Source organism: Echiichthys vipera (assembly GCF_963691815.1).
Source record: "Echiichthys vipera genome assembly, chromosome: 4".
NCBI classification, from domain to species: Eukaryota; Metazoa; Chordata; class Actinopteri; order Perciformes; family Trachinidae; genus Echiichthys; species Echiichthys vipera.
In genome coordinates, this window is record NC_139829.1 from 25,463,289 (window position 1) to 25,535,377 (window position 72,089).

Genomic DNA, 72,089 nt, shown 5'->3' on the forward strand with positions numbered 1-72,089 from the left:
AGTGCGTAAAACAGTCTTTTACGGCATTGTAAAGATTTACTATTGGAGTAAATAACAGTGGGAGAACAGGGCTTTTAAATGGAACCCAATCAATATGTCAGAGGAAGCTGCAGTAGAGGACAGGGCTGTGTCTAATGCCACATACAGGTGGACAGGGCAGCTCAGTAAGCAGTACACCTAGGAATACTAGGAACTTCTCACCTGAACAGAAAATTGCCAAACAAAACCTCAATATGAGAAATAATTCTATATTTTGGATGGTCAACTGCTCCCCAAGGATGGGCACAGTCAAAGTTAAACAAGACAAAGTCACAAACGTGTTGTAGAAGATCTGCAACTTGTGTGGCATAATGTGGAACATTGCCAAAAATTAATAATATCAATACACACATGCTGGTATAAATTCAACACTTAGCCCACTCACATGGATGCGCACATGCAATGCTGTGCAGAGAAACGCAGACATGCAATAAATTTCAAGCCCTGTGAAAGAAGCATAGTTGGCTCTCTCACACACACACACACACACACACACACACACACACACACACACACACACACACACACACACACACACACACACACACACACACACTCACACACATAGCCCCTATAGACACTCACACATTCATACAAAGACACCCCGGCCTCATGAGCAATAAATCGCACAGCCCATCTAACAAGTTCATTTCCGGAGGCCAGAGAGGATGGGTCCTCTGACTTTGGAGTCAGCAGCCTTGTGAGGATCAATGGCAAGAAACGGAGAGCGAGGGGCAAGGAATCGAGCTGAGATACAAAAATCAATCAGCAATTTAATCGCTTTGGGAGGGGAAGACAGAAAAAAAGAGGGCATGGGAGAATTCCACCACTTTTTTACTTAAAAAGGCAACACTTTGATTTAACCCTTTGACATATAGTATACATTTCTTAGCTTTATTGAAGCTTTCCTCTATGACAGGAGAGGCTCCAAATGGGGCGGATCTATTTTCAGATTCAAGATCACACAACTACTGTTTCTCTCAACAGTCTTAGATGAGACACGGTTAATGTGTCAGGAACAGCATGGCATAAATGAAAAATTCCATTATAGAGCTCTAGCTTTTAACTCTGTGCATGCTTTTGTCAAAGCTTGCACACATTCATATACGGAATCTGAGAGCGTCAGCAACTTCACTGAAAGATGTAGATAAATGTGTTTCTCTAACTGGAGCTGTGAGGTCAGGGGCGAGCTGTTTTAGCGCATTTTACTGGTGACGGTGAAAGTGCTTGATAGAGGAAAATTTCTGTGGAGGAAGTGGTTACTTTGGAGCTGGGTGTTGAGGAGGAACTCCTTTAGGTCAATGTCCGAGGCTTGGAATTGACACTATTGAACGTGCAAGCTTTAGACTAATAAAATGAGTGACAGCCTCTGGCTGCAGAATCGAAGATATGGATCCTCTGAGGAGAAAAGCAAGCTGGAAAAAGTAAAAGATAGAACTACTCCTCAAATTGGCTTGGCTAGAGGAGGAGAAAAGGAGTGTTTTAACTGAAAATTGTGCCGTCTTTTGTGAATTCCTGGGTGTTTGAGTGTCTATATTTGCATCTGTGTCCCTGTGTCATATATATTTTCATGAAATTACTATAGTAATTAATAATAATGTACAGTATATATATTACATCACATCATCATACATCATATAGTGTATTTGTTGTCTATAATGTTAAAGGCTGTTTTTGTGTATTTAAGTCAGTGGTTGAGTTGAGTGGCCAAGTGATTGTGCACTTGTGGTTACATATGTGTACACACACACACACACACACACACACACACACACACACACACACACACACACACACACACACACACACACACACACACACACACACACACACACACACACACACACACACACACACAAATACTGTATATATGTATGCAAATGTATGTGTATGTGTGTACTAGATTGGTGGGGCGTAACAGGCCGATTCCTCCAGAACTCAGGCATTGCTGAAACTTAGCAACAGGAGCCAGGGGCCTCCCTCCCAAGAGAGACTGGCTGCCGAGACACATTCATTACCAGCCCAGAATCTTGGGCTGGATTAAAAATTCATGCTGTTTACAACAACAAAAGGCCCCCCGTTAAAGAATATGAGCCCTTCTGAACAATGGCTCCACCAAACCGTGAGCAGATCGCTGACATCTCAAAGGAGGCCAGCGGTTGTGTATGAGTGTGTTTTGAATTTGTGTGCTGCTAACAGCTAGTTGTTGTTCTTTCCCAGTGTATGTACATACCCTCATAGGCAATGGTGATATAAATAATGATACTGTTTACTACAGCAGGGAGTGAAAACGGCTTAAGGGCACTTGAATAAAGACACAAGTTTTGTGCCTTGTCATGCTGTTTCCACCCGTAATAAATGAGCATGTATTCTGAATGTGCTGCAGATGTGTCTGAAGGTGCCAGTGTGATTCCCTTGGACTGAGCTGGATTTTGTGCCGAGTGTGTGAGCCTGCCTCTGCTCGGCTCATTGACAAATGCCTGTGCACTGTGCTGTCGCCTGATATGTTGGCAAAAGGGCCGCGTTTATGAGCTCTATGCAGTGTTAATTAGCACACTCCACAGCGATCATTATATTAGGTTCCTGTGGTGACGTCTGATTGCATTGTCCCTGTGGGGTGGGGGGGTGGTAGTGGTGAAGCTTCATCGATGGCAAAAGCACCACACACATACTGTACATATGCACATTTTTTGTGACAAGACCACCTACACAAGCGTGAACGTAAAGCGGAACAGAAATCCCGCACACGCATATAAAAACATACTGCACGGCATTAGTGCTCTCAAAAATACGTTGTCAAGATGCGCTGATGTGAAATACACACGGATATAAAAGGGAAAAAACGCAGGGGTGCAGGGCCAGGCGCTCACATGAACCGCTTACCCCCCATTCCATTAATGCCGTACCGAACAGGTGCAAGGTCAAACCACTACGCCAGTAATAGACGCTCCTCGCTGTTCTCAGAAATAGTTCTCTCATAGCCACTAAATGTTTCAGTAAGGTTGTGTGCTGTTTGTATTACCGTGACGTGGATGAGGTGAGAGGCCATGTGTGCACGGGTCAGGGAGATCTCTTCTGTGTGTGCCCAGCCTTGACGTTTGACCTGTCTTCCCCATCAGAGACTTGAAAACAGCAGAGGGGCAGACAGCAAAATGGTGCACTACCTTGGCCTGCAGGGCTGCTGATTTCTCTTACCTCTTCATGAAGATATGTTGTGTTCGAAGGTACATAAAAAAATAGGCTACAGTAGCAGAGTGTACATAGGGCATTGCTTTTTTTTGATTATATACAAAAACTGTGGCCTTTAAATGCTACCATTTAAAAAAGTTTGTCTCCGTAACTCTCTGTTGAGACTGGAATTTATAGAATTGATAAGGTGCTGCGATGTCATCAGAACACTGTGTCCTAACAGCGACATTGACTATGGTCCCCACAGCTATTCCTGAGGGGACACTGGCTCATGAGGCCAGAGACATTGCATGATGAGGAGTATCAGGGGGTGATTGTCATCCCCCAGCCCGTCATCAGAGGGTGATTGTCATCCCCCAGCCCGTTGTCATGTGCAGGGCACCTGTTTTTTTCTGTTGGGCTGCTCTCCTGGGGGCCTGGTTCAGGTTTCAACATGTTTTTCCAGAGTTCAAAAAGTGCCATCTCCCAGTCCTGGCATCTCACTGTAACACTCACTGACTGACAGGACGCTACCTTTGACTGTCATGTGCTCTACAGCACTGAGCCTTTCTCATCATGGGGCTGTCATCAGGGTAGCATATCTACCGGAATAGCGGTCCGCTTGGTGTGTGTGTGTTTGTGTGTGTGTTTGTGTGTGTGTGTGTGTGTGTGTGTGTATGTGTGTGTGTGTGTGTGTGTGTGTGTGTGTGTGTGTGTGTGTGTGTGTGTGTGTGTGTGTGTGTGTGTGTGTGTGTGTGTGTGTGTGTGTGTGTGTGTGTGTGTGTGTGTGTGTGTGTGTGTGTGTGTGTGTGTGTGTGTGTGTGTGTGTGTGTGTGTGTGTGTGTGTGTGTGTGTGTGTGAGTCAATGGTTATGTATGTGGGGAATTCATTATGTTGTTGTTTTTTTTATATGTGCAGGTGGTATAAGCAGCATGAATTAATTTTTTTATAGTTTCAGCTGGTTATTCTACACTTCATGACTTTAGATTTGTCATAGACAGTGACATTGCAGTGATTCAAGTTGTAGGTCATTTATAAATTTTGATTAAAAAGTTTGCGCTCTAATCTAAAATAGCTTTACAAAGAAATGTAACTAACAGAGTGATTCTTAAACAGTATGGTAAGGATCAAGTAAAGAAGTATTTACCCTGCATTTCCACTGTGACACAACGTTACTCAACTCTACTCAACCTTTTTTCAGGACTACCTTGGTTGAAGTTCCAAGCGATCTAGAATCGATACTAAAAGGGGGACTTAAAATACTGCAGACCACTGATTGGTCAGAGATCGTCACTTGCGCTATAACTGCACAAACACACTATTTTGAAGTAGCCAAGCTGCTGTCAATTGACGCAGTGCAGACATTGTTGCAGATGAGAGGATCCAGCAAGTGTCACGTTGAAGATGATGTAAGCAGTTTCCCGTGGTGTCGCTATGACAACCAGCTGAATGTCCTGCCTACAGACCTTTTCAAAGTTGTAAACATTCTAAATTGTGTCCAAGTTTGATTCCTGTTGCAGTAAATGTGAATGACATCAAGTGACAGGAAGTTAACAAGGTCCAAGGCTGTTGCCTAGCAATGAAATTTCATTGAAAAGGTGTATACGGATAGGGTTCTATGTGAAGCGGTAAATTAAATAGAGAAAAGCACCTCATAATATAAAGCATTAGTGACCTCAGGTGGGCTTTGAGATAATATTTAGGGGAAGAAAACACAATCTAAATCAAAGTATACATTCAGTTATTATAATATAAAATAGGCTACAGTTAATCTCATCAGAAAGGTTATGTTATTTTATATATTGTTAACAATTATTCAGTATTTCATTCTAAATTTTCATCTTCTGTAGAATTATCTTTGCATGCCATCTGCACAGTAATGATGAACTTCATATAACAAATCAGATTTCTGCGTTCAGTAATAAGGTATGTCATTGGATGCAGCGCCTTGAAAAGCCAATTGTTTTAAACGACCTCATCTGAACATGTAAATTCATGTTGCTTACAAGGAATGAGTCTCTGTTCGACGTGGGCCTGAGGCAAAAGCAAATAATTCATTCACGTCCTTGTAATTCTCTGCATTCAGAACTTTATTGAAGCCCTGGGTTAGTGTTACAATAAATGAAAGAAAATAGTCTAATATAGCACAAATTATTTTTTTTTATTTAAGTATTACATGCTTGTGTTAATCCAATTTATGATTGAAGAGCATCCTGCAGAAAACCTTCAGTTAAGCTTGTCTGTAGTCACTGGTGGCCACTTGACGCAGTGTGTTCTGGGTTGGGACCCATCATGTGGATATGGTTCTCTTCTCATCAGATGTAAAACTAAAGATTCCCTTGGCAGCAGCTACAGCACCCTGGCTGTCTACCCTGACTAGAGCGTTCTCATTCAGTCTTCAAGAGGCGTAGGAGAGGCCACTTGATAGCAGTGACTGAATAAAACCAGAGGAATATGATCCTGATGCTAAGCAGGTAAATGCAAACGAATGAGCCGGCCTCTTTGTCACCGAGGAAAGAGCAAGTGGCTTTTGTGTCTGTGAATGAAGCTGAGATCATTCTATGAATACTCTCCTCACCTCTCTGTGGGATTGAAATGCCAACTATCTCTCCATTCCACCCCTCGTTGCGCTCAGCCCTCTTTTGCCATCGTTCCCTACATGCAAGGCCCTAACTTACACAACTTGAAAGAGAGACAACACACAATTTTACACATGCATGCACACAAACAAATAAGGCAATATTGATTGGAGCCACGGCTGCATTCACACTGATGCTCCTCTCAATAGTTCAGTCATGCTCTTACAGTTTGCCCTGCTGCGGCCCTGCAGTTTAACACCACTAGCCTGCTCCAAAGGACACATTCAATCCACCTGACACCTAAATAGCCCCAATAACTGCACATACATTGCACACGGTGCCCCTTAGAGCATGAACAAGCTCTGAAAGTCTAAATGTGATTGTTTAACGAAATGATGGCCATTCTAATATTACAATAACAAAATTCTATTGATCTCTGTAGGGGTATTGCTTCTTCACTTGCTTGGTTAAAGCATGGGCTCAGTTACAGAACAGAAAGTCTCGATGTGCCCTAAACAGTAAATACTGATGAAAGATGACCAATGTAAAATAAAGACTTCTTTAAATTGACAATTTGAGAAGTTGAGAAGAGTGTTCCTTTGTGTATGTCCATGTTACTTTAGACACATTATCACATCTTCTGATCACACAACTGTTTATTTGCAAGTGGTGTTATTCAGTTTCTCAGAAATGTGTCTGGGTTGTCACATTAAGGGCACATGAAAAAACTCTCTAAGCTCAAGCTTTGCTAGTCACACTTACTTGTGATCCAAAAGACACATTTTCAGCCTCAAAGCGTGGTAGTGGGAGTTTGCAACAGTCCTGATTCACACTGCCACCAACCCACATATTGGCTGACGCCTCTGAGGGAGTGAGAGCTGAATCATAACGTGACTCTTTCTGCTGCTGAAGGGCCAGAAAAACATCCTTCCTCTGCCTGGTCCTGAGGGTGTGGAGGGGGTTGATTTGGAGAATGTCAACCAGAAATGTTGTTTCACACATGCACACATACTGCTTGTTTCATGCTTTTACAAATCTGGAGCGATACGCTTGCATGCTTCCGATTAAGACGGATCCATGTGAGTAAACATGTGCATGATACAAGCAGGAAAAAAAGTGATATGCAATTTCTGTTTGACCTTTTGCAGATCCAGTACACCATAGTGCTGCTGTTGTCTGTGCATTTTGAGATAGTGTTGAGGGTTTCTTCAGCATAGAGAACCATATGACTAATCTCTAATCCCTCATAATATTTCTCTAATTTGTTCCTAAATATTCCAAACATCCCCCCATCTCTCAGGCCCAGCCGCTCCCTCCCACCTTTTTAGTTCCCATAGAAGTTGTCTGCGGCTGCATCTGTTGCCTGCGTGGCTTGTCTGCGGATTAATGACTCATTAAGGTGGCTAGTGCCCCTGTGTTAAACGCACACAGACACACACACAGACACAGACACACACACACACACACACACACACACACACACACACACAGTGACCAAAGCCGTTATCTATGCTCTTGTCAAAGCCACCAGACTCCATTGACAAAAACAGCAATTATGTTTTGGCGTGTGTTTGCTTGATTGATGGGTGTCTCTGCCCCGTCACAGTCAGCTTTGGTAGCTGCCACTTATTCCTCCCACCTCAGCTCCACCAAGGCTTTCTCCTCTGCAACCAAGTTTGGATTTTGTGGCTCCACCAACATGATGGGGGCAAGCGGTACACCCAAATAAAAGCCTGGAAACATCCTATCAGGAGCCTTTGAGTGATGGCACAGATGATACATGCATGTGTTCGTGATCTGTGCCCTCAGTTATGGCAAAGCAGCCACCGGTAACCTTTTAAGAAAGCAGCATTACTATCTGGTCTACAGGATTTGGATTACTTAAAAGCAGGAAATGAGCCTACTGATTTAATATTCTGAGGTTATGCAGTAAATCACATCAATCACCACTTGGGTCTCTCCTCTTCATCAGCTGACAAAATGTAATTGTAAATGATGTAATTTGTTGACCACTAACTACTATGCTTAAGACTAGAAGAGAGCGGGTGTTGCTGTGTATAGATTAAATGCCTTATAGTACAGCAGAGCCAGGAGAAAATTATTTTGCAAAAAGAATTGTTGTCTGGAACAGTTTTTTTTTTCTGTTGTTAGACACAGATTCAAAAATCTCTAATGTTAAACGAAACATTTATTTTCCTGAAAGCAATCCACTTCTCTCTCAAAGAACACAAACACAACAATGCACACACTGTCTTCAACACCTGCAGACAGACAGACAGACAGACAGACACACACACACACACACACACACACACACAAACACACACACACACACACACACACACACACACACACACACACACACACACACACACACACACACACACACACACACACACACACACACACACACACACACACACACACACACACACACACACACACACACACACACACAGCCCTGTGCTCCTCTGCCTCCTGCATGACACCTGCACTGTAACACAAAGGTGTTTACAGGAAACACCATACCAGTTGCTCTTGTGTTTTCCTGTAAAAGCCCTGCGGGGATAGAGGCCACCTCACTATCAAGCAGCCTTGTATGTGTCTGCTCATGAAGGACATGCCCCGTACATGCACGCACAACCAGCATCTCATGCCTGACTGAGTCTGCTGGCGGGCCCTGGGCTGTCAAGTGCAGCCTGTATGGGCAGGAAAGAGTTAAAGTGCCACATTCCTTAGTTTAGAGGCTGTAACTAATATCAGAGTATATTAGTGGAGGAGTTTGAGTGCGGCGTAGGTGTTTGCATCTGGAGGGGTCGGTGTCTGCCTCCCTCTTTGACAAGAGCATGCACACACACACACACCCACACGCATACACACACACACACACACGCACACACACACACACACACATACGTATACATATGCAAGCATCCTGACACCCAAATATGCATAAACACACATGCACGTGCGATTATGCACACATTTATTGGGTTAGTAGTTACATGTTACTACTTTCATACATAATTGGTGGTTTCAGTGATATGTAACAGAAACTTGTCAGTATCCAATTTTGTTTGGGTTAATTGTACTTTGTTGGGGGTTATTTATGACCACATAAATGATTATGTTTTGATTCTATAGGTTAAATTTTTATATTTATTTATTTATTGGAAAAAAAGATCTGAATTTATCAGTGTTCCCCCCAAAAAATTAAAATCCAAGTATATATTGATCTACTCCTTTAATATGAGAACATCTAAATCTAAAAATAGTATTTATGCACATGTCAAGTAACAATCCCATCTATAGTGCATTATGAGGGCATTCATAGTTATTTACAGTATAATGCTTCACGACTACACTCATAAACACACCCATAATGCTTTCTGAATTGCTATATCAACAGCTATAAAACATTATATGTGCTATAAGGCTATAATAGTCCATGCAGTATCATAGTTATTGTGTGAGTAAAGTGAAGTACATATTAATATATCTATAATAATACATGCTTTATCGTAATGTTTCATTGTTGGTAGGACGTAAAGTGTAATGCATTTTCATGCTTTTAAAAGAATCTCATAAGTGCATCATAAGAGATTAAGATCAAAATCACAAGTATAGCATTTTAGCACACTGTGAGTCCTTACTGCAGTTGATTGTTGAGGTGTGTATAGTTTGGTATAGGTAGTCATGATGTTCTACCAGCCCCATCAGTCAGCCTCTTGATCATAACAACTCAAGAAATTCATGAGACACGTGACCTTATAAATCATTATAAGTCACATCTATAATGTTTTATGACTGTATTTTATTTGTTTAAGAATGTAGTCATGAAGTGTGATAAATGCACTATAATTCACTATGAATGCCCTCATAATGCACTGTAGATGTGGTCTTAATAAAAGTGTTAAAGAATATTCCTTTAATGGTGATCTCATTTGGGAATGGTGCTTTCGTCTTGTTAAAGGTCCTATATTGTAAAACGTGAGTTTTTTGTCGGGGGGCTATATTAGTATTGCCTGGCTAACGCAACCAAATCTCAAGAAGTTTGGGTCTGGGAACCACCCATCCATTTTCTCATATTTTAGGCATGGTTTACGATTGCACAGAGCCATTTTTGGGCGCTGCAAATGTCTGTCAAATAGGTCTATACGTAGCTCATAGCCAATCCTATCAATTATAACAGATGACATATGTAGAGCAACAGAAATTCAACACGGAAGAAGACAATGGGTCAGAGATTTGTGTGTACACGATGGCATTGAGCGACTATTGCCGTTTGTGCAAGACAAACATGAGGTAAGAAGGTAGCGCTATATATGGACACTCTACAGCCATGTTTAGACATGCTATCTAAGGCTGCATCGAAAGGTAACTTTTTGGATCCGTAGACGTAAACAAACTACATTGATCAGTGTGTCGCATAGACGTCGTCACCGTCCCACCGGTTCTGTGATTAGTTTCCTTCCTAGGCAAAAATTAGATCCGTGGAATCCATGCTACCGAACAGGGCAAAATGAAATTGCACGCAAGACAGCATGGGTATTCCCAGGCTAATATAAATACTGTGAAAGTATCAAAACATTCAATCCAAAGGGAAATGCACACAGCCCGTATTCAGTAAATGTGATATCACAACTACAGTATAGTATATATAGGTAGAAAGTGTCTGAGAGTTCTGATTCCCCGGCTGCAATGACCGTGCGAAGACACAGAGAGCTTGGATGTTGAAGACGCGGAAAAGCTGACTTATCAGAGCAGACTAGGCTTTTTTGGGAGGGGGGCTTAAAGAGACTGGTACTAAAATTGAGTCTTCCAGACAGAGGGTGAATACAGGTATATTCAGACAAATACTATGAGAAAAATAATGTGTTTTATGAACATTTAAGCATGTAAATGTGTTCAAGTAGAAACCGAAACCGAAAAAAAAAAAAAAATATGGGCCCTTTAAAACACTTCAGATTGGTGTCAGCCAATCAACTGCACATGTTTTTCTGTGCGACTCTGAGGCTTCTCCATAAATATCCCGCTCTCGCTTGTGGTGTCTGAAATTGCTATTTTCATTGCTCTTAACATAGTATTGCTGTAGTGAGAGCCGTGCCTTGAATGGCAGAAGGGAAGAAGAGCAGGGTTAACAAGTGCATGGCAACAGCCCACAGTGCAAAGCTTGTCACTCACAGAAAGGGAACTCCAGATTGTTCAGTAGCCTATGAAGTGTCAAGATGATGTGGAATGTGACTTTCAGCTTTAAGGAGCTCTGAAGGCCACAATTTTAGCATCTTTCCTTTCTTTACCCTGCCTGGTACATTCCTCTCCGGTGTGGTAGAGGAGTTGTTGCGCATATGCGTACACACAGACACACACACACACAGACAGACACACACACACACACACACACACACACACACACACACACACACACACACACACACACACACACACACACACACACATATACGCACACACTGGGTTGTGTCTGGATTTCATCACCACTGAACAACCATGCTCCCAGTTAACGCACACAGAGAGAGGTAAGTGAGGCAAGAGCTCTTCAAAGTGAGAGCTGTCACAATCAGTGTTTAAATACTGATCCTGAAAGGGAACGACAAGGGTTGTGGTACATCAAAACCACCAGGACTCTTTCAAATGAGAGTTAAAGTCACTGGTTTATCTCTCAGTCATTACTCAGCTGTTTTGTGGTTGATGGTGATTTGTATGTACAGTATTTAAATAGACTAAATTGGGCTACAGACCATGTAGCTACTTGGATCATCCAGCATCCGCTCACTGGTTAGCAGGTCTTGAGCAAACCTAATCCTTTTTGTGCATAGCCAAACCTTTTCTCAAGAACAAACTACACCATTGATTTGCTTTTCTCCTCTGTGGTAACATTTGGTTATTAAATACAGATACAGTGAATATAAATCGGAATGAGAAAAAAACTGCCAAAAGCTCATGATGCTGTCTTAATAGAGCAGCAGCAAGATTTGAAGGGACCAAAATTTGCACTCAACAAAAAGGTTTTCATTCATCTGATTCTGGGGCTATTTCAACAGAAAGCAATGGGATAATAACTGAAAGACAAATATATTGACAAATATCCCCTGCAATGTATGATTGTGGAAAGCCCCATTCGTTTATTGCCTCAGCCCCCTCCCCTCATCCCCACCTCAATCCCCCACATTACAGCCATTTACCTAATTGGATAAAACGACTCCTGGATGTAAGCCAAAGGGGTTTTATAGTCCATGTTTGCGATTCGGATGTTTGATTATAAGCTCTCTTTGATAATTACTCCCAGTTTGCTACCAGCCAGCCTGGCCCGCTCTCTTTATCGCTTCCTCGCCGTGCTGCGAGCAGCAGTTGTGTGTGCCCAAAAGCAGCCACCAGGCTGTAAAAGGTACCACAGCATGCCTTCTGGGCCCAACATCATAGGCGTGTTTCGTGCCCAGTTTACCGAGGCTAATTATCCCTAATTCGAGGTAATGGCGTGATCAAGTGTGTGCTATTATCACAGATCCCCACTCACCCGCCTGTTTCAAACTGCTAGTCCTTCAAAGGTTAGCATTCCCTAGCTTTGTTGTGCTTCTGCTGATTGGTCTCCTGTTTCCACTTCCTCCACACTAACACATTCCATCCTTTATCCCCATCTGTTCCCTTTAGCTTGGACCACTCTACAGTCATATGCATTTGAAACACACTTAATGCATCAAGGATTCATGATTGTAAGTGAGAGAGATAGCTAGCCTCACCTGCACTGGCCCTGAGGGGGTCCTTGAAGCTGATGTGGTTATCAGTGCGCTGAGAGGGAAGGAGACATAATCCATTCTGTGGCACATGGGGGTCTTCTTTCATCGACCTTCCCTGCTCTGAAAGAGTCTTTCCTGCAGGTTTTACCCAGGGCTGCGATATGGCCAGTCCTTACCATCCCTCCAGTCCAGCTGATATGGCTCAGCTTTATTAGGTCTTGTCTGCATGCTTAAACTCATGTCAGTAATAGATCTCTTCTACCCAGGGGGCATTAGCTAGCAACTCTGGAAGGTAGAGACCCCAAGGACATACTAAAAAGTTGAAAAACATTAAAACTACACTTTCTTAGTACAGTGCCTGGAAGTTCAGAATCCATACTTTCTGTAATTATGCTTGGTTCAAACTTTTTCTGCACTTTTGCTTCGCACAGACTGAAGGGTTGGGTCGTGTTAATCATTTTGTTGTTGGGGGTAGGAATGTTTTTCCATGTTTTTCTACATTTTCAGATCGAAAATGTGGATCTGTTGTACAATTTTGCAATTTTTTAAGAATTAGAGAGAATAACGGATGTTAGAGGTGTTTTGATGCAAATGTGTCAACCCTAGATTTTAATTACACCTGCATCTTTTAAGATTTTTTTCATATCCCTATCTAAATGTCTTAGAGGAACACCTTTGCTGTACTTCACTTTCTGTCACAATTGCATGCACATGCGTGTATACACACACACACGCGCACACACACACACGCGCGCACACACACACGCACACACACACACACACACACACACACACACACACACACACACACAAACACACACACACACACATATGCATGGAGCACCAGTGATTACCATTGTTCTAATCCTTTTATTTTATTTCCCTCCCCATCGTTGCCTGCTCTTTGGCAGCCTGCATGCAAATGTGGTGGGTAATGAGCAGAAAAAGGCATTGAGAAAGAGGGGGTAGGAGAGAGGGAGAGGGAGAGGGAGAGACAGAGAGAGACAATTTCTATGCCTCTGAACAATCAAAAGAGCACCACACCCCCATTCTTTGTACTTTTCTTTGGCTGTGTGTGTGTGTGCGTGTGTGTGTGTGTGTGTGTGTGTGTGTGTGTGTGTGTGTGTGTGTGTGTGTGTGTGTGTGTGTGTGTGTGTGTGTGTGTGTGTGTGTGTTTGTGTGTGTGTTGGTGGGTGGGGCGGTGGGGGGGCTGTTGCTGTCATGCGTCTGACAGATATTGAAGATAATTGTCCGCTTTCTTCGTCTTGCCTGTGTAATTCCACTGCTGCTGCAGCTTGAACAACACTCACCTGGGCAGAAGTGGAGGGTAAGGCGGATGCAAGAAGGAGTTGCAGAAGAGACTGGGGGTTGGTGTGTTTGGTAAGAGGTAGAGGAGTACACTCTACTGCTGTTGGCGAAATCTATTTTATTGTCAGAGTGTATTCATTTGGGTTTTTGTCCTGTTGAAGTTGTTCTGCTACACAGAATGCTGCTTGCATTTTGGCCGTCTGTAGTAACATATAGGCATTTTTAGGTGTCCTTAGAAAGTGTGCCCAGTCTACAGTTCCCTAAGTGAACAAAAAGGTGTCCCCATGGTGCTGCAGTAGGAAAACAGAGTAATGGAGACCCAAGTTGCAGAACAGGTGTCTCATATGGTGGAATATATTTGAATGACAAAAACCCAGGAGAGGGTTATTCAGGCATCTCCAGCCCTGGATGGAGAGCATCTACTATTAATGAGATGGAGGGATTCAGATTTCTAGACCAGCTCCTGGCTATGCATGGAAGCTCTGCCCTGTTAAAATGTTGACTCTGGGGGACAAAAAGGAATCAGGTGGGTTCGTTTCCTGGAAGTTCCTCAGTGTTTGTTACGACGATCTGCTCACACACTCCTCAAGCACTCACACAGTTTACCTTTTATGTAATCCCCATAAAAAGATTCTGCAAATGATTGCAGAACGGTCTATGTGGAGAGAAAAAAAGGCAGAACGCATTGGCCGAAATGCATTCTCCAAACCCGTCCACTATTGTCAGATGACAATTTAGCTTTTCATTAGCTTTTTGTTAGTATTTATCTGCATTCATAGGCAGATATCCGTTTATAGAGACATCATCTCATTTATCTGCTGGCTTCACTAGATCCCTAAATGCATATTACTATATTCATTTGCTGAGGGGGCTTAAAAAGACTGGTGCTAAAACGGAGCGTTTCAGACAGAGGAGGAATACAGGTGTATTGAAACAGACGGTATGAATTTTTTTTATTTTTTACATTAAAGCATGTAAACATGTTCAACCCGTTCTCCCGTGCTCCTGGTCACTGTTTTAAGCACGGGGATCACTTTGTTTACGATGTATATTGATCTACATGGTTAATTTTAGGCAACATAACCACATGGTTAGGGTAAGGGAAAGATCATGGGTAGGGTTATAATAAGTGTGTTTGTAACATAATTACTATGACGCACGGGGCATGATCAGGACACGAACCCCTATCTCCAGGGTGAAAGTCTGATATTTGTTTGACCCATCCAGCACTGAGTTTGGTTCTCTTTCTCCTGGAGCACCTGCTCTAAGCGTCTAGTTGCACCGCAGAGGGGTTTATTGTTTAAAAGCTGGTGCGTTTGGCAATGCACAAGGCCCTCTGGTACATCAGTGCCAAATGTGAGGGTTCTGAAGAAACGTTGGTATTTGACACCCTAGGTTTGAAAACGGCCCGACATGTTCTAGTAGAAACCCAAAATAAATGCATGAAAATGAGCATAATATGGGACCTGGGACATGCACGCACACACATTTATTCGCACATTAAAACGCAAAAAATAGAGGACACTCGAGCAAGAACAAGTCGAGCATGTGTTGATTTTGGTAAAAAGTCTCCAGACTCAATGATTACATGTAGTCTGGAATGTATTGAACATTATTTGCCTTGATTAAAGATACCTATCACCATCTTAGTCATCTTGATGAAGTAAACCTAGCTGCTGCAAAGCCGATTGAAACAAGCTGAGAATTATTGTTGGTACCAAATGGAGGGAAAAAAAGAAAGAAAGAAACAGGACTTGAACTGCAGCCCCTGCATCTGTTGTTTTTTCCTAAGTTCTAGGAAAGCTGGGGAATGAGAAGAAGGCCGACTGTAGCCTCGCTTCTACTCCTCCTTTCAGCCCAGACTTCTTCAGTGCCTCCACAGACCCCTCCTCTTTTAGGCAATGCTGAAAACACTGGAATATGGAGCCAAATCAAACAATGGTGGGTCCCATTGCTAAGCAGTGTCTAGAAGGACTGGGCTGGCCTCCAAGCCTGTGGTCACTGGAAACACTGGTGAATGCTGGGATAATACTAGGCTTCAACAGAAGCAGCACTCCTCCACCCCCTTCACCCACATGTACACAGTGACACACTAAATGCGCGGACACATAGACACTACAGCATGAGCCTGGCTGCTCATCACCCTATATTGCTGAGTTCTCATACAAGGCTCATTTGTTGATCCAACTCAAAAGTTTGAGTATTTAGCTTTAATGATTTACAGCCTTAGCCTAAATTCACAGCCCAGAGGTGAGATCACCTGTCCACAGTGAGGTCACACTGTGACTGTGGTACTGTATAAGGTGGCTTTGGTGTCTGTCCAGGACTCTATTTAATCAATGGGCTGCAAGTTCATCCTCTAATTACTGCAGTGGGTGCTCTCGCTTTCTCTCGGCAACTTATCAATAACACACTTCCCTTTCTTCCCCGGGAGCCATAAATCTTTGGTGCAGAGCCTCCCTCAGTCTCCCAGTAAACGGCCTAGAGGAAGCCTGGACACATGTGTTAACAATCGTTGACAGGTCTGCCCCCCCCCCCCCCCGTTAGGGGGGGGGGGGGGCAGTAAAGGCCGTTGGAGAAAAGAACGTGTTTACGTTTTCTTGTTGCTCCACTGACTTAACAGCATTTCTGTTTGTCTCCATACTTCTTGTTTTTCTGTACCCTTTACCTCTCTGTGTTTCCCCCCTGTGCTGTCCTCTCTCTCTACCTGACAACCTCCATCTCCCCTTCTGTGTTTCTCTGTTTCTGTCTCTCTCCTGTTTCTTTCTCTTCTTCCCCTCTCTCTTGTCTCTCTTTTCCTGCCAGAGGGGCCAGGATTACGTCTAGAGTACTTGGAGATAACCTGTAAGCCATGGATGAAGGGATTTGAAAGATGGAAAAGTTTTTTTCCAGTTAAGGTGGGGAGGGAGGGCGGAATGATGCTGGACGCATCATGGAGCTGTAGGATTTATCACCATGGAAGGTGAGGTATGAGGGAGAGAATGACGCGGTTGAAAAAAGGAAACCCAACTAGTGTACATGTTTGTCATTCAAATACTGACTCACAAAATAAGCATCTTATGATATTCATTATATCTTCAACTACAAAAGGAATTACAGGCTCCTGCTCTTAGAGTATAGGTAATTCTTGAGGATCCTTAGTGCTGCGGGGAAACTGAAAAGTTAACTGTGACAACCTGTGCTCTATTGATAGAGAAAACTAAGGAGAGAAAGGGGGATTAATAGTTAATGTGAAGGATTAGACAACTGGCTGAAAAAGCAACAAGGCTTCCCCTTGTCTCTTTTATCGTAAAGGTTCAGATCCAGAGAGTTGACTTAGAGCCATGTCATGAGTCATGACACTACTGTGCATATGTATGCATGCATATATGCACACATGCAAGTATACACACACACACACACACACACACACACGCACACACACACACACACACACTTCTACACACAATCTTTTTGGGGCAATTCTTTTCATCATCCTCCTTTTTTCCTACCTATATAGATGGAGACAGTGCTGAACAATGAGCTTGTGCAGGTTGAGCGGTTCCAGCATCCAGGTGATGCACCCCCGACACATCCCAGTGTGCTGTCCTACAGCTGAGAGCTCCTATGGCTTTGAACCCAAACAGGGTGTGGCAATCCCATTACCTGCCTGTCCTCTGGTGTCTGCTCACTGTAGCATGGTGGAAGAACAGGGCTTTGAATGGACAGGTGGTGCTGTAGTCAAGTTGACATGCAGAGGTACAATATACATTGCTGTCTTACCGTTGGAATTACAACAGCATGGTTAGATTTCACAGTACAGGTAGAGGACGTGGATAATGGAGGTCAAACGGGCCACTGCATGCACCACTGATGCACTTCTGTTTGGCAAATTAAAACATCTACAGTGGAGATCAAAATTTAAGAAAAAAGTATTCATTCTTGATTTATATATCCGATATACTGTTATTTTTTACGGTTCAGAATTTGATAGTGGCCGTACCACTTCTGTACTAGCATGATTTTTTTAAATAATCAAGGCACTTCAACAAAAAAACTTTATTTTGTGAAAAGAGTAAAAAAGAACTGTGAGCAAAATTAGAGAACACTTTCAGATACCTCCCAATTATTGTTGTTAATCTGGCACCTAGTGACAATTTACTTTATTGTTGAACACACCCTATTCATCTGGCAGCTCTCCTGGTTACTTTGCAAGATGGCAAGCCGCTCTAAGGTGACTGAAACCCTGAGACAGCAGGTTGTCTAGATGAAAGCCTAAAGGATGACCCTCTCAGCCATTGGAAGAGAGTTTGGGTGTTCCAAGTTTGTGATTTCAAGAATATTTAAACTTTACAAGAACACAGATTAATTGAAGTCCCTCAAACAGGCCGTTCCGCGTAAAACAAGTGCACAAGAAGGATGGAGGACAGGATTATGCAAAGACTCTCAATTGGGAATCGATTCAACACTGCAGCTGGAATTGTTCACCAGTTCAGTGCTAAACAGGGCACACAGTGTCTCATAGTTTAAGACTTTTTGGACTAAAAGCCCACTCTGCAGTGACCAAACATCTCATCAGCAGAAAGAAAGTGTAGACTTTGCTGAGGAGCATGTTGTGTGGACAGAGGAGAACTGGTCCAGAGTGCACTTCAGTGATGAGAGTACGTTCAATTTATTTGGGTCTGATAGGAAACATTATGTTCAGCATAGGACTGGGGAAAGACTGAACCCAACGTGTGTAATGAAGTCAGTTCAATTTGGAGGAGGGAGTGTCATGGTTTGGGGGATGTTCACTGCAGCAGGAGTTGGGCCTCTTGTACAGCTACATGGCAGGGTGAATGCAAATGTTTATGTGAAGCTTGTGTCTTTTATGACACAAAGGTTCCTGTTCTCTAATTTTGCTCACTGCTTTTTTCCCCCATAAAATAAAGGTTTTTGTTGAAGTGCCTTGGTTGTTTGAAAAAACATGCTAGTACGGCAGTGGTATAGCCACAGTAGTGTTGCAGAGTATACCGTGGTAGAAATGTACCGCGGTACCCAGCTATTAAAAACAAAAAACAATACTATTTCACATTTTAGTAGTATCTGTACTTTATGATCTTAGTGCGCCAGCGGGGCAGCGTGTCTGTGTGTAGCTTCTCTCTGCTTCATCACTGCCTGTGGCCAGAGTTGGCGTGGTTTCAGGGTAATATGTCACTCACACAGTGAGACAGTGACGGGTAAAAGACGCATGAGTGCTCCTGCCGACCATCCTAGGCTTGTTTATTAGCGGACGCATGGAGCAAAATATTACGTAACCGACAGTAAGGGCAAGCCCGTCTGTTAACAATGCTTTAAATCCACAGAGACCAAGGGAGCCAATACCTCCAACTTGGAGAAACATCTAGCTGACAGAAATGCGGACTTGTTCAAAGAATGCGGAGAGCTGCAGGTTAGAGATAGATAACCTAAATATCCTCAGGATTTAACGTTAACTCGAGCGAGTATTTTTTTTGCGACAGGTGAACTTTTTTCACCATCAGAGTTGCGTGACGGGTAAAGCCAACTGTTTAACTGTCCAATGTGGTTCCACACATCTCTGTATGCAAACAGTTTACACTGTTTAACATAACATGCACTGGTGTTCACAAGTATGCTAATCAACAACACCACTTATAAATTATCTATTTTAAGTCAATCAGTACTGGTAATATAATCATAGCATGTACATTTTTATCAATAATTTGTACTATATATTGTAATTTATATTACTAGAAAATGGCCTGATTAAAGCACAGACCTCCACCAGGTCTGGGTCATTTGTGTTGTACTTTAGTGCACTACTGTTTGCAGGGTTTGAACTTTATCAACAACAAGTGCAAAATACAAATTTCCCCTTTGTAGGACGAATAACGGATTATCTTATTTTATGAACTGAACATGATAAGTAGCTATAAAGCAAAGCAGCTTTCATGGAAATGTATTTTTATTTTAACTTTTTCAGTTGAAATGTTTTAATTAACAAAAATAAATATATAATTTTAACTTCCACATGCTGTCATCTAATATTTTATTCCATTACTATTGATGATGTTTTAGTTTTTTGCTGTGGTATTGTTTCAGTATTGGTATCAAGATATTTTAGGCAGGTATCGTACCAAAGTCATAATTTTGGTATTGTGACAACACTAAGCCACAGCGGATATTCTTTTAGATTATGAACAATAAAAATTAACAGTATTTCAGAATAAATTCAGAATGAATACTTTGTTCTCTAAATTTGATCTCCAGTGCATTTACGTCCTGACAAAAACGGTTGAAAAGCTCTGTCATAGCCATTCAAATTCTTGTTGAGAATTTGTTCAGTAAATACACACATGTACTGTGCATGATGTCTGCAGTAGGAACACAAGTAAAAAAACAAACAAACTTCAATGCATAGTGTTCAATATAATCTTTCCTGGAAGGGAAATATGATTCTCTTTTTATAATTTAGAATAATAAATCCAAGTGTATCCCTTTTGAATTCAGAAAAAAAGATGATGACCAGAGTACTCTCTAATATTTTCCAGTTTCTTACCCAATAAAAATATACAATTTTTTCCTGTGTAAAATGATACTTTTCTACTGAGCTCGGTTGTTTTGTAGATTGTGTCCTACTGTTGTAGCAACCCTGGTGTGTCTATTTTGGCGAAGAAGAAAGAAAAAAGCTTAAACAAACATACGTAGCTGTTTGTATGAGTGCGTGTATTGTCTGTGTGTGTGTGTGTGCTAGGATACGGTACATATGTGTTTGCATGCTCCAGCAATGTGCAACGCATTAAGACCTGGCAGTCTGTCCTCATACATAAGTTTGATTCATATGTACAGTAGTGCTCCAAAAGACTAGTTTTCTTTCCAGGACTTGCCAAAGATGACTCACTTTAGCACTCAGGATACTCCATCGAAGGGACTCTGAGTGCGCTTTTTCGCTCTAAGAGGACAAACAGGAGAGTCAGTGGTCGATGACTGCAGATTCATCTATGACAGTGAGCCTCTGCTGTGCTTCAAATACAGTTTCATGCCTTTTTTTTTTCTTTATCACAAAGCAGAGCGTCTTGAGAATTTGCCCAGAATTTGCTCTCTCTCTTTTATTCCTCATGTTGCGGTGGCTGATGGCAGTGTTTAGATGTGTGTGTGTGGGAGAGAGGAGGTGAGTGCAGACTTGGCACGTGGCCTGAGTCCCCACTGTTCAGAACGTATCATGCCAAGGCTCTTTTAATTAGGCTGATCAAGTGTTTTGTGGGAACCGGACCCACGCTCCATGCCACTAACACATCCTCAAGCATGACTCTCACTCCCCCTCTGTATTCCTTTATCTTTCTCATGTTTCCTTTGGGGTTTTCATCTCCTTTTTATTATCACATTAGAGACACTTACAGACACTACATTTTCCCTCATTGTCTGCCAACAGATGGTTTTACCTGCGAAGAAATGAGATATCACATTAATTCGGCTTTTGTTCGCTTTGGATAATCAACCAAAACAATTGTATGTAATGCATTTACAGGCAAATCGGATTTTACGACACACAAATGAGACCGATTTTCAAATGTATTTTTGAATAATAATCATAATTTCTCAAAAACTTTGCTAAATATAAATAGTTTGAATGTCTGAAGGCAGCGATAAGAAAAATGTCGATTTATTTTTCTTGACCAATCACAAATGTCCACTGGACACAAGACATGGGGGCCCCTGAAAAAAAATAGCATTTGGTAAGGTAATTTTCTTTATATTTTTAAAACATTAGCAATTTTTTTTCTTTCATTGGGTTTTGAAAGAAAATAACACCTGTGCACCGGCCTCCTGGAGTGTGCTGTCCATCAGCGGGATGTTGTGTGCTGCTGTTGTTCAAGGTTACCACGGTAACTGTCCTCTTTATTTCTTAGGGGGCCCGGAGGCTTTTGGGTTGCATATTTTATGCGTGGAATGTAACTCCCAGAAAACAGAGAGGTGGGGCTGGGGTGCAAAGTACAAGTGGAGCAGCTGATCTTAAGAGTATAAGTGTGTAAACCAATGCCTGTATATATGCACATCTACTTAACAGACATGATAAAAATAACAACTCATGGAGTTTGGACCAAGACCTTCTGCCAGAAACAAATTACGAGAAGAGTTTAGTGGAGTTTACTGCTGTGGCACCTTTCCTCCTGTGATACATTTGCCTGCTCTCTACTGACTCCTACAGTATTTTTGCCCTCTGTGTCTGTGCCTTTATGTGAAGCTATGAATGTAGTGAGGCTTTTTTCATATGATCAGTTAGACATGTAAAAAACCTTTTCTTCTGATAGAAACATTGCATCACTGTAAAAACTATATGTTTGGTGAATACACTTGGCATAATCAAATAAATTAATTATACTATTTTAATGCTTTAGCTGCATACGGAGAAGTCTTCAATGTACTGAACTGCTTTATGAGAGTTCAGGAGCATTGAACTTAGTTTGCCATCCATAACCAAAAGCAATTGGCAGAGGTATGATTCAAGGTGCAGGAAGAAATGGCATTATGGCAAGTGACACAATTAGGTACATTATTTATCAACAGTTTGGGAACTGAGAATCCCTAATAGCCCATCTCACACACACACACACACACATACACACACACACACACACACACACACACACACACACACACACACACACACACACACACACACACACACACACACACACACACACACACACACACACACACACACACACACACACACAAACACATATATGAAGTAAAGTAAGTTCAAGCCTCTCATTACAAGTGTGAGCTTGGTATCCCCTGGGAGTCATGGAGATGTGATCCTCAGTGGTAACATCCCACACACACCCCTCCACCACCACCTCACGGTCCACTGCCCAAGTCCTGCCATGAAATACAAGCCTACAGAGGTCACAGTGATTGACCTCTGTCGTAAAACGGCAAGTGGGATTCATGCTCAGACGTTGTCTGTTCACAGATCCACAGCTAGCTGTGTACACTGGAGATTAAAATTAGAGAACAAAGTAATAAAACTTGATTTATTCGGAAATATTTGTATTTTTTATTGTTCAGAATTTGATAGACTGTTCCACTGTGGCTATAGCACTGCTGTACTAGCATGTTCTTTTTTAAATAACCAAGCCATTTCAACAAAAAACATTATTTTGTGAAGAAAACAGTGAGAAAAATTAGAGAACATTAACCACTGTGTCAGAATAGAAGATTTAAACAATGTTTTTTAGGGATATAGGATTCAAAAATGAATAGGCAGTGTAGAGGCCACTGCTTTGAATGACTTCAGCACATCTGCGCCCACAGGACATCACTATTTTCTCACACTGCTCTGGTTTGATCTTTGTCCATTCTTCTTCAGTCTCTTCCACAGTTTGGTAACTGTAGTGGGTTTCTTGGACATAACTTTGTTGCTACAGATTTTCCAGAGATTCTCCATTGGGTTTAGATCTAAACTCTGGACTGGCCATTTCGTAGTTTCAATATTCTTAGCTTCAAGGAACTGCCTAACCTGTTTTTCTGCGCGACAGGGGACATTGTCTTGCTTGAAAATTTTAGCTGATAGGGAGACAATTACTGAGGTATTGCATGTTGCTGAAGGAGGTTCACATAAACATTTGCATTCACTCTGCCATGTAGCTGTACAAGAGGCCCGACTCCTCCTGTAGAAAACATCCTCCAAACCATGACACTTCCTCCTCCAAATTGAACTGACATTTTAGAATAAATCAAGTAGTTATAACCTGTTCTCTAATTTTGATCCCCAGTGTATGGTGTAGCCATGTGGGGCTTTGCAGATCATGCCTGTGATTGTTTCTGAATTTGTTTGATATTCTTTGGTGAGTGGATCCTTCCAAATGGCAATGTTTACTCTTCAGAACGTGTGTCAAATATTGCAGCAGATTACTGGGAGGTATTTCTGAAGCAAGTATTTTTTCCTCTTTTTTTTGGTTCTATAAAAGGTATTTTTCTAAAGCTTGAACTTCTGTGTTATTTATATGGATATTTTCTTGTGTGGAAAGATTTTAGAGTAAGCATGCCACTGAGTTGGTTTCTCTCTTGCTGAGCTCACTGATTTGCATTGAATATCCTTCTATCCATCCTGTATTCTGTATTGCAGGGATAAGCTGAGAGGAAATGAGCCGTTGCACAGAAATGCAGTTTCTGAAAAAAAAAAGCAAAAACTGTTTGAGTGGGTCAAAAAGAGTCTATTCTCATGTCCTCATCTGTCACCAGTTCTTTCCCTGGTGTGTCTGGCCAGGTTGTATGAAGTCCCATAACACTGGGCTGTGTCTGAACACCATCTAAAGACCAGAACTGGCTCTGTATATAAACACTAAGTAGGAAATGATTTCCAGACCCTGCTGGTACACCATACTTGTTTAGTCTCTCCCTTATTTAACACTTTCTGCTCATCTGGAGAGAAAAGATTTAGAGATGTATATCTAAGAGTTAGCCCAAATGGTGCAATATATGATCAGATACACATCCTCTCCCTCTTTTCAGGTTCCACTCCCCCTGTCTAGGTGGACTGTAGTCACCGGGGTGGATGTGAATGCAAGAGCAGCATGGTCCTCACTGCGGGCATACAGAGGAGTGAGAGGAAGGACAGTAGAGGTGAGCTATCCTCAGGGGGAATCTCAGAGGGGTAAATGAAGAAGGGCTGCATTGCTTTTGTTGAGAGGTCAGTGTTTAGCATGCAGGTGAACTCTGTGGAAGCACGTGGAACGCCTAACCATATCAAGGCAACTTAAAGTGAAGTGTGAGAGTCAGCATTAGACAGGGCACCTTCTTTAGAGGCGCTGATACAAAACGATAACAGCCACATACCAATCCTGTAATGTTGATTAATGGAAATACAGTGCGGGGCTTGTAACATTGAAAACACTGCAACGTCCTCGGTAAAGATGGTGTGTGTGTGTGTGTGTGTGTGTGTGTGTGTGTGTGTGTGTGTGTGTGTGTGTGTGTGTGTGTGTGTGTGTGTGTGTGTGTGCGTGTGTGCGTGTGTGCGTGTGTGCGTGCGCATGTGTGTGCGTGCAAGGTGTGTCCTAATGAAATTCAGTATCGATCTGGGCAAAATAGACTTTATACATCATTCATGCTCTCTATCAATCACACTGCTAAGTTTTCCAAAGCTGTTTGTTTAAGAAGAGTAGAGAGAGAGAGTGAAACTGTGAGCAGAGCAATAATTACTTTGAAGAGATTGTTTTAAAGTATTTCCTTTAGCCCTTTCTCAAGGTGTAACAAGCTTATCTGTCAAAGACAATGTCCACTGAATGGACTGCTTAATTTGAAATTGATTGAGGTTCCTTTCGGTTTAGGTGGGGAAAAACTCTTTTCCACAGACCTGATAGAGACTTGGGAATTCAAAGCTACGCCGAAAGACAGGTCACACTAAGACAAGCCAGACTCCTCCATTGTGGGAGAAGTATATCTCTGAAGAGATAAAGATACATTTGTCCTCCCAATAGTTGAGATAGTGCCATCTTCTCTTTTTCTATGGTTTTGTGGATGTTCGAAAAATCCTATAGGGTGGATACAGACAAAAAGCAAAGAAAATAAACACAGGACGTGGTAACCTGACACAGGAAACCCAGTGAATGCTGGGAGTGAGCAGTGAACCGTACTTCCTGTAGGACAGCACAATGGTAAGCAGTGGCCCCAGATTCCTAAAAGAGGCTGTAGTCGCAGGGACAAGGAAGGGCAGGCTGTGTCCTCCGGTCCAGTGCTGATAAGAGCATAGATAGAAATGGCATTTATGTCCCTCTCACTGCTTTGGGAAAGCAAAACATCCTGAGGTTGCCTTGGTTACCCATTTTATTCCACATTGAGGAGCAAATAACAAGTGAAAGCGTTCATTCTAAAGTCATGTCACGTGTCCAAAAGGTCGGAAAATGGTTTTGTCACCAAATGTCCCCTTTGTTTCTGAGACATGAATGACAAACACTTCCATTGGGTGGGAAAAGTAGTTGGTATTACCAACATGTACAATAAAAAGAAAGCCACCCCGGTATTGGTCTTCTTCATAGAGTTCAACACTTGGCATCACTCTGATTTTTCTGCTGGTTCCTTCACTCCCTTCCCTAACTTAGCCACCCTCACCTTGAATTTTAGGATTGTAGCTTTTGGGCTGTTCATTCTTTGATGGTTTCGCCCATAGACTGTGTAAAACATGGACGCAGTCTCCGTGACGTCACCCATAGGTTTCTGAAGAGCCGTTGTGAAGCAAAGTGTGGAGCGTGGATGGAACTTAAGCGAGCTGAATAAAGTCTACAGTCTATGCTCCCCATCTGTTACTGCACCCACTTGTCTCTCAAAGAGGCCTGTCACTCCACAATCATACATAACTTTAAGCCTTCGTATAATTTTAACTGGTGAGTTATATAAAAGTATAAAGAATTTGTGTTTAACTGCAAAGATCTGTGTATTCACTGCTGTCTTTGCTGCTGCGTTGACACACTTCCTTATTTTGTACAGGGTACCAGGGTACTTGTTATTACATATACAGTAGAAACCTTATACAAATGTTTTTCCTGGTTGGCAGATTGTATTATTGTAAATTCAATATGGTTGCATCAGAGGATTCCTTTGTGTAGTGGGTTCTGTACAGTAAAGACATTTTACCCAAAAGATGATCATTATCCTTTGACAATTACAACATTAGCTAAAAACAAATGTTTGTAGTGGATTTTCTTCAACAGAGGAGTCAAAAATGTGACTTCCAGTTGTTAACCAGACTGTTAAGACATCATGTAATGTATAGCACTGTGTGATGTCTGGTCCACTGGTCATATTGAACTTTATCCAGAAGGAGATGTACCATTACATTACCCACCGTACCCGTACGGGGGAATTGTTGGGTCTATGTAAATCATAAATAAGTCATAGAATGTGGTCTATACCTAGTTTGTAAAGTGTCCTGAGATAACTTTTGTTATGATTTGGCACTATAAATAAAATTGAACTGAATTGAATAAAATTAATGTTTAAGTAATATTCAAACCAGAAACCTGAAACCAGCAACTTTCTGCTACTACTTGGCTTTACTTATACTCCGCTTCTGTTCAATGTTGTACTTTTTACTCCAGCACGAGTTTTGTAACTGTAGTCACTAGTTACGTCAGATTAATAATATAAAATCAACAAATTCATTATGTTCAAAAACTACCCATCAGTATATAAAGTAATTAAACACAGCACCACCTTTACCAGCTGCAACATTAAAGTGTCAATAATGCATTCATAATTAATAATTCAAATTAAATAGGCATTCTGAAATGGGCTACACTGCATAACTAGTACTTTTGGTACTTTTTATGATATTCTGACGTAAAACTTTTACCTTTAACAGAGTATTTCTACAGTGTGATACTGCTACTTAAGTACCTAAAATATCTGAGTGCAACTAGTCCCTATCACTAGATGAATTGCTTTTTTAGGGTCGTTGGGCAGGACTGCATAATTATATAACTGTTGGCTACTAATGTAAAAATGACCAAGATGAAGTCAGTATGTGTCAGTGATGGGTCCACCCTTCCTCCTCCTCCCTTCGTCCTTTCCCATTGACCTCTCTATGTCTACAAGTCATAGTGTGGCAATGTTGTCTTATTGGCGGTGATAATCCAAACATCAACTTTTTTGGATTAAAATGGAATGTAAACTCAAAACATTAAATATATACAGTATATACAGATTTATTTGACTAAATACTGTAAATAAATGTACTATTTTTAAGCCAATTAATGGTGAATTATGTAACTTTCCTCCCAACTTGACCTGTGTAAGATAATTTGTTTGCGTAGAGAGAGAGGAGATTAAAGGCTTACTGCAAAATAAAAAAATAATCTTTTAAATGAGAGAAACATTAGATAGGTTTTTTAAACTTATTAATGTGAATATTACATCTACACAAACCCTCTCTTTCTCCCTCTCTGTAATTCATACACACAGGCATGCACACACTCAAGGCACAGGAATAGTGCATAGGAATAGTCTACTCAGTTTTTCAAATGCCACGTCTTTGTGCCTTTTCCATGATACCCACACAAACCTAATTGAAAAAAAAATGGAAGTGGGATGTCTGTGCTTCTTATCTGACTGTTTTGTTTTGTTGTTGACCCCATAGCGTGAGTGCGTATTCACGGCCAGTTCCTGTAGGCCCTCCCTGTCAAACCAGGCATGCGTGTTAGCTCGCCCACACCTATCTGCGGCATTGTCCATTCAATATGATTATCGCTGACCCACACTGCCTCCTGTCTCCGGGGCTCACATGAACCAGTACTTCCTCCGAGGAAGGAAACGTTTGTTACCCACAAGCCAGTGTCACACGACTACACTGTACAGACCCAAAAAGGCAAGTTTGACTTTAAAAAAAATCATCTGCAAACAGTTCTTTTATGCTCCCTTCCTGGACACCTTTGCGCCCTCGCAGGGGAATCCAAATTCTTTTTCACATAAAGCGGCATTAAATGTAATCCACTTCAGCAGCTTTTTGTTATCGTAATGTAGAACTCTCTATCTCTTGATTGCTCTTACTTCTTTCCTTCTCCATCTCCCTTCCCCTTCCCAATCTCTCTCTTTCTACTTCTCTTGAACACACACATACACACTGACACATGCACAAACAGTTGGGCAGTGGGACTACGAGAGGGAGATCATTTGTCTCCATCTGCAGTGATGATAGTTTATCAGAAGCTGGAGGAGTGGAGTGGGAGCAGGTGGAGGAAGCAGGCTTTGTGAAGAGACCACAGTTATCAGATCTGCAGCTCAACTCAGAGCTGGGGGAGTCCAGCAGTGACCTACCGACCAACCAAACAATTGAACAGGGTTAATATCCATCCACCTGGATTCCTGGCCGGCCAATTAAAGATTGCGGACACCGAGCCGAGGAAGCGGGACCCAAAGGGGCTGTGTTTTGACGTGGACCTTCCAGGAGGTGGAGCTCCCAGTATTCAACCTCTTAAATGTGACTGACCAATTTAAGAAAACTGACAGTACATTATAGTGATCTCTACCTGCTAAAAAGTTATTGTATCCTACATTTCTCCCTTTTAAACTGTATGGTATTAATTTAATGACATTTAATGTATAATCCATTTAACACCAAGCCGCTTCTCTTTGCCTCATACTCATAGTCTGTCTTTTTCTCTCTGACCCATCCACTTGTGGCAACAATAGATGGTCTTTCTCTCATTCATACAGTGTAGTGTATAGTAATACTGTGGTGGTTGCTATGGCAACCCGCTAGTCAGACGATCTCATTACTGGCCCTTAGACATTTCTTTCTCACTCCCTCTCTAAGGAATTACCACTTTTCATTATGATTTCCCTCCCCTCTCTCCCAACTACCCCTCCTTCTTTATCTCTGTCTCCCCCTCTCTCCCTCATCCTCGCTCCTCAAAGGTCAGATGTCCTCCATGGTGGTGAGAGAGGAAATCTGTAAAAGCGTTGAGGTCTATTCAGTAACCCCCGTCTCCCCCCCGTTTTGCACCCCACAATCATTCTGTTCCTTTCTATAGCTGCAAAGAAAGGAGCCAGAAGAGAAGGGAGGGAAGAGAGGAGCCTCGAGTCTGCTTTTCTTTAGAGCACGTTTTAAAATCTGTTTCTTTTTTCTGCCCTTCTCTTTTCGCTCCTCAAAGCTTTCTTTTGTGTGGAAAATAGCTCCTTGAACTGATGGCAGAGTAGTGGTATGTGTTGACTTTTTAAAAAAATGTTCCAGTCCACAATCAATAGCCCCTAAATTCACTGTGTGCACACTGTTTTCAGATGCATGGATGTGCATGCATACTTATGCATACAGCACGTGTGCATTTATGCAGGTATATACACCTGTATACACACATTTTGCTTTGTCCAATATTTGCACAAATGTTTACTTATTCACTGTTATTTGTATTCAGACACCTCTGAAGAAGCCAGTATTCTACTGAAAATAACTTTTTTTAAAAGACCAAACTGGTGTGTTTGCATGTTTTTACATGAATTTGCATACAATTGCTGTAGAGTATTGGGTGGGATTTCCCCACCTTCCAGGCAGGCCTTACGCTTTGTATGGTGTGGATATCAACTTGCAGAGACTTGAAACTTGACTAGGAAATCCATCCGTCGCAGCAAACCTTTTTTCTTTTTTTCCCTTCTAGGTTACCCTATCATTATCATTATGGTGATGCAGATCCATTTAAAAAGTTAAGATATGACACTGAGCTGCTACAACACTGTTGCAATAATAAGCTAGTGTATAATGTGGCAGATTACCAAGCACACAATAACAAAAAAAAAAAAAAAATGCACATTGTGAGAAAGATAATCATTTGTTTCCTGCTTTAAAATGTTCCTCTGGAGTCAACTGTTATACTTCATTATATGAGTCATGATTAGAAAGCACTAACTTTTAAACATCATGATCAATAAAATGTGATGTATATCTCTATAATGCAAATATATAGTCGCCCGACACACAATGAATAGTGAACAAGGGGGCCAACTCCCCCTTCAATCCTTGTATTTTCCGTGCTCCTGAGCTCAGCGATGAAAGGGTGAACGATGAAGATGGCAGAGGTTGTCTTACCTCACTCTTGATCTCCACTGTATCTCACGCATTCACTCTTTCATTCTCTGTCTGCTACAAAGGGACAGTGCACAGCGGGCGGATCCATAAGCCCTATTGCTCCATCACACATTGATCCATATGGGGCTCTATTCAACTGCATTGGCTGCACAATTGATCCTGCCCTCTGCTGCGGTAAACATTTTACTCGGCTTGCCTCTATCCGGATCAATAGCCTTCTTTTAATAATGTATCTCATTGATCAGTTTGGCCCCAGAGTAAATTGATCAATTATTTTAATCTTTTTTTTTTTTTTTGTGGTGTCAAATGAGGGCCAAAATGCTCTGGGTTAAACGTTTGTTTCTCTTGCTCTCTGCACTACAGTAAATCGTCTCTAAAACATCTGCCCTCTTCAGAGGTTATTCAATATAATACTGTTTTATTGAAGCATCTTAATATGATATTTATGCAAAACAGGCAAGGTTTATCTGTGTTTCAGAACAAAAACAAGTACTGTATTTTATGTTAGTTTTGACTAGGCTGTAACTTGTAATTTTCTTTTTTTTAATTTACTGGAGAAAAATAAAGATAAACCAGACATCTTCTTTTGAATGCATATTGTGTTTTCTCTGTGATGAGATGCGTGCTGATCAGGCTGTATCTCTTTCTATCCCTTATGTACTTCAAGGGCATTGGTCATCAGCATTGGTGAGGTAAACGCACTCCACCCACCACATCTCATTACTAGTCCTAATTATCCTGACAAGTCACCATTGGCTTGTGTGTGTTTGTGCCCCTCTTGATTTCACAGACACAAACAAAGCTGTAAGAGCACACAGGAGCACACGCACCATTATTCTTGGCACAGACACAAACATACACTGAATGCACAGACATAAAACAGGGAAGCAACAGATCAATAGCCAGCTTGTGTCCCTGACTTCATGGAAGGCAGCAGAAAAGGTATTTGAAATCCAAAGAGTTATCAGAGGCAAAAGAAAACAGGGAGGGGGGGAAGTCTTTGTTAGTTTGACCTTGCTGAGATTTATCTTTGGCGGAGATATTTTCACAGATTGGACCAGGATAACACCGAGCAAATTTAAAGCCGAACAAAAGAAAGACAGCCAGTCAAATACTTGATCATTACACATAAGAAATCCCTCCGCTTATGCTAATGCACACAAGCCGAAACATATTCATTTCTGGCAGATTCTCTTTGATCTGCCCATGTTTCCATCAGGATTTTCTGTCTCTGCTTTGCCTCCCCCGCAGGTTAGGGAATGGACGATTCCCATGGCAATCAGTAGCTGATCAGGTGTGGTGAGTGTCGCCATGTTGAGCGCTAGCTCATTAAAGTCTCATCTTCATACCCTTCAATCCCTACCTATCTGAGATGATGTGACAGAGCCCAAGGCATTTTGAACACCCCTCCCTCCCCCACGCTAGCCACGCCAAAATGCTCTGATGATCATCTGTCACTTGTGTACGATGCTCCACTACTGCTTGCTCGCTCTTCCAGAACATAGGAGTGAATATAAGCAGAGCCGAGCTGGACATTTTCTACAAAGCAACACTCGCCTTAACATGCGATAATCATGCTCCATCCAAGTGGATGCACGTCACTTACCAGATCATGCTAAATGCTTGACTACTGCTATCAGTAAATATATGAAACCGCAGAATGGACTGAAAAAAAAAAGATTTTCATACCTGATTTTTAAATATGTAAGACATATTTTTTAAATCACATACAAAGCTACTTTCAAATACAGATGGGCTAACTTTAGAGCAAAAATGAACATAATGCAAGCTTTTTCCACTGCATTCCTGTAGCAAGTGAAAGATATAGGATGAGAACATGCGTCCACGTGTGTGCATTTGACTACGTTGGTCTGTGCTATTGTGTGTGTCTACATAGAGAGCGCTAATTGTAAAGGATGTGGCAGGTTAAGATAAGGTTATCTTGACGCAGTGAAACGTCTGAGAGAGAAGGCTGGAGCTTGCAGACGGAATTAGATTGATTAGAGGAGCCATATTTGGGCCAAAGTGTTATTTCCAGATAGCCCTTTGTGAGCCTCAGCCCCTTCACCTGGCATGGCTCTGCTTTCGTCCTCACCCTCACCCCCGGCTCTCTCTCCCTGACACTCCTGCTGTGCAGCAGGACAGCTGATAGTGCCACAGGCTGTCACTCATGCGCTAACTGACTGGCCACTGCAGGGCTGAGATAGCCCCAAAGCGTCCCCCTCTGACATCCACAGTGAGAAAAAGAAGAATAATTAAAAGCATCAATATATGCACTATTGCAAGAGAGCATTTCTTCTTGGGTACAAAAATTGTGCCGTCTGATTAGCATTTAAAGGCTCAACACTCATGTGTAGTAGGGTGTAACTTAGCCTAAGTTTTTCATTTCCATTTTTTTTTTAAATTCTTAAGACCTCAACGTAAACTGACTCTCGCCGCAACTGAGTGGTTTATTGGAGAATAAAATTCTCATCTTATAGACTTCATTTCAGACGAGGATGTGGCGAAGAAGTCAATCCCAAAAATCCAGCAGTCAATTCCTGCCATCAGGATCCTCCATTAGCCAAGCATTAGAAACAAATTAACTCTTCTCAGTTGAATGGCTTGTCAGAGGAAGTGTGGGAAAATCCTCTATTAGGCAGGAGTTAAGTGCCTATTGGAAAGCTGGAGATGGAATCCTGCCTAATAAAGGAATAGTCAACCATTGGAACGCCGGCTGAATGGAGGAGAAGAAGTGCTAATTAAGAGAACAAAGTGTCGTCTTACAGTCTAGTCCATTAATGTGAGTTTTAGGGCTCATCTCACTGGCATCCCCTGATTCCCCCGAATATGACAAGGTCTGCGTGTGTGTACTGCGTATGAAAGAGAGTGATAAAATTTGTTTATCTCGTGCAGTGGTGACAGTGTGTAAACAGATAAATAATGGATCTTCACTGCTCCCAGAGGCCACACTTTTTTAAGACTAGTCTCATCTCTGTTTTTGACATGTCATAAGCCATGCAATGAACACACTGCTCTCAAACTATTCGGGGCGTTATGTCTCAGATGAGCCGAGCCAAGTCAAACCACAAGCTCCAGTCTCCTCTGCATCACAAACTCTGAGTATTTTCCAATTTTCAAGCTGTGAAAAGTGAGAGGGATGGCGAAACAGCGTCATGGATCGAACCGGGCGGAGACTCAAAATAAACTCACGCAGGTTTGGCTGAGTACCGGCTCCATCTCTGTTTATCTTAGTGAGAGTGAGCATGGGGAGCTCAGTGATGAAATTAAAAAAAAGGGAGGAAAAAATTAAACAGAGTTGAACCGGCCAGTGTATTTGGTTGGGGTTGCCATGGTAACAGAGTGCATGGATGCAGATAAACAGCACGTTGAGTACTCGAGGAGGAATGCAGCCCTTCTGCCTGCGGTTTGGAGAGGAGGTTAACACTTCTCTTTCTCAACAGCTTCACCACTCAACAACATATGGGATTTAGGGGGGAGCAGGAGAGGAGATTGCACTTTAATTGTGCACATCCAGGGATAAAAGGGAATATGTCAGAATATTTGGAAAGAAATGCTAAGGAAAGGGGAGCAATGTGTAATGATGGGTTGCATATTATGGCACAAGTTGTTTCAGTGTTTTCACTTAAAAATTGGAAACAGGGAGAGAGAGACAAAAATGGGGGAAAATTAAAAATGAGACACGGAAAAGGGACTCTGGAAAATTACAGAATAGAGGTTATTCCATTTCTCCTCAGAATAAAGTCTCTCTTCATCCAGTGCAGCAGATTGAGCAACCTGTGAAGTAACCTGTCACCATTCCTCATGGAGTGCAATGATCTGAACGACTGAAAAAAGCTACCTTTTGATTTGTTCAGTTATATTAAAAGTTACAAGGGCGGGTAGCAGCTATGGATAAGCAGGTGGGAATGGTGAAAAGTAGAAAGGGGGAGTGGGAGAAAGGGGGAGATGGAAGAAGAAGCCAATTTGGTAAGGAATGGTGGCTGTGGCTCACTGATAAGAGGCTCTGCTTCTCAGCTCCCCCTGACAGAATGGGGAGGCCTTGTCTGTTGCCCCATTAGCAGCCATACCTACAAGACCCTGTCTTTTCTACATGGCCAGCCTTCAATAGAGGGAAGAAATGGAAAATGGCTACTTAACCAATGATTACCCGATTGAAAGGTACCTGTCATGGGAGGGAGCGGGCCAGGAGAATAGGAGGAACATGTAGGGGAGGATGGGAGTGAGTGATTTCACTCCCGTCTCTGCAGTGAGATGAACGTGTCACTGTGAGATTAAACCAGGGCCGCGTGTTTATTAAAGCCATGTAGAGGGGAGGAGGAAATGGGGGGAATTTGAGAGAATTACAGAGAGCTGGACTGGGGTTGGTAAGCGATGGAAGTACAGTAGACAGGAAGAAAAAAAAATGGAGCCTGCCCATGCTTCTTTATTTCAATGGATAACTTCCTGCTCTTTTCTTGCCAACTAATATTTTATTTATGTACTGTATATGGGGAGTTTTTTCAGTTTCATGCAGAGCAGATTGAGAAGTCCACAAATCATCACAAAGAATAGAAATGCCATGCCTAATCAGAAACGCTGTTAATCAGAGAGCTGCTCCATCACTGCAGAACATTCACCTGCACTTATTTTCCAGCATAATTGCCGCTTTTATTCTCCTCTGTAATTGTTTGTCGTATCTGTCGCTGAGGCTCTATTTTTCCACAAGTCACTCTTATCACCAGTGTCACGTAAACTGCAACACTTCTAACCAGATCTTGCCCAGAGTCACAGCATTTTTAATGGTCCCCATAGGCCGGGCCCACAGCCCCATATGAGTGGCTTTATGGAAGCTATTATTAGTGTTTACCCACTGGCACTCACTGGGTCTACAAGCGTCCTGTGTGTCCCCGTGCCCCTGTGTGTCTCCGTGTGCAGCGAGGCACTGCAGCCCTGACTTCTGATTTTAATGTTATGGGCAACGTTATGGCTCCGTCTCTTCGCTCAATCGTTAACTCTGTGACCATTTTATGGGGTATTAATTGAGTTGTAATTTTGACTCAATGAAACCATGTAAGAGTTTAATGCTGTTTTAACTTGGGATCTAATTGAAAACAGGCACTAAGCTCTCTCGCTTGTGTCCAATATGACAGAGATTAGCTGTTTTTAAAGTTCTGTTCTGTTATTAGTTCCTCACACACCACATTCTACATGCAAAATAAATAGAAAGCAAAGGTACAACAAGGTCATCTCACCAGCAGCACAAAGGGAAATTCTTGCTAACCTTTAACTTAAAACATGAAGACAAATACTCAAGACGGACGTGCACACGTGTGCACAATGCACAAAGGAAGAGAGAGTAAAGAGTGGCTTGGATGGCGCGCTGGACTGATCACATTACCTCATCTCACATGTATTTCAGAGGCCTGAAACCTGATATGCATGCAATTGTTATTTTAAATCACCGTCTGGGAAAGCTGGACCCCAGGCCCACAGAGTCAGTAACCCGGGGGGGTAGAAAGGGGGGGGGGGGGGGGGGGGGGGGTTTGCAGAGACAGGATAGGCCACAGGGGCAGGTGGTGTATTATGAACTGACAAGTTAAGGGGTGCAGTTTCAATGAGGCAAGGGACATGTCTTAATGGTTAAAATATCAATTAAATTGTGACTTTTTCCGTTCATACTATTGTCCAATGAGTATTACCAGACATGTTTATCCATTATATCAATATTAATGGAGCCATATTGGGAAAAATTTAGCTTTTCATGTATTTTTTTTATGATAGCATGTCGAGGTGCTAAATAAATATGCAGTGAAAGTATCAAAATTCTCATCCCACAGAGAAATGCACACAGTCCGTATTCAGAAACTGCCTTTAAAAAAGCCGCCAGGACAAATACAAGTATAAACCTGAAGATAAGCATAATATGTCCCCTTTAAATGTAGTATAAAAAAAGTCCAATTGAATTAGAGAAAACACAGAATATTTGTGTGGGCCTTGATTGCATTGTTTTGTGCAATGAAGTGGTTGGGCAACTTCTCTCTCCTCTCTCCCTCCCTCATCTGCCACCTATCTCTTATATTCCTTCTCTCTATCATCTGTCCCAATCTTTGTCCGTGTTCACACCTGCAAGGTTAATGTGTATGTGAAGGGAGAGAATATTGCATGGCGCTGACTTCAGATCCATAAGAGTATATTTCACCTCTCAGAGCTGGACAGGCACCATGCCAGAGGCCACTGGATAACTGCTCCTTCCCTCCTATCTGCAACCCAGGTTAATTAAAGTTCCTCATCCCCCCTCAAAGTATGCTTTTAAACAGAGTGCTATGTGTCATTGGATTGTATTTTAGTCCTTTTAATGATGGACTTGCGTGTGTGTATGTGTGTGTGTGTGTGTGTGTGTGTGCATGCGTGTGTGCGTGCGTGTGCGCATACGTGTGTGTGCGCTAAAATGGACATACTGCACATTTCAGTTTATCAGTTGATGCGCACACACGCGAGGCTCGCATGCGGATTTTGATGCTCAAAATATCACTGGAATTCAGCCGCTTTTCACAAAACGGCATGCCTCTCACATTTAACCTTGATATGTTTGATGAATGAAGTGTGTGCTAGCCCTACAGCGTCCGTGTTTGCAGTAGCTGCTTGTTGTACTCTACATGCCCATAAGGGAGTGATTATTATCAGTTATCCCACCCACACAAAGATGTTGACGTTGCATCACCTGCATAAAGAACTCACCAGAAACTTGCCACTGATTCGGTTTCAAGTAACCCTACACCAGAGGCCAAATGGGAAATACTGTAAAAGAAGAGACTAGGGGTAAATACGGGAGTTCCACTTGTGGATCTCTCTCTTGAACAAGCTACCAAGCCACGGGCCCTTACATTCCTTTATAATGATGTGTAATACTTTGAATCCACAAGGTTAAGTATGAGTGGAGTGGGCTGCCTACCGGCAGACTTAGATATGGGAATCTAACTCACACTAAGGCAACTTTAGCTTACAACTATCAGTGTAAAGTGTTAATGAGCAGGATGAATGATTACCTTAGGGACAGTTGGGGTGACACACACATGCACACATGAACACACTCTCACAAAATTCCATGCGTGCGCACATTCAAACATTCAAAAATATACACACACGCACAAAAACCCTTCAAAATATACAAACAGTTACGGACACATAAACATATGTATATGCATACAAACAGATGGGACTTGTAACCAAATATACACAAACACATTAATGCAATTACAACCACTCAGATACGTGCTCACACATGCAACCACAACACACTTTTTCTTTACATCTTTCAAATTCACATGCCAACAAATGATCTCTGGGCTTATACACTTTGTAACTACATGTGATTATGCAAAAACAAACATTTGTTGCATTGCAGCTTGTATTCATAATTGCATTTGTAAAGAAATAAAAAAAGGAACTGCCCTGTCCCTTCTTTTGATTTCTCCTTCTCTTTCTTCCATCCCATTTACTCTTTCCAGATCACCGAGCAGGGCTGTCAGAGTCCATCTATAGAATCCATCAGCATAAAACTTTATTTCATTATTTACTTTATTAGAATCGTTGAAACAGGCTCTCTGTACTCTGCTGTAGGGCAAACAGCTTCTATGCAGATACTGAAGTCCTTCTCTCTGTATTGGTTTTTCCAGTTTCACCCACTTTTTTCTCCTCCTTTTCACTCTCCCCTTCTCTCCTTTCCTTGGGTGATTTATTGGATGATGATCCCTTCTTTTTCCTCTAAGGGTGAGCGTGTGCTTCGGGCATCCAGCCAGTGGGACCTGCTTTAATTGATGTCAGTAATCTGGTCACCTTGAGAGATAGTTAAAAGGGCAAATCTCTATTAGCTTTAGTTTATGGCGAGCAAATTAATACATACACACACAGGCGCGCGCACACACACACACATGCACACTTGTGAAAGACAATGTGTTGAAAGCTGCACAGGACAGAAAATGTGTGTAATACATACTGCAGATATTGGTGACAATTCTCTGGGCGCTAATCTCGTCGGCTGCTGTTTGCTGTGAGTAAACATGAAGGTGTAGTCTCTCTGCTGAAACCTCTGTTCCCTTAAACGTTGTAAGAAATACATTAGGACTAGTGCAGAGCCAAGATAAGTTATTTCTGGTTGGATAAGCACAAGGGGATGTATCTGAGGGAGCCAAAAGAATCTACATTAAGGAGAGATATCTGTTAATTAAATCTGTCCCTGCCTGATCTCTATCTGTAGCACGTAACTTACACCGCTCCTGCCGCCGCTGCTGCTGCTGGATGAACACATACGCACACATACTCGTCTACACACAAACACATGCACATATACATACAACTTAAAATCCCAGACTTCTCTTTCTATCACCCACAGAAAAGCAAACAGATTTCCTAACATAAAGGCAATACAGAGTGGCGTAATACATTTTTTCAAATAGGCAATTTTGCTGATTCTTTATAACATCATAATACCTAATATAACCTTTATGCTCATATCATATGCATAAAGGCTAATGATCCTATTGCTGGAAAATCAAGCATGTCAGTCAGTTTTCATATGGTGTTTTCTCAATCCATGCTATGAAGAAAAGAGGTCTGGTATCATTAAGGTGTTAGAAATAAAAACTGTGATCAATTTCAAATACGTCTCCATGTTATAATGGAGCCAGTTTTGCTCCATAACAGAGGGTTTATAAGGCTTTCTGTGGCTTCACTTTTTATTGTTTTTTTTTGTTGTTCAATTTCTTGTCCAACTTCTTCTTCCTCTTCATATTTATATTTCTCTTCTTCTCCATGTTCTTGCTGTTCAACCACTCAAATATTTTGTGACTGTGGTTATCCCTGGGAAGGACAGGGGCTTGGAGGTGACTCGGGGGGGTTAAGACTTGGGGTGTATGCGGACCAGATGTCTGGGCTTTCATGATGCTGGGGAGGGGCAGTTGGGGAGGACAGCAGAGAAGTGGGGGGGACATGGCTGTTCTCAATTACCCTGATCAATGGAGGGGGGTGGGGGTTGGAGTGAGCAGGGGTAGTGGGGTGGGGTGGGGGAGGCACGCACCACTGTAAAAAAGATTTACAGGGGGAAGACACAGATTGTAAAGAATAAGAAAAAATTGCAGAAAGACGTAAAGACGTTTCATCATCTTGATTTTCAGATCAACTTGTTTACTCACTAAAGCTTTGTGCAGGTGAAGATGAACAGTATGCTATATTCTTTGCATCGGTTACAATAACACATCATTTTCTGCAGTGTTAAAGGAATTCCATAAGAAATATTGTCATATTATTTAAACAGCAATGACCTTCTTATAGATTACAGTCGTTTTCATGTATGCTTTAAAGCCTGCACATGCTACAAATAGGGGTTTGCATAAAGTGATGGTATTCATTAGAGCAGTGTAGGATAGCAATAATTGCTTGCTTGATTCGCTTCTTTAGACTGCGAGCATTATTTCATTAGCGTGGCTTCAACAATAATAAAAGATTCTGAACTAGATGATGGTTGATCTAAAGCTGAGGCCCTCCCCTTAGATCAAGTGGTAGCTCTGCTCAGTGTTTTAATTAGGATTATATGTCCTCTTTAAAGGATTCTTTCTCTGAAGCCCTTCCCATTTAGAGCCCTATAGGGTTACACAAGATTAAAAGCACTTTTCCATCTTTACCCTCTGATACATGTTGGAAAATGTGCTTGGTTCCCTGTCTCTGGAACACTTTATCTCCCCCTAAGAAGGACTGAGGGGTGAAAGGAGGGGTAAGGCAAGGTTTGGGTGGTGAGCCAGACTTTTTTTTCCCGTTTGTTTGTTTTACCTCATTTGCTTTATGTTGACATATACATTTATGGACTACAAGGTAGATGAACTGGTATTTTTTATTTATGATATCACTTTGATCAGCCACTGGAGAGTGTCACATTACACACAATATAGCTTCACTGTGTCCCCCACTTTTCTTTTGATACAACAGGCCTGTGTCCAATCACAGAGATCTTCCCCTGTGACCTCTGACCTCTACTCCTGTGAGTAGAGAGGGAGAAAGGAATTGGTTTCAGCAGAGGGGAGGGGTTCAGGTTGGCTGTCTCTAGCTGTAGACAGCTCAGCCCCCCCCCCCCCATCCCCCCGCCTTTTACATTTTTTTGCTTCTTCTTGAAACTAACTTTATTCTAAACACTTGAAAAACTTCCACATGTGCAAGCAATTAGGTTTCACGACTTGCTCTGAATCAGAAAGACCCACAGACATCCACAAGCACACACAAACACAGCTAGCACATGAACACACACACACACACACACACACACACACACACACACACACACACACTCCTACAATATGAATCGGCAAAGACGTAGACACATAAAGATAATGCATTATACAGACGTACACACACATTTGCATAGCAGAACACTTAAAATACACACTGACCTGTACTATGAATATACTGTATAGTTCAACAGTTAAATTAAGAAACAAAGAATCACATCATATCCATTGATACATATTCTACCCACAGGTGTCACAGCTTGACTCACATTTTTTATTTCCCACTATATGAGAAATTTGTTATTGTCCATCCATGCCAATTTCTGTGCAAGTTCCCTGAAAGAAATACTTAGAGTAACATCTAATGCTGTAAAAATCTGTGGTTTCCTCTCACAGTGGTGGGTCAGCATCAGCCAAGTTTAGTATTTGCAGCTGAAAGTATCCTGAATAATATCACAACAACAGAGAGCAAAACAATCAGACCAAACAGAACAGTTGGTTCTAGTGGAAAATGTCCAAACAGGTTCTTTGTGCAGGAAACAAAGGAAAATGAGTTCTCTGTCAGTCTGTCAACAATAAAGAATGAATTGACCAGTAACTCCGTTGCATAATAACCTATAAATAACAACAAATTTCCTTTCTTTTCAATTTACACATCACAGTAGTTCTTCAAAGGCACAAAATGTTAACAAAAAGTTAGGTGCATTCCAGCAATATGTCTGTTTTGCAACATTCAGCCAGTTTAGTACTCACTGACATTTTTAGACAGGCTGACAGCGCCAGACCAATCCACCTTGAACATGTCCACTGCTCCAACGAGAGTCAATGGGTTGACAAGTTAAAAATGTACATGCTGTTGTGGTGTATCATTGGCACCAACTCAAGGAACTCCTCAGTGACCGTCAAAGTCTCATTATCAACACCACAAATGAATATGACCGGTTGAGCAACATCTGTACTGTCCATGATCTCATCAGTTCAACCGAACATGCAACAAATGACTAAACTTTGTGCTTAACTGGCTGTCCAGTGAATACCGAAATCCCATCTGCCACAGAGTTTCTCGTCAGGCTGATGTTGGTAAAAAGCCTGTTGCTAATTTGCTTGCACTTCTTTGAGTATTGAAATGTGCAGTGAACACACCAAGCACACTGGCGTCCCATTTACCTCTGTAAAGAAATAGGAACTGGTCCATTTTTCTTGGAAAATCCAACACTATGTCCACTTTTTTCCTTTTTTACAGACAATTCCACCAGTAGCTCCTGCATGGACATTTGCCTAGTTTGACAGTATTGTAGTCCTTTCTTGTAGTTCATTAACAGCAAAACCCTTAAACTCATGGCTCCGCGGATTGTGCACACATGTGTGTGGAAACAGTATAGATTTTACTAAAACTGACGGATGTAAATGTTCCACTTTTGTTGTTTACATAATAATATGGTACATTAGGATATTGCGGGACGTCCTCAATCTGTTGCTGCTGAAGTCATAAAACTGTAGCTAATGATCAAGAGATGAGATAAAAAGGAAAACATGCAAAGGAAAATAGGCTGTAAATGAAAAGTAGCGCCATTGTGAGAATGATTCTGTAGGAGAGAAGTGTTAGTAAAGCAAATGTGTAAATGGTTGAAAGGTAGCTTCATAAAACAAACCATTTCTTTGTGCTGTTTCCTGACAAAAAACACTTTAATCGTCGGTAAAGTAGGTTGTCACTACTCATCTGTAGACAACTTGTCCTTTAATAAACAGGCACAGTTAAGTTATGACCGTTTTGCAGCAGCCAACAGAAGCATTTTTAGCTGGTTCGCCATTAGATAGTATAGCTTTTGTACATGCTCCACATTAACAACAATTTAGTTAATTAGCTTGCAGTGATTTGTATACTAAGAGATAAGTCCTTAAGTAGCTGTCAGCTGGACATGTGGTGGCTTTGGTTTAATTGATTATATGTACTTTTACCTCACTGTTGTAAAATGCATGGGCAGTGGCGTTTTACTCTACCAAAATGACCAGCAAATGACCAGCAGGTGGGTGAAATTACACTGACCAAGCTCACTGCAAGCCGCTGCTTTTACTCTTAATGCCATTTGATTTGATGTTTTCTTGAAAGGTTTTCTAGAAAGATTTTTATCTGAGCAGATTATGACTGTGTTTGATGATGAGTGTGACATGTCACCTTATCAAGACTAAATGGCTAAAGATTCACTGAGGTAACATTGGTGTGATGTGGATAATCATTACATTAATGACACACGCTCACATGGAGTGTAATCTAAAAGCAATTATGGGATCAGTAACCTTTTTAATCCAATCATCACCTAGAGTAGGCGCTGTGTGTCATGCTGTATCACCTGAACCGGTGGCAAATGGAAACATTAATAAAATGTTAATCAATCACACAGAAGGGGAGTAAGCTGACAGGTAGGTCAGATAGAGTTAACATATTGATAGAGGCGTTGACTTTCTGGGTGAGATTCTGTAGAAATATTACATTACACACATCTGCCCAGAATGTGTGTGACAGATTTTCCTACTAGTTTAATGCAATATACCTTACACTGTATTTTCCAAAAAGTGCCATGCACCGTATATAAATAGCAACAGAGACACACACACATACGCATTCATGCATGCTCAAACACAGTCCTCCAGTTTTGCCACGGGATCCTGTTTTCCAGCTGTTTAAACCGCGGCTCAAATTAGCTGCTCAGCCATTGGAAGGAAAGGCAGGCAGGATACCAGTAATTACTGTCTGATTGGTAGAGTGGCTGCAATTAGCAAGTTTGAGTCTTGAAGATTTGCATATATATATAAAGAGCTTGGGGAAGCAAGATGTGGTTACTGTAAATCCCCTTATATTATGATATAGTGTTACTTCTCAACTCCCAAGAGCTAGGGACGGACAAAAAAATTATGCAAAAAGGATCCAAGAAATCTTAGTGGTAATGGAAACATAGAATATGAAAAATCTCTTAAAGAACAATGGGTTTCATTCACCCTAATCTTACATTGAACAAGTTTGTTCTTGGGAAAGGTCAATGCCCGATTCACAACGCGTTTGTTAAATTGTAAATTTACAGCACGTTGATCCAAATGAATGCCCTGTCAATCCACATAAAAGTGGGCATGAGACTGCAGGACCATGTGCATTCACAAAAATTGAAAAGATACACTCACTCTACATGGTCCCACCTTAGGGCATGATCTGCAACATTTTGCAGCAGCAATAAATATGCCATTGTGTGAGTAGGCCTAGGGTACAGAAATAGGCCCACCTATAAATAGCATGATCAATCACTAATTATTGGATGGCATGGTTCCCAAAAATCTTTAAATCTTTAAATCTTAATCTTTAAATGTTAAAATTATTGTTGTACTTTTAATCGTATTATATATAGGAAGAACAGATCCCACATAAGAAAACATTGGCGAACGTTAGAATCTAAATTATTATTTTTTTTAAATAAAATTGGTTGGTGAATAAGGCTCAAATGGTGTCAGGTCATGTGCTGTATATACTCCATGTGTTATCACTGCCAAATCTGTGCCCAACACAAAACAGATATCACCCATTGAAACCAGTGCTCCCTGTACAGTATCTGTATGCTTCCCTTCCCAGCAGCACCAAGGAGAGCCTCAGCAGTGGTCCTCCCTTATCATAGCACATTTAACAGGGGGCTAATCCAATCAGGTGGGATAACAGGGTTGTTCTCTCTGTGAGTGGAGGAGGATCAGGCGAGTGCTCCTCTGCTTCCCATTAGTCTGTGTCTCTCCAGCCGGGCCTATCCTAATCCCATTTCCCCATCTAAAGCCTTAACCCAAACAAACACACAGGACAATAATCTCAGGTCACACTCCTGTCGGCTGCCCCGGGCCTCCTGATGCTGCTAATGGAGGGCTAGCCGGAGAGATGCCAAGACACTGCAAAGGCGACTACAGTCGATGTGGCGTGTTCAGCCAAGGAACCTTCTTCTTTGTTTATCTCACCCCTATTGTTTTTTCCCCCCTTTTTTGTCTTGGGTTGTGTATCTGTTGCTGGTTTGTGTTTCCTCTCCGCCACCAAACATTTAACCACAGAGAAAATCTTTGCAGAGATCATTTTTCAATTGAGCGTGTCAACAGCATTGCTTCGTAAACACGTTAGATTACGAGTCATTTTTATTGTATCTCACCATTGTCATTGCCACAAGAGCTGTTTAAAACTACATTATGAAGTTATAAAGGGGAATACGTGCAGATGTGTGGTACAGTCAGGAAAGAAATTAGATTTTTTCCCCCCCTTGTTCAGACAAAGGTAAAAAAAAGAGACAGAGGGAGAGAGGTTTTGGCTCTGTATCCCTGTCTTTCTGTCCCCATCGACGGCACATGTGCCCCAGATGGAGGGTCCTGATCCAAACCCAGGCTCATCCAGACGCCACCCGAGTGTCTCAGATCACTTACATACTCTCCAAGGACTTTGGAAAAAACTGCCTCATCCACATTTCTCATTTCTCTTGGTTTCCATCAGAAAAATGTAGCCCCAAGTTTATAATGAATTCCAACTGAAATTTGGTTGGTGCAACAGCATGTACCTCAAACAAGGCTTTGCAGCTCAGCATTTTCATGTTCCATATGGAAGATATTAGTTTCCTCTTGTGCCATTGTACAAATTTGATCGTTGGAAAAATTAACCCAAAGTAGAAGAGTGCATGTTTTATTTTGAGATAGTTGCTTCTCATTTTTATAAACCTCTAAGTAAGACTGATCTTTATCCATTTTCTTTATCCACCCCCACTTCACTATTGTCAGCCGGTAGAATTAATCACTTAATGGTAAAGGTGCTCTTTGTCTGTGTGTACACAGCTGCCGATGAGCTATATCACCATTATTAGACTAAATCAATTATCTAGCAAGTTTTTCTCCACATTGACAAAACTGATACTCACTGATTGGTCTGATTGCTAAAATACCTTGTTAAAGCAAGACTTGTATTAGAATTGAAATGAGTAATGTATTGTTGTGGTAGATAAAGATCAATTTGATCTCAGGACAGTATAAAAAAAATCTGTTGGAAAAAGCAAGTCATTCTTGTTGCAATCTAACTGAGCATGTGCAGAGTGACTGTAATCACTCTAGCTTGTTTCTGATTGGAGATATTCAAGGTGTTACAACTGTCCCATGATATAACTGTCCCTGGTCTCCTAGTTTGCTGCACTGGACCTTTGGCGATCAGAGATCAGCGGGTGTCGTATTTGTGCTACCTGGCTGCAGTGAAGCTGAGCCGGTTGAAAGTTGTCAAAGTGTTGTTACATTGAAATGTTGTAAATGTACCTTGTTTTGGGTCGGGTCCGCTCCATTTTCTGGATGTGTAGACTGGATACTTTGTGCTGAGATGTTGAAACATTAACTTTGTGCTATTGTGGTAAGCTTGTTGGTTTTTAGAGTAGACACATTGTACAGAGTTTTCATTTAGTTTCACCTTGAAATGATCCCCAACTTTGCCACTTTCTGTCATTTTCTCTGGTGTGTCTCTTCTCTTCGCCTCTCCCTGTTTACTCTCTCTTCCCCCACTCTGTAATCTGCTCTATCATTTCTTCTCCATGGCTTGTATCCACCATATCCACGGCATAAGCCTGTTGTGCGACCACAGTGCAATGAATGGATATAAAGATTTTTAGGAATCAAGTAACTCAAGGCATCATGTCAGCCCTAGAAACAAGAGTTAATTTGTAACCGGGCCGAGATCATGTCCTCATGGGGGTCTCGGTCCGGTTGTCCTGGTCCGGACCTGGGTGTGACTGCTTAAACATCTACTGAAACAAAGGGAGTAAACACTCCAGGGTTTGTTCCAACTGAACTGCACAAGGCAGGTGTAAAAAAAAATGTAAAACTCTCACGTAAAAACGTAAAAAAGAGTCATCTTTATCTGCCATTGAGCTGGTTTGGTCTATTTAGTCCTGGGCTAGATGTTCGACTCTTCAACAGCTACTTGTTAACTTGAGATCTCTACTTTGATGCTAGACTGCAGTAGCTTATATTTGGCTTGTGTGAGTTCATGTACTCGGGGGATGGGTATCCACAGTTTTATTCTATATTGGGTGATGATGACCATTTGTATTTGTCGATTCTCAGTGGGATTTGCAACCCATAAATCAATGGTAATATAAAAACTGTTGCTCAATGGAGCCTTAATCACTGATAAGTCAGCAAACTTATGGTCTTAATTGTGCACATCTCTCTGAATCATTCCTGTAATCTCCAATATAATTTTGTCAACTAAAGAGGCCTGCTGTTGTTAATTTACTTAGCATCAACTAATCACTGCATTGAAAAAAACAAACAGATTGTTGCGTTACTGGCAAACCAACTAGCACAATTACAGTTGAGAAAAAAAAAACGTCAAAATTATTCTAAATTGTTCCAAAATTGTTGACAGCTGTGGAATGTGGTAGGAGAAAAGGTTCAGCCACCTAAATCATCAGTGGTAATCAGGTTTTGGAGTTAGTCCATTCGAGAAGCATGGTCTTCTTAAAAACACATAATTTTTACCTCAATGTTCTGCAGTCACATGGGTGGAAATTCATTGTAAAACATCCTGGAGCCACCAGTTTCTTCACCAACAACCTCCATTATACATTATGTAAGGCATTTGCGTAAGGGACGACTCACTTTTTCTCACCCGGCAAAAGCAGTTAGCACTCTGTCCGCACACGTAACCCAGTTTAAATGCTGAGTACAGCCCACATCAAGCTCCATCAATCAAGTGGTCAAGGTTACTGATGTGTTTGGGCCAGTAAGTGTGCCAGGTGGATTTGTACAAAGCTTTAAGGCAAAAAATAAGTGTGATTATACTTGACAAATAATTGCCATAAAACCAAAATGTTTACCCACTGTTACCACAACTGGGGAGGTCTGCCCAGCCTTGTCTTTGTCACAGATACAGTAATTAGTTTGGATGTTAAGTAAATTAACTTTTGAACACTAATCAGGTTTTCACATACAACTCTCTTGTTACATATTTGCTGACAGTCTGAGTAAATAGCCTACGGTAACTATCTTTATTATACAGCCAGCTTGGCACAGCTGGAAGTTGGACTTGGCTCGTGACCTCAGGGAAAACATCACTCATAGCCGTGGGTGACTTATCATTTACTTTCGAATGATGCTGATTCAAATATCATATCCAGCTTTGTTGAAGCCAGCAACACTGAAGCATCTGTTCTTAGACTGACAATCTGTCTTGGCTGAACATCACACAGATAGGGGGCCATTTGATTATTGTCAAATATCATTCCAATAGATATGCCCAACAACCATAGTGGCAATGCAACCTTATTAGTGGTCTAACATCTATGTCTTGGGTGTGTGACAACACAAATTTGCAATGTTGAAAATAGTATCATTCATTAAAGCTATTAAAGATGACCAGTCTTTTAAAAGGCTTTTAATTCGGTACTATTTACAAGAAGAAGAGCGCTTCCCTGCAGTTGCCAGATCTCTGAAGTTTGTTTTCGGTCATGCTGGTGATAAATCATTATTTTTCTTAAGTTTTAAATCTGCAAGCTATATACCACGTACACCGGATTTTGTTAGTGAGAAGCATTGTCTTCGGTACCTTCAATAGAAGATGTTTTATCAGCAACGTTTTGACAAATTACAGGTCTTCCTCAAGCAAATACTCACAGGAAGGAAATAAAGGATATACTCACCTATATCAAAATGACCAGTGACATCACTTTGTGTCAAAAAATAATATGAATGGACTTAATTCAAAGAAGTCTTGCACAAACCTCTCATTCTGAGTAAGTTGACCTAGAATTAGTGTTGTTGGTGTTGTTATTTATCAGCAGTGCTGAGGAAGCTCCAAGTCCCTCCTCATTGGAAGTAACATTTTGATGTAAGCTACACTACTTTTCTTACATTTCAAGAGACATTAAAATGTAGTGATATAGTGTTTGGTCGTGCTACTGTCCTACTTAGGAAAAATATAGTTTGTTATACTGTATAAGGTTTCGAAAACAGCTATGCTACTCAAGAGCTACTGGGAAGTGTAGTTCAACTAACTTCACTACATGTAGTGCCATTATAGACGTCTCCTTGAATATATGCTCATCTTGAATGTATGACATTTATTTTTTAAATACTGTTAGTCTCATCATCTCCAACTGTTAAGGAATTGCATTTGCCCGCAGACCAGTGTGGGATCAATTTCCCCTTTCAAAATATACACAGTGGTCTCAATGGAGACGGCACAGTACGCATGACAGCGGAGAGAGAGAAAGGGATGGAGGGAGGGGGTGATGGAGGAGGAGAGTTTGGCCCTCGGAAGTCTCCACCTGGCGGGGTGGTTGAGGGCCAGTGAGGAGCCCCCACAGTAGACAAAGCTTGCCTTGTGTGAGATAAGCGACGGGCACCAGGAGGGCCCTACGGCACTATTTTCACAATCAGAGCCAGTTTGTTTTCTCTAGGCCTCAGAGCCCGAGCCTGTCAGGAGAGCAGCATGCTAGCAGGGCTGGAGGTTATGTTGGGTAGCACCGTTAGGGGAGAAAGGGGGTCTCCTACAGGGTGGGCCAGGGGTTTCAGGGGCTCCTAAACATTTACCTCTTTGACTTATTTGTTTACTTAACTGAGCCCTCACTGCACAGATCTCTAGTTAGGTTAAACACGTATTAGATCATAGTTGAAAAAAATGAGCTTTTTGATTATTTGTGTGTGCTGTTATTATCATAACCACATAATTTTGGTAATTAAGTACTTAAAGATAAATTTAAAAATATCTGTATGACGCCTACAAGCAGGACACCTAAAGTATGAGAATACCCATTTTAGTCTCTCTACCAATTACTTTGTTATTCAGTTTGCTTCCTAAGAGGCTGCATTGTTTTTTCTTGCTGTCATGCTACAACATTAATGCACCAATATTGAGATTTATTTGCTCATGAGTGTATTTAGAGCTTGTTGGTTAATTCTATAATAGACACTACGCGTATATTCATATTTCATTTACCCTCCAACATGCAAACTCCATTGCTAATGTTTCTGGGGTTTTTTCCCCTTTTGGCAATAAAGTTGTGGTGTAATATTATGAGTGTTTATTGTGAAAAGCCGCAGTGTAAAAGACTCAGAGTTATAAGAATGTTTTCTTGGTAAAGACTATTCAGAAAATGATACTAAAATTTAATTAGAAACAGTTGTTTTACTGTTGTGAAGATGAGATGCCTAGAGCAAGTATTTTGAGTTCACTAGTTTTAACCAGAAGAACAAGAAAAAGAAATACTAAGAGCTAATATGAAAGGAAAATAGATTTTCCATTTTAAGGAACTGCAATATGCAGCCGTTTATGTGATTATTTTGAGTTTTTATCTTATTTTAAGTTAATTTCTCATTTGGTGCTGGTGGTGTATAAAAAACGCTTCAAGCTTTGTGTTAGCCTTGTGGACTATTTAAAAGTGGTTTCCTTGCAGGCAGGTTTCATGATTTTTCTCCCCATTCCGCAGTATGTCTTGGCCCATCAGAGGCGGCTGGCTGCCAGGACTCCTCTCAGCTCTCTCCCAGAAGACCCCTGGCTCCACAGAAACAGGAAATGGTAATAGTATTGCACTGGTTTTCTTCCCCCTATCTGTATCCCCATTTCTCTCTCTCTGAATGAACAAAAAAGGAGAAAAAACAGACGTGTAATAACATATATGTGTGGAAAAATGGACCTAGACCATAAAATAAACCAAATGTACACATTGTGTTTTTGTAATTTTTCTTCAGATCCATGTAGAAAAAAAATATGCTCGCTATATAATCAATCAATTACAGTTGTCGGATTGTTGTTGGGAGAAAAAAATCTTGAGCTTGACGTACGTCCACCTAATAGTTTCCACCAGTGTTGTGCAAGTTCACACTTCACATGAGCCAGCTAAAAATTCAGTTCATAGAGTAAAATGAAATAACTCACTCACCTTCAAAAAATTTTAATTTGTTCACAGCCCCCAAAAATGAACTATTTCATGTTAATTTAATCCGTTCCAAGACTGGTTGGATGCTTCAACTCGATGTGTATTTTTAAATTTGTTGCCCTTGTGGCTTCTGAGGTAGGGGGAAAAGCTTATCAACAGGGAAACACTTTTCGACACAACACCGGCGTGCTGGATGCGGTAAATCCTTGGTTGCCGCAAAACATTATATGTGAGCATCAATAACTGTCGATAACTTAATTAGTTGCGAATTGATAGAGTTGCATAAATTGTTGTATTTTGTCAAACCCTCTAGTCTTCTGACCGCCAGGCAGAGGGTCAGAGGTGTCCGTTCACACTACAGGCTGGTCTAGTCCTTTTACAGGTGGATGAAAACACACACACGCACACACACACACACACACACACACACACACACACACACACACACACACACACACACACACACACACACACACACACACACACACACACACACACACACACACACACCAAGTGTTTATGAGTCCCTTTGCCCCTGGCCAAGCATGTGGTGAAGCCACCCAGCTCCAGTCATATCAGCGGGATCATCTGACTAGCCCCTATGGACACTGCCAGGTTTTTATAGTAAATTGTGGAGCAAAACCACAATTGACTAAAAAGAGATAGGCTTGCTCTGACTTCATAGAATTTTGTGGTCTACATTTCCCTTTGAGTTCTTTTTTCTTCAGACTTCTTTCCCTTCTCTTTCCGCCTTTCATCTTAATTTAAGATACAGCTGGATTCACCATTGCTCCTAATAGTTTTTTTTTTGTTTTAGCCCTTTAAAAGCAGTGTTTTATCGTTTTATCGTTTCTGCTTTTGGGAGATTTATTTTTCATGAAAGCTTTAATGTGTTCAAGAAGTCCCAAAGTTAGCTGCTATAATGGTCCAGCCACAAAAATGTTCTTCAAACACAATCATTCGTACAAAGACATTTTGTCCTACAGCACAGTTCTATAGGTTGTTTTCCACACCTTAGAGTATTCAGCTAAATATGATCACTATACCCCATTTTTCTTAAAGAGAGGTTGCAGTGAAGGCACAAGATAACTCCTGTGGAGCACAGATGTGGACAGCTCAAGCCAAAAGCACCATTTCTCTTTGCCAAAATACAACCATAAAAATCTGCCTGCAATAAGTAACCATGAAACCAAAATGTCTCCTTTTCTATAGCAGAACTGTGGGATCTGCCCCATCAACCGTGAGCCTGAGTTACACAGGGGAACTCTAGGGGAGTGCTGAGGTCTGATTGGGTGGAAAACCATCTGGGAGTCTGAGTTTATACTGGACAAAGAAATCTGCACACAAAAGTCATAAAACACGGTGTATACTTGCACACATTTTCTTACAGGGACCTTCAGTTTTGTGAGGCATACATCCCATACAGGCGCCATCCGTCAATGCAGATACAGTACATAATATTCTTGTGAGCTATCCTCAGGACACACCTTACCCTGATATCCGTTTTTGGCATTCCAAAACACACTAGTGCAGAGTCCTGGCATTGCTGCTAAAGGTTTCTCAGTCCAGTGCCCAACTCCACAGCTCTCAGCCTGGGCAGAGGCGGGCAAAGTACTAGGCGTGTGTTCTCATTCCCAGGATTGGATTCGCTGGATTGCACTTTACTCCTGTGGCTTCACTCAAAATGCCAGTTAGGTGCTTGGCAGAAGAGCAACATTTTCATTTTTCATCTTATTTATCCTCAATGTAGCTATATCCGAGCAAGCTCCTGCTTAGCATTATATTCATATGATGTGAATGCACTCAAGTGTGTTGTGTTGTGTTTATTTTTCATAAATTCTCGGTGTAGTGTGTTTTTTATTTTCCGTTGCACGAAGAAGTGTGGTACAACACAATGGATCTGCAAAATGATGGCTTTGCAAAAATAAATCTGCTGCGGTGAGGAGACAATGTTTTCACTTGACAACAAGGAACTATTTGGTATAATCTTGAAACAATATATATTAAAGGTCCTTTAATATGCTCATTTTCAGATTCATACTTGTACTTTGGGTTTCTACTAGAACATGTTTACATACTTTAATGTTAAAATAACACATTGTTTTTCTCGTACTGTCTGTCTGAATATACCTGTATTCCCCCTCCGTCTGAAACACTCCGTTTTAGTGTCTGTCTTTTTAAGACCCCCTTCCAAAAAAGCCCATCTGCTCTGATTGGTAAGCATTTCTGTGTTTCCTACATCTGCGCTCTCTGTATCTCAGCACTGTCATCGCAGCCGGGGAATGACTGTAATTCCACTGTAGGGCCACTGTACATATACACATGACTATTTATAGTATAGTTGTGACATCACTACACAACTACTGTAACAGGTACAGAAGTCCTGACGGCTAGATTAAAGGCACAAGTTCTCAGGATACATTTATCTGGGGTTTGAGCTTTTTGATACTTTAAGCTCCAGATCTTTAAGAAGATCTAAACTTTTTCTAATACATTAGCTGTGTAGCATGTGTCATATCTGCTAATGTTAAATAATTATGAATGAATGAGGATATCACATCACAGACCAACATCTTACCAGTGAGGGAAGTGTGAATGGAACATTTTGTCTTTATGTAATAATATGCTAATTGTCTCAGTGCATTGAGGTTGGCACACTGAGGCCTTCTTTGAGTTTGCTGCTATAGCAACACACACTCCACCTTTTTCGGTCTTTCTTCTCTTTCTCTCGGTCACAAACTCACACACACACACGCACACACACACACACACACACACACACACACACACATGCACACACACACACACACATACACACACACACACACACACACAGTGTTGCTGCGTGTCAGTTTACTCATGTAATGTGACCTGGAGGGGTGCCAACGAGCCCAGGGAAGGTTCGTGGCCTGAGGCCGCCGACACCTCTCCCCAGCCCTGTTGAAATGTTTATTTATAACTCTCTTCCAGCTCCACCTCCCCTGTCGTCTGCCAACCGCCATGCCAATCCAAACACGCTAGGCCTCTCCAGACTGATCCAGAGCATGATTTCAGAAAGAAGAGAAACCTCTTCCCTCTTTTTCCCCCTTCTCATGCCCAAAACTCTCCCACCCTTTCCCTCCTCCCTCTCCCTCTGTCTCAGTGTGTCTTCCAAAGAGTAACGCTTGGGGAGAGGAGAATTGAGTAGAGGCAGAAGGGAGAGGAAAGGGAAGGAGGGAGGGAGGGATGGATGGATAGAAGAAAAGAGGGAGGGGGCAGAGGTTCACTCCATCAGCCTGGGCTGCTAAATTGGTTTCAGAGCAGCAGTTGGACTCCGGGGATGCACGGCACACACTGCCGACTAGCTGTGTTTGCTTTTGAGGGGTGAAGGAAATCTGATCTCCGTCCATGTAGCCAACCCGCATCCCACATCCCACCCATCACTACGACCAAGAATGAAGGGAGCTACAAGGACAGGCGCCCCAAAACAGGTATCATTGATACCTTAGTATTAAGAATAACAAACAAAAATTAGTGTGGAAAAGTGCATATTTCACTAAATTGTTGAATGGTTACATCACACCACATGATTCATCTTTGTTACAGGCAGGAAGTCACATGTCTGTGGAAGGTAGGATGACATGCTGAGTCCCTGGTGAGCCCAAGGCTGAAGGCTCTCTAAATAGGTTTAATTGGGCCAGGCCTAACACTGCCATGCAGACATTGCCAGACAGACACAGGGCTACAGGGAAAAGCAGCGCACCCAAGAGACCTCAGGAACGGTGTCCCTGTATCTGACTTAGTGCTGCTGTGCGGCTCATTTGGTATACTCACAGTTTAAGGACACACTGCTTACACATCGCCGTGTCCAAGGGAGCTGTGCCAAATTACCAATACCAGTTGTTTATCTAAAAACATGCTCATACAGCAGAGCTATGATTGGTTTGTTGCCCAAGGCATAACTCGAGCTCTCAAAAGTGGGAATTGTTTACCTCCTTGTGCCTGTGTGTGTTTGTGTGCTTGTTTATATGTCACTGTTTATGCGCAAGTGCATTTGTCTGCATACCTTAGCCTAGGCGTCTTAGTAACAGCCCTCTCCACATCCCCTGCAGCAAATGGTAAAATGTAGATAAGCCATACAAAATAGAAATGTATAACACAATATTTCCACTTGATAAATGAAGCTCATATCTGATAAATATTAAATGATCTGTCAAATGTTTATTCAAACAGCTAAAAGGGAAGAAGGGAGGGACATGAAGACAGGCACATCTATGTATAAAATATATTATATATACAGCATATAGTAAACAGCAGTCCAATTCAGGCGGCCATCTTCAAGACAGAGAAGGGACTTAATGTGGTGTTAAGGCCGCAGTGTTGCTTTGATGATGCACAAGCCACCTTTCTTTTGATTTCAGTGTGTCTTGTTTCTGCCTTATACACACACACACCCATACATGCAAAAACACACCCGTGTCTGGGGCCGATCCTCATTTCTCTCTCAGACAGTTTGCCTGCCTTGCATCCGAATGGACTCGTCTCACATCTCATGCGTATATGATGACAAATCCTACATTTAATTTACTCTGCCTTTTTGCAGTGCGCACCAACTTCTTTTATTTAATAAATGATCGTGCTTTAAACGCAACCAAGTGTTGAATGAACCACTACACACACTAAGACACCTTCCGTTAGAGCAAATGGTTGTGTGAGCGTTTGTCGCTTTGCCAAGTATGATTGTGCATGCATTCAGTGAGTGAGTCGACTGCGTGTGTGGTTGTGGGTTCCTGTGTGTGCATTTGCGTGTTTATATTCTTGTTTGTGTGTTTGTCATGAGTAAGTCCTGGGGGAATGCGGTCTCCACAGTAACCGTCTCTCTTGGTGGTCCGTCATTAATAGTCTGTCTGGTGTTGATGATTTAGACTCAGTCAAAAAAAAAAAAAAAGGGGGGTGGGTGCAGTTGGATATATCAAATGAAATCCCGTAAAATAATTTAACAACTCAGCATCACAAAAATCTTGACAAGTAAATAAATAATCAGTAAATGAAGCGGTCAGTTTAAGCAACCTTTTGTGTCTTGTGTGTGTGTTCACGTATTTATTGTTTGTTTTCTCTTTGTCTCTTCTGTCCCCCCGCCTCTCCTGACTGAAGAGAAATTGAGAAACCAATCTAAAATCCATCAGGACTTCCCTGCCCACAAGCCCCTCTCCCTCAACCCCACTACACCCCTGCTCCCCCCCTTACCTACCCACCACCTAACACACACCCAACTGCACCCACCCCCAACTCCTGTTTTTTGTGTTGCAAGCGTCTGGAAATTGGATGAGATGTTCGCTTAGCGGGCAGCTGGTCTGGGGCCGATATGAATTGCGTTTCCCCACGCCAGGAAAGGTCAAGCCCCCTCGCCTTGACGGAGTGCATCGGCCTATTGAGTGCCGCTTTAGTCCATTTACCAACCGCCAATGGCAAGGCAGCAGAGGGGAGTGAGGGAAGCACAAGACTGTGTGTGGAAGAGAGAAAAGAATGGCAGCACGTCGGATATAAATTCATTGTTTCTCATCACCCAGCTGGGGCAGGAATGACTGGGAGTGATTGCTGGGATGGGGGAAGTGAGGTAGGAATATTACCATCTGAGTAGGCTGGGCCTGTGTGACAGAAGAGCTGAGCACCCCTCTTTTACCACCATTGGCTCCACATTCAGCCTCCCTGCCCAGAATTTTGACAATGTGTAGAGCTCGCGTTGCCTTTGAAACACCCAAATGAAAATCAGATGACGCGACCTCCATAAGAATTAGCTCAATAGGGCGAGTGTTCCAAAGGAAAGAAAAGAGGTTGGTTCCTCTCATGTCATACCTCCATAAGATTACCTTTATATTTAAAAAGAACAGGAAATTTTTGCCACGGCACAGTTGATGCCTTTGTTAAAAGAAAGAATATATTCCAAAAGCTAGAAATAGGGACAATTAATAGGTTTGTTACATGCTGACAACAGACAAACAGACACACCTCAATAGTATACGCCTCAGGGCTCCTATCTCTCCCTGTCTCGCCCTCTCTGAATCTCATTCATGCATACAGCAAAAAGGTTGCTGTCCCTTTAATTTTCATCCCCGCGTATCTGGAGGAGTTAAGGCAAAGCAATTAAAACAAAGGCATATTTAACATGGGGTTAATGATTGGCTGACCCTGCAGTCAGCACAGTGACAATATCTTAATTATTGAGAAACCTAAAGTCATTACGCCTACGAATGGCCCGAGGAGCGTCTCTATTGATCGGGATCCAGTCCCATTACAGGCCCAGCCTGGACCAGTGCAGCCCCCCCATTATAGACAGTATTAATCTCTCTCTCTCTCTCTCTCTCTCTCTCTCTCTCTTGCTCTCCATCTATCTCTCACTCACTTACTCACTCCTGGCCTCTGTCATTCTTTCTCTCTCGCTCCCTCTCCTCTCTGTCTCACTGCAGCTATTGGATGTGTTGAACGGTGAGACGAAGAGCCAGACGAGGCTTGTGGGCTTTATTGCTTTCTAAAAAATTCATAACCAAGCCTGACATTTTTGCTGAGGAATGATTATTTTCCTCCCTCTCTCAATCTACTTTCCTTTATGGTCCTTCTCTGTTTTTTTTTTTTTTTTTGTTTAAGTGGCAGAAGTGTTAAAAATCAAGCACTAACATAATTGATTGCTTCATTTATCCCATACGAGGTTAGACACCTTTACTGTAATCCTGTGGCTTGTATGTTTTAATACTTGCACCGCTAGACTGTTTTATTATCATTCCTGCAATTTAAAACTAGTCCTGAGTGCTTTTGCACAGTAATACGTGTGTCAGATTTGCACACTTTTATAATGTATAGATCTTTTTGTCTTTTCACCCCACAGGTGTTGGGCCTTCTATGTGTATCGTTCTGATATTAAATTGAAATTCCTCTCCTCGCTTTTTTCCGACTGTTTCTATTTCAGTTTGCTGATGACAGGAAACTGGATTGGGCACCTAGAGCAACAGTCGAACCTTTTATATAAATATATATACAGAAAAAAAACCCTATCCTGATTTCTAAAATCAATTCCTCAGCTTTGAGTTACAAGCAGTGTTAAACTCAGGTGGTAGAATCACATTTAATCAAATGTAACTAATTGCATTCATTTACCAAATATTTACCACTATTCCAACAGTGGAAACACCTGAATACATAATGAATCTGCACATTTAATAACTTACATAAGCATGGTAATTTACATGTTATTGCTGTCATTATTCACTCATTAGCTATAAACTATAATATAGCTTTTAAACTAACTATTGACTGTTTTACTTAAAACATTTCAACAGCAGGAAAAACCCTTTCAAGATGGTCATATTTCACTTAACAGCTACTGCTTCATGGATCATAGTTACATTATTCTGATACAAAAAAAGATTTCAAGTCACTGGTGCTTGAATTCATTGTATGATACATCTCTAATGTTTTATGACTGCAGTTATAATGCATCAGTACAGCAGGTATCGTGAGCTCTTGTAAGCACAGCCATAGAACAATATGAGTGTCTTTATTGTGTTGCATAGTAACCATAACGATTTGTTATCTGGCATTACCTTTCAGTGTCACTGATCTGCATGCTTTATTTGAACTGGGCCTTGCTGATTTATTACGGTTGAGTTAGTTATGAATGTAATGACTATGATTATTTCAGGCTCATAGCTGTCTGTGTTACAGTACTTTGGTTCCATTACTAGACATGTTACACTAACCTTTAACTGATAGACATACCATACACTTATAATGTTGCAAAATTCTAATAATTTCAAACTTTTGACCTTTTATATTTAAAATAGCCCATTTAAGTTTAATTCCCTGATGTGTAAATATTTTATTTTAGATAATATAAATATAAACATAAACAGCCCCCCCCCCCCACACACACACACAATTTACAATTTAAGACAATTTACACATGCATTGTTTGACATAAACAAACATTTGCTGGTTTATTGATTGTGTTCTGCACCCATCATTTATCCAATAATTCTCTCATTTGACTCAGCCCAACTCCATCTCTAATGGGAGGCCAGTGAGTAGGACTGCATGTCATGATGTGTGTTTTATGATAAATATAGAAACCAGACAACCTCTCCACTGTCACAGGGCTTCCTCTCTTGCGGTCCCAGAGTGAAGCAGCATGGGGAGAGCTAAGATGTAATTACCCAATCAGTGTGTGCCATCCTTATTAAAACACTACTAACAGTGCTCCATTATTGAAATACCCCCCACCGGACTCTTCTTAATTCATTAAATAAATTAGCGCCAAGGCCTTTAATAATTCATAGAATGATGTCTACGTTTTTTTCCCTCCCACAGAGGCTTACTATGACAAAAAACGTGAAACTGAAGGCCAAGACTGTAAGATAATACTGATACAAATGGCTAGACATGACAAGAGCAGGAAGTGTAGATGAAGAAAAACAACAGAATCACAGTTCTTGTGATAACGGAAACCCACCTTTTTTCTGCCGATTCTGACGTAACTCTAGGCAGGTTTTAGTTCTTTATAGGCAATAATGTACAATTGTCATGGCTGCTTTGCTATTGGTGCCATTTCTTTATCGTTTGTTTGCATATATCTACCTGAAACGCTACTGAATTAGCCGCATAAAGTTAGGGAAAAGCTCCTACTCCTTCTAAAAGCACATCTTTATTTTTTCCCACTTGGCTTCCTGGATGTCTCCTGTGTCCCTCTCATTTGTGTTGCATTAATGTGCTAATGAGAATATCCTTGAGCTAGGCGGAGAAGCTATAAGAAAAATAAAGCAAGGAGTCAGACGAGGGATCTCGCTGTGTCTTTACGTAGCTTTAATTGACACATCTGCATCCCTGATGAAATATTTACCGCCTCTGACGATGGTGCGCCGACGCGTGGCGACCAGCGCTGTGTTGCCGATGGTGATGTCGACTTATGATTGTGTTATTAGCATACAGACCCGCTCCCGGTGAAGGTCTAGATTCATCCAGAGTTTTGCAAATAAATCATCAGTGTTTTGTCATGTGATTGTCCAAGATTTATTTATATTGTATTTTTCTGCCACTTCTTTTTTTTTGAGGGGTGTCACATGACTACATGGCTGGATCTATAGGCCTACCGATGACATCACGGTAACATAGCATGCACCTTACACCACCACACAGTCTAGTTTCTAGACTAATTGAAAGATGTATGGAGATTTTTCTGCTCTAAATGCACATTTTCATTTTTTTCTTCTTATGCATTGACAATATCTATCAATAGAAAAAAAGAACTCAGTGGTGTGATGTTGGGCTCTATGGTGAGACTCAGCTGTCGACGACAATTGTGGATGATGAAAGTGAAGATATGAGGTGTGTATGATTAGCCATGCAGTTAGGACAGAGGAGATTCAGAATGCCTCGTCTGTACTTCTACCCTCACACCCAGCGTCATTGATTGATGCAAAAGTGTATAGAATAGGATGTGTGTGTGTGTGTGTGTGTGTGTGTGTGTGTGTGTGTGTGTGTGTGTGTGTGTGTGTGTGCGTGTGCGTGCGTGCTGTTTTTATCTGTTTGTATTTAAGGAGTTTGTGTATGTTTGCATGTGCATACATGGTACTTCTTATACACTGAGCGTGTGTATGTAAGTGCACATTTGTGTATTCACTGTGTGTGTGTGTGTGTGTATGTGTGTGTGTGTGTGTGTGTGTGTGTGTGTGTGTGTGTGTGTGTGTGTGTGTGTATGTGTGCGTGCGTGCGTGCGCGCCATGCCTGTTGGGATGTGGCGGCCCTCTCAGCCATGTCAGGGACAGCTTCGTCGAGGGTGGCAGCCGGGGAAAATGATGATGATGAAATTAAAATTCTGCGCCCGGCAGAAGGGGCTGCCGCGATTTCACTGGCGGCTGTGCGCATCGATCTGTTCCAGCATTTGACTTTCAACCATGACAAAACTGTGGGCAAATTAATTGTTCTCCAGGATATTAGGCATCAGAGTCCATTAATCCTCTCTGGAGCGCCACGCCGCATGAATACTAATCGTCTTTCCAGGCAGCCGTCTCATCCCTTGCTCCCTTCTCTCTTTCTCCTCTCTTTTTTCTTTTTCTTTCCCTCTTCTTTTCTGATTCTTCTCTTGCTCTTTGCAAATATTCTCTGCTCTGTTGTTTCTTTACTTTCCGCTCTCCCATTGCTTATTTCTGTCCCAAATCTTTTTTTTTTTCCACAGTCTCTGTAGGTTTTATCCCCCCCTCTAAAAAACTGCCAACAAAGCTGGTGTTGTTTTATCTGCGAGCCTTTTCACAGCTAAGTGAAAAAATTGATAAAATTTTTCCCGAAAACAATCGGGTGATCTGCAGCAGGAACATTATGTCCATATTATTGATTACATTTTTGGCTTGACAATAGGAAAGAAAGTGGGACCTAAAAAAAGGTGATGATTAGGAAACATGCAGAAAATAGTCTGTCAAGCTCCTGGAATAGGTTTTTGAGTTATACTGTGCTTTTCTATATATTTCATCTACATTACTTTGCCCAGATAAGACTGTGCTAATGGTGTAATATTAGTCTCTATAAGGATCAGCCTGGCATTTGAGAGAGGAAGAAAAAATAGCCCCCAACACCAATTATGTAAGATATTAACACATTAGTCGGCGCACAATCTAATTGGATGGCAGCCCTGTGCACCAAGACAACAATCACCTAGACCCCGTTTATCTCGTAATTGATAGTCTGGAGCTTAAGCAGCCGAGGCATCAAAAATTCATACAACACAGGGAGGACTGGCCCTTCCTTTCAGACCACACATTGATTGGATTTTATTTTCCTCCCTCTAACCAGGGTAATTTTTAGAGTTTTGGGACGAGCCTTTGATATTGACGTTTTCACTGTGTTTTGATAGATGGCCGGTGGGCTGTGGCAGTAATAGTGTAAGTTATCTGACATTCAGGCAGGCGGGGTCATGGGTCCAGACACAATATATTCACAGCCCTTGCTTATTGACAAACCATCCCATGTATCGGCTACAACCTTTAATAAATATGTATGCTGCAGATTGGTATTTTTTAGGCACAAATAATCAGTTTCCAGTGTATTGTTGAGCTACCAGCCCAAGGGAAAGGTCTGGCATCATCATCATAAACTAATCTGAAAAGCATTATAATAACAAATCTATGGCCTGGTTTGATGAAACCTGCATTAACTCTGACAGCATGGACATGAATGACTGTAGAACAACCATTAATTGCGTTGCACCACTACATTGTACATGCATAGAAGGATATATTATTAATATGATTGGAGGGTGTAAGCTCAATATAAACCATTTAAAGATGAACAATAAAACAAATCCGCCCATTTTCCTTGGCAATGCCTTTGCACCTGGCATGGTAAACACATTAACCTCAGTGTTAACAATGGATCAGTTGACTGTGTGTAATGTGAAAGTGTCCCTGGTGGTGACGAACCTACAGAGAATTGTCACCCAATTCTGCAGTTCTCCCTCAGCTGTACGGAGCTTTAAATAGTTTGTAACGTAACTAAAGTGACGATACCGAGTCACAGTATTTCAATACATTGTGTCACTAGAAAACCATGTGGCTGACGATGTCTGAAGCTTTACCACTGCTTCAGAAAGACTTTCTTTAAGTTCAAGTTTTTCGGTTTGAAATAAAAAAGAGAAGAGAATAACTGAGAAACATGGACACTTCCATCTGATACAATGTCATAATGTAATAAAAGTAAAAGGCTAATTTAATGAATATCAGTCTCCATTCACATGACATCGCGACTCCTACAAATGTGAAATGTTCCACAAATATCAGCCATTAATACATGGGCCTACAGTGGACACTGGGCCTTTAACTAATATGGTTGATTTAATTTCACGTTAACAAAATGTTTTATATCTAGGCTTTTTGGAAAAATGTATTTATTAATAGAACATCTACTTAAATGCGTCCCTTCTGAACAAGTGTATTACAGATTTAATAACACATAAGCTTTTTTATTCCACACATGAGACCAAAACTATTCGAAAACTAGTAAGGTGTTGTAGTGCTTTGGCTCCAGTCTTGAAAGGCTGCTAGAAGTTTTACAAGCCATCACATGTCACTGTGCTTAAAGAGTTTGAAGCCTGCAAAGTTTTCTTTCGCACGTTTCATGAAACAAACAGACACAGTTAGCAAACAGCTGGTGAACATAGTGGGGCATATCGCAAGGATGAGATATTTTCCTCAGTTGGTGGAGACCAAAACGGAGGCCTATCATGCTATATATATTATGATATTTAATGATGTAAGTCATCGTACATTCAAGTGATCCATTTTTATGGCTGTATGACATCAGATGGAAAACTTTAGATGTATTTTCATCATTTCAAACACATTGCCATGGAATTCAGTCATCCGATATCTTTGGGAACCTTTAGATCTCGACTAGAACTTAAAAACAGAACCAAAAGTCCTGTGAGCTTAAACAATGTTTAGCTGTGTAACATGTGTTTGCAATGACCGACACACTTTTTAAAAGTAAACCTTTAGCAAATCTCTTGCTGTAGATTTAGCCAAAGCTTTTGTCTTTCGAGGCAGCTTTGTTTTGTTCAGAATTACCTAATGAGGACACTATACATTGAATTTGTAATGCCCATACATTAGAAAAAGGAGTATTGGTTGTGTTATCAAAAGCAGACTATTATACGGGTGTCTTGGGCCTCTACAAGACAGAGGGTTAATGACAGAGGGAGAGCACAAGGTGAACTAGGAGTCAGAGAAGCTCAGTGTAAGAATAAAAGAATGAGCTGGAGAAGGGGGGAAATAGAGCATGGAATAGAGTAAGGGTGAGGAGGCAGGAGCAGGAGAGCGAGTCCCAGGTGGGCACTTCCTGGCTAAATCTCTCCTCTGCTCTCTGGTTGCCTCTCCTCTCTTCTAGTGCTAATTAATTGGGCTGGGGAATCAACGCTCTCATCTTAAATCTGCTCCCTAATTGAGCAGTCCTTTCTGCCAGCGTCAGACAGCTCAGCATGCGTCTTCCGCATGATTTGGAGCTAAACGCACTGTCACTTTATTACTCACCACATAACCCGTAAAGCACTATTACACCAATCAGATAGTGACTACAATTAGCATGTTGCCATTTCCAAGGCTCTTCATTATAAGCCTACCACATCTAACCCACAAAAGGTGAGAATGAAACCATCCACAGCAGAGGATTGGCTTCATTTCTTTGGAGTCTGTGTTAAAGTTATCATAAATTAATTTACACAATGACTAACGTTTGAAAAACACATTTTACATGGATGGTTGGACCTATGCTTAAACTCACCTTAAATGATACGGATTAATGATAAATGATCTCAGTGCCATGCCTCAGACATTTTGGGAAATATGCTTAACTTGGGAAGATTGCTATCATGGTACAGTAAAATTACAGCCAGCAGCCTGTTGGCCTATCTTAACATAATGACTGGAAATGGAGAAACAGCTAGCCTGAAGGTAACAAAGTCCACCTAACAGCGCCTCTAAAGATCTTTAATTAGCATGTTATAGTTTGTTTATTTATTTCGCGTAAAAATCACAGGTTGTGGTTTTACAAGGGGTAAATTCTTGAACGGATGGATTGACTTCCTGGTGTCTTGTTAACACCAGTGCCCAATAGCTCACCTGGTAGAGCGGGCATCCCATATCAGTAGCGATTGCTCTTAGACTGCTCAGCTAAGCTCAGCTTCCCCTAAAATGTCACCAAAAAAAAAAAAAGTGGTGAAATATGTACCGCTGTGTGTACATTTCATTGACTAAATACGCGCTAGAAAGCCTTCGTCTTTTGTTCATAATCAGCTACTTATCACAGGTAACCGGTGCAACTTCCTTCTCATTCCTCCCCACAGCGTCACAGCGCTTTATAGACTTGGACGCTCAGCTTCTATTGACTTTAATGGGGAAGCGTAGAGCGGGTTGTTGTTGTGTTTGGCGACATTGTTCTGTCGGTTTCTTTCTCCAACAAGCAGCGTCAGCTGCGGAGCTTCTCCTACGTCACGATCACTCACACTCAGAGGTGGTCACTTCGCAGTAGCCTGGCGCAGAAGCTTCAGCTGGGCAAAGGCCGTTTAAGCAGCCTAGCTCTGCTGGCCATTGAGACGACACTGGTCAAGTCCCTGGAAAAGACGCCTAGTTGGTACAAGGTCACAGATCATTTTCTTGAAAAGGAACAAAGGGTAGAATTTACATATAAATAAACAGACACATTTATGAGGTAGGCCGGAAAAATTAGCTACCTCTCCTTGAAAGACCAGCAGCCGCCAGAAGCTAAATGTCCTCGCCACAGCGGCCCTGATTCGACTCCGACCTGCGGCCTTTTGCTGCACGTTGCCTCCTCTCTCTGTCCACCATTTCATATCAACCTCCAGCTGTAGTATCATATAAAGGCATAAAAAGGCCAAAAACAAACAAACAGTGGCCCCTCAAGGTAGTCACTGCTAACAGCCCCCCCGACAATATTTTTTAAAAATCACTTGTCCAAAAATATCATATAACATTCATTTTTATTCATTTTCAGTTTTATTTGCTTTCTTGCCAAGAGTTAAGTTGCATAAGTCTGTGCTTTCTGCTTTTTGTTTGTTCGTTATTACACCCATCTGTGCACCCTGACCCCTGTTGATATTAAGATTTGCTCACTTTCTCAATGCAGTGTGTCCTCTGGTCCGGTGAAATGGACACAGCTAGATGTGTCCATTTGACTTATTCTCCTATTCAAAGTTCAAGCCTTTAACTATCTGACTGTGTCACAGACAGAGGAACTGTGCAACAGGTTTTTACGTCTCACTTGCTGTTAACTTGATGACTCAATTCAGACTTTAAACACATCGTATCCCATACAATAATGTTTAATGTAAATAAGCATCATCTATTGTCATTTGGCCACAAACTCATGTTATGCTGCCATTACTTTCTAATGTCGTTATTAATTACGTGGTTACCCCTCTGTGTTTATTCATGATATTCATTCATGTCACAATAGTAATGTAGGGTTATACTGTACTGCTGTTTGCATGTGTATTTTCATACATTACACTTTCACTATAGTACTGGACAGCTCTGTTGCAGAGGAACATCACTAAAAAGAATTCATGAAATATAGGAAATTAGATATAATTATCTTTAAAAATACCTGCCCAGTAGTCCTATAATGGTTCCGTAGACCGATGATGAATTACTTCTTTAGTGTCTGGTGGTCTGTGGTGTTGAGATATTTAAGTCTTCTCACTTTTTGCTATCGTAAATCATGACATACTGTATGCCTGTTTTTATAGGATTAACTGTGGAAACATAGGTAAGGGGGAAAAGTTATAAGGTGTTTGAAGTGATAGGTCACGGTCATGTCAGTTCATATGTCTGCCTTTCACTGAGAAATGCTTTTCATAGGAGTAGCTTTCAGGAGGAGATCAAGCATGAAAAAATGGAGGGCATATAATGCCTGAAAATCAAATCTGGTTCTACTTATGAGAAGTTCCCACCCACTTCTTCTCTTGTTTCCATGGCGGTGAATGGCCACATGCACATACACACATTAGAAATGGGGTCTAATAGTTTGGTGTGTGTGTGTGTGTGTGTGTGTGTGTGTGTGTGTGTGTGTGTGTGTGTGTGTGTGTGTGTGTGTGTGTGTGTGTGTGTGTGTGTGTGTGTGTGTGTGTGTGTGTGTGTGTGCAGAGTGATGGTCTTGCACTGCAGTGCTTTGATTCTCTGTCTTGGAATGAGGGAGTGATGTCATTGTTCCTCTGGGGTTTCAGAGTTACTGGGATGAGGTCACGAGGGGTCAAGACAACCTTGGATTCATCGCTCTTCCCCACCTCCCCCCTCTCCGCCACCATCACTTCAACACTACCATTCTTCTCCATACGTTTCTCATACCAAAGTCCCCCCTCACCCATCTCCCTCTCACCTGGATTGGATTCAAAACGTGTACTGTTTAAACCTCGACTTTAACCTGATCCCCCCTCATTGTTTAGTACTGAGGGATAAAAAGGGGGCTGGTTTAAGGCAAAATCCAGGTTTGTTGACATCCCGTTGCAAGGCCTTTAAGAATGCGCTCGTATGCTAAAGCAATCAAATTACCACAATTTCCATCAAACCAAACTAAAGGGTAACATTTAGCTTTTCTGGAACTTTCTCACTTTAGCTCCATGTGTTTTTCAGCGCTGATCATGACAGGTGTATATGTACGCACCTCCTGTGTTGAACTGTTGACCAGGGAGGAGAGCCAGAGTAAAGTAATATTATATTTCATTCTGATGGTTTTCCAATACGTAGAAAAACAATCTGTGAAGGAGTCAAAACTCTCCACAAATGGAATTAATGCAAACATCTGGTAAATTTATGAATGTATGCCTGAAATGTGTGGCTCATCTGGTATGTACATTTCGCATATGCTGCATGCAGTGCAGTGCAGACTTTATCTATGACTATATCCAGTGAATGATCCAGTCGGGAAATCTACTCTAATCTCTGCATAAACACAAAAAGACAGCTTATCAAACAGAAACACTTCCCACAATAGACACATGAGCACAGCCATAGATATAAAGAAGGGGGAACATTATCAATACCTTCTTTTCAGCCAGTTTGCCTGGATGTCTGGGCATGCATGAGTGCTTGTCTACATGTTTCTTGTTGGTGCTCACTCCCATGTGTGTATTTTGTCCTTTCATCAAAACGGGGGCAGAGGTAAACATGACTTTTGGGACAAGGGGAACAGCGGGTGCAACAGTGAGCTCATAGCGGTCATTATCCTTTGCTCCATCCTTAGACCTCCTACATTCCCCAAAAGCACCTGGTCCCCCCTTTGCCCCCCCCCCCCCATTCTCTCCCAATGCCCCAGCGCAGGTCCTTGCAGTAGGGCAGGGCGGCCTCAGGGTTCGAGGGTCCCAGCTGTGTAAATGTTTTCAGTTGCTGTGTGACTGGAACTGGGTCCTTCTTTTTGATCAGATGCCAAGACAAGCCTAGCCTCGGTTGTTCTTGGCAGCTGCTGGGGACGAAAGAATGTCAGCATGACTTTAAAAATATGACGGTTTGTAATTTGGACCACAGAGTGAAAACTGAGCCGCTGGTACAGTTTGTGATCATCTAATTATGCCACCCCCTCCCTCCCTTTCCCTGAATACCCCCCCCCCCCCCCACACACACACAAAATCCTCACCCCCTCCTTTTATTCTTATCCAAGAATGAAGCCGTAAAGCTGCTTTGTCCCCTGTGAATTATTTTCAGGGTAAGCGTAATGGCTTTGTGCCCTGCTGCATTACCTCTCCCATGTTTCCCTTCATCCCTCCTTCATGGTTATGCAGTTCTGTGTCTAGTTCGCATGCTAACCTGGGGTACAAGCTGCCGATGCATTTTAAATATTCAAGGGGCTCAAGTGTAGTTGCAGTGTTTAGACACAACTCAGTATGAAGGAATTAGCGGGTTTAATACTGTAGCTGTAGTGGTACTTGAGGTCAACACCTGTTGGCAGGACAACTTTACACAATATGGTCTGGGGTTTTTGCATGTTCAGCAACGAGACAGTAATAAATAAATTGTCTTTGTTAGAATAATGAGATTAAAATCTTGTGTAGTGAGCCAATAAGCCCCTATAGAAAACATTGGTGCTGCATAAACAAAGAATTGTCTACATAGAAGCTCAGAGCGCATTACAGTGGAATCTGCGTTCATATGCACATGCACGCAGTTGTCTGGCCTTCTGTAAATGTGCCAGGTTGTCTGTGACAGTATCAGAGGGGGGCATTTCTCCCACACAAGTTGATATGAAGTACTCCACAAATCCCTAAGCTCAAAGCTCAAGCATAGATGTGTCAAATATTTAACAAATGAATGAGTTTTTAATCTGGGGCTCAGGGGAATGGAGCGTTATGATAAGGTTCTTTTTTTGTTTTCCCTTCATTAGCATAATTTCTCCAGAGTACATGTGCAGATTCTGTCGGCTTTGTTTGGGATCCCCACTGAGATCTGAAATGGAGGCGCAGAATCATAAGAAAAACCTCTGAGATGTTCCAGAAGTCTAAGTGCACCAGTAAAGGCAAGCCTTGCCAGCAACACAGCTCCTATTGTGTCTCTGGCTGTTCATCCATTTGCCCATAATTGGGTTAATTGAAAACTTAAATGCAAGGTTTGTTTTTTTGTGTCTCTCCTCCAGTATTCCCTAATTAAACTGTTGTTTGCCTCTTATCCAATAACAGCATGCACAGGGTGCCAATCAGCTAGGTAGTGCAACTTAAGCCATTAAAGACTGGATGGAGCATTACAAATGTTGGACCACCTCTAATCAGAGCGCCATTGAAAACCCCCTTAAGATGATACATAAGGCTTACACACACTGACAGACTTATTGCGTACCTTTGACGTTATTTTTCTTTGAAAATAAAATAAATGTTTACGATTAAAAGGTCAAATATGGCAAAAAGTGAGATATCCATGTCGTCTTTGATTATAAAGCAGGTTGAGGTAATATAAAAATACTGTGTAAGTATTATAACGCCACAGAGAAATGCACACAGACCGTATCCATAAACTGCCTTTAAATGAGCCGCCAGGACTTCTGTACGGTTGTGATGTCACAGCCATATTTAGGTAGAATGTTCCACTACAGTGCCGTTACAGTCATTCCCCGGTTGCGCTGATGGTGCAGAGCCAAGAGCGCAGACAATGACCAGTCAGAGCAGACTGGGCTTTTTTGGGAGGGGGGCTTAAAGAGACAGGTGCTAAAACGGTGCCTTCCAGACAGAGGGTGAATACAGGTTTATTCAGACAGTATGATAAAATAATGTGTTTTAAACATTAAACTTGTTCAACAGGAACTGAAAAATACAAGTATGAATCTGATATGAGCATACTATGGGACCTAAACATACAGCTCTCATTGTTTACGGCACTAAGGCTTGATAAAATGTTGCACTCTAATGTGAATTTCAATGATTACTTGTCAGTGTTCCAAAAAGCCAAAGCATAACTGCTTCTGACGAAAATAAAATGAAGCAGCCAGATCTAGATGGACAACCCGAACGGACCTGCAAAGGCCAAGATGACTTATAGTGCGCATTGTGTCTCCAGTATGACCCTTTTCTTTTCTTTATCACAAGCTTCGACCGCCAACAACTAATACAGCTTCAGTTCATGATACAGACTTTGTGCTCATAACAATTCTATTTAAAACTTTCATGTCAAATGCCTCTAATGGCTCTGAGGTTAAGAGAAGGAGAAAGACAGTGGGAGAGTGGGAGGGAGAACTAAGAGGGTGGCAGAGCGAGTGCCCACAGATACAGTAAACAAATTAAGTCAGACTTTATTTTCAGGGGCCGGCTGCACTGAGCATGAGCTGGCGTCTAGTCTCAGTGTCAGCTAGAGGACCTTTATGCAAGTATGCAGTCCATCTCACGCCTTAATGAGGCAATGGAAACGCGTGGAGGCAAGCGCATCAACAGAAAAACAGCACCCAGAAAATACCAACTTAATAAGGCAATACAAGCAAATGAATGATTTTTAGAATCATGTTTTAAACAAGTAGTCCTCCCTGAGCATGCAGAGACGGAAGGGGTGAGAGAAAATCTGCATATCGGAGTGTGTAAGCGTGTGTGCGTGTGTGTGTGTGCGTGTCTGTGTGTGTGTGTGTGTGTGTGTGCGTGTGTGTGTGTGTGTAAACAAATTCTTCTATAAACCTGGCAGAGCGGAGGCTGCCACAGACATCAGCTCTGCATTTGCATATTCATGGCTCAATTTGCACTTGGCTATGCAAATGTATGCAAACATCGTTTCAGAACATTTCAAAAATAGAAACCAGCATTCCAAACGACGTTGTGCCTCTTAATATGCAGCCACACAAGAAAAAAAAAATTAGTGGGGAAAATCGAACAGGCCAAGTAACGGCTGAATATCTGATTTAAAAATGGGAGCCACTCTGCAATCTTCTGCAAACAAGTTAAAGCAGGATAAGCCTAGTGCTAGGTTGTTGTTTTTTAATCTTACCATCCCTGTGTGTATTGTGTTTTAATGACCCATAATGTGTAAATATGTTAAGGTTTTGGTACAACCCATGTTTCCCTCCAGCTTATTTTGTGTGGTAATTAGACTTGGATGTTTTAAAAAAAAAAAAGGAAAAATTATCGTTTCCAGACTCCACCGCTACAGTAAGTACATGAAAATAAAAAAGAGCATAATTCGATTCACATTACTCTCTGTATGAAGTGAACGCTGAATGTTTCATTATGAATCAGTTTCTTATTATGGATTTCCTAATCTTGGCAGCCATGCCAGTTGAACTCTTCCAAAACCAAAGCAACTGGCCGTGTCTTCCTCTCTACCCCGGCTCATCTACAACACGCCATTGTCTCCACTATGGCTCCCCTTCAGAATGGGGAAAGTTTTTCGAGACAGAAGATGAATGGTAGGGGAAGAGTTCAGCAAAAATCTACTTTTGCTTAAATCCTATTCATCTGCTGGGCACAAGGCAGGGTAAGCTGTTCCCCTGGCACAGGGTCTGTCTGAGGGGCCGTGTGGGGCCCTCCGGAGCTTTATCTCTCCTCCCTGTGCTCCTCAGGATAAACGGCTCCACATGGAGCCCTAATCCCCCTCTTCACCCAGTCTATTTTCCTTTCCTTTCCTTACATCCCTGCTTTTTTATCTCCTCATTCTCCCCATTTTTTTTCTCTCCTTCCCCACGAATGGCAATTGCTGGCCTATAGGGACTATGCTCTTTCCTCTATGTGAGACAAACAGTTCACCCAGGAGAGGCTTGTTAAACTCTCGCCATGTTTGAGACTGTGTCTGCTGTTTTGCAAAATGTGTTAATTTTATGACACTAAAGCCAGCAGTAAAAGCAAAGCCCCGGCTAATTAGCCAGCGGTGTGAGGTGAGTGGTAAAGAGTGGGCATGCCACTGCTTGAGGTGCCTTAATCATTGTTTACGAGGAAAGCTCAGCATGGTTTTTGGCTCTTGCTCTCTTATCTCCACCTTCCTCTATAGTCACCATTTAGCCTATACCTGCATTTCTATCGCTACTCACTTAGCAGTGTTCTGTTCTTCGCAGAGAATAACAATATGCAGTTGTTAGACACAGCGCTGCAAGCAGTGGTTACTCTTACAAAGAATGATTTCCGCACCAAGACTCTTTTTTTGTATGTATTTCATTACAAGGGGAGCAAATGCAGCAGAAAATACCATTTAACCAACCGATACATAATCACAAAGCATTGTATTTCTTCTTCTTCATGAGGTTTATTTAAAGAGTGTCCCTTAATGGTGCTGCTTCTCATAAGTGGCTACAAGCCTCATTTGGCTTTGTTGGGCTGGTACAATGAGGGAACGGGGGTGTGGGGGTTACCATTGAGAGGTAAGTGCATTACCATTCATGGAGAGAGAGTAAAAGGAGGTTGTGGAGCAGAAAGTGGCTGCTCCCTCTTTAAGATGGGTTTAAGTGATCAAAATTTCATGCAAGGCTGCAATTGGTGGTATAATGTTGCTCTTTAAGAGAGTTGCCTAATG